This window comes from Lactuca virosa, chromosome 1 (genome assembly GCF_052849685.1).
Source record: "Lactuca virosa cultivar CGN04683 chromosome 1, Lactuca_virosa_CGN04683_v6, whole genome shotgun sequence".
NCBI classification, from domain to species: Eukaryota; Viridiplantae; Streptophyta; class Magnoliopsida; order Asterales; family Asteraceae; genus Lactuca; species Lactuca virosa.
Window position 1 is genome coordinate 33,223,444 of NC_136426.1, and position 72,089 is coordinate 33,295,532.

The 72,089-nt window shown below is 36.2% G+C and overlaps 5 protein-coding genes and 1 long non-coding RNA gene across 8 annotated transcripts in view; 2 read left to right on the plus strand and 4 right to left on the minus strand.

The window, feature by feature from the left end:
* The window catches only part of LOC145164835 (sugar transporter ERD6-like 6), a 4,334-nt gene extending 2,716 nt beyond the window's left edge, over nucleotides 1–1,618 (plus strand). For both annotated transcript variants that reach the window (XM_079083543.1, XM_079083515.1), the window contains 6 exons: nucleotides 1–16; nucleotides 247–306; nucleotides 443–508; nucleotides 621–680; nucleotides 886–1,000; nucleotides 1,295–1,618. The exon at nucleotides 1–16 is cut by the window's left edge and continues 47 nt beyond it. In XM_079083543.1, the coding sequence (XP_078939669.1) occupies nucleotides 1–16; nucleotides 247–306; nucleotides 443–508; nucleotides 621–680; nucleotides 886–1,000; nucleotides 1,295–1,407 (430 nt within the window). In that variant the 3' untranslated portion in view covers nucleotides 1,408–1,618. The remainder of the gene's footprint in view (nucleotides 17–246; nucleotides 307–442; nucleotides 509–620; nucleotides 681–885; nucleotides 1,001–1,294) is intronic.
* A 5,488-nt stretch (nucleotides 1,619–7,106) lies between these two features.
* Nucleotides 7,107–8,998, minus strand: KCS4 (3-ketoacyl-CoA synthase 4). Its single transcript, XM_079083596.1, has one exon. The coding sequence runs from the start codon at nucleotides 8,862–8,864 to the stop codon at nucleotides 7,272–7,274; it is 1,593 nt and encodes a 530-aa protein (XP_078939722.1). The 5' UTR covers nucleotides 8,865–8,998; the 3' UTR covers nucleotides 7,107–7,271.
* Nucleotides 8,999–22,737: 13,739 nt separating this feature from the next.
* On the plus strand, nucleotides 22,738–25,074 carry LOC145164989 (Maf-like protein). Of its 2 annotated transcripts, XM_079083640.1 has the most exons (10): nucleotides 22,738–22,874; nucleotides 23,133–23,204; nucleotides 23,298–23,372; nucleotides 23,470–23,553; nucleotides 23,759–23,833; nucleotides 24,108–24,177; nucleotides 24,261–24,352; nucleotides 24,459–24,500; nucleotides 24,598–24,678; nucleotides 24,783–25,074. In XM_079083640.1, the coding sequence occupies exons 1-10, from the start codon at nucleotides 22,848–22,850 to the stop codon at nucleotides 24,858–24,860; spliced, it is 696 nt and encodes a 231-aa protein (XP_078939766.1). In that variant the 5' UTR covers nucleotides 22,738–22,847; the 3' UTR covers nucleotides 24,861–25,074. The 2 variants fall into 2 exon arrangements, with proteins under 2 accessions (XP_078939766.1, XP_078939795.1); XM_079083669.1 differs by lacking the exon at nucleotides 23,759–23,833.
* A 1,594-nt stretch (nucleotides 25,075–26,668) lies between these two features.
* LOC145165069 (uncharacterized) lies at nucleotides 26,669–38,295 on the minus strand. The gene is made up of 15 exons (XM_079083718.1): nucleotides 37,654–38,295; nucleotides 36,695–37,003; nucleotides 36,541–36,618; nucleotides 34,362–34,582; nucleotides 33,001–33,093; nucleotides 29,008–29,091; nucleotides 28,588–28,704; nucleotides 28,251–28,356; nucleotides 28,039–28,152; nucleotides 27,904–27,961; nucleotides 27,749–27,825; nucleotides 27,606–27,676; nucleotides 27,398–27,518; nucleotides 27,255–27,317; nucleotides 26,669–27,021 (listed from the first exon to the last, which is right to left on the minus strand). The coding sequence occupies exons 2-15, from the start codon at nucleotides 36,974–36,976 to the stop codon at nucleotides 26,905–26,907; spliced, it is 1,602 nt and encodes a 533-aa protein (XP_078939844.1). The 5' UTR covers nucleotides 36,977–37,003; nucleotides 37,654–38,295; the 3' UTR covers nucleotides 26,669–26,904.
* Nucleotides 38,296–48,242: 9,947 nt separating this feature from the next.
* Nucleotides 48,243–49,848, minus strand: LOC145104320 (uncharacterized). Its single transcript, XR_013707063.1, has 4 exons — nucleotides 49,781–49,848; nucleotides 49,401–49,481; nucleotides 48,670–48,722; nucleotides 48,243–48,368 (listed from the first exon to the last, which is right to left on the minus strand). It is a non-coding gene; the product is annotated as an uncharacterized LOC145104320 (long non-coding RNA).
* Nucleotides 49,847–52,180, minus strand: LOC145112687 (raucaffricine-O-beta-D-glucosidase-like). Its single transcript, XM_079048825.1, has 9 exons — nucleotides 52,056–52,180; nucleotides 51,731–51,800; nucleotides 51,559–51,617; nucleotides 51,361–51,436; nucleotides 51,097–51,262; nucleotides 50,623–50,941; nucleotides 50,366–50,484; nucleotides 50,011–50,257; nucleotides 49,847–49,855 (listed from the first exon to the last, which is right to left on the minus strand). Exons 1-9 carry the CDS (start codon nucleotides 52,161–52,163, stop codon nucleotides 49,847–49,849), a joined length of 1,173 nt encoding a protein of 390 aa, XP_078904951.1. The 5' UTR covers nucleotides 52,164–52,180.
* Nucleotides 52,181–72,089: the final 19,909 nt, after the last annotated feature.

Here is a 72,089-nt window from a genome sequence, read left to right on the forward strand (position 1 = left end):
TAGGCTTCTGCTAATTGTAAGGGAACCAATGTTACTTGCTACATAGGATTCAATGCAAGAAATAGAAACCTACTTTCATTCATTTGTTTATTATAGCATCCTACTTTCATTTCTTTATAGGTAAAGATTGAAAATAGAATGTTGTAGTTGAAAGAAATGAAAATAGGATGCTACAATATTAAAAATAAATGGAAGTATGTTTTTATTTGTTACCTACGTAAAATGGGAAAATTTCTTTTTCAATAGGTTTCTTCTGCTGGAATGACTATCAGTCTCATAGTTGTTGCAGCATCCTTCTTCATTAAGGTAATTATATGTTCTTTTTTTTAACCTTACAATTTGGATAAAGCCACAATATATTTTTGAAAAAGATTTAAAGGTGTGAACTTTAAGTTCTTTTTTGAACCAATTTTATTGTGTAATATTATGGAAAACATTTTAGGATTATGTGGAAAACAGTTCGTCGGTGTACACTGCAATGGGTATCTTATCAGTGGTTGGAGTTGTGGTACGTGCTCTTTATCTTTATAACTAAATGTGAGAAATAGCAATTTACTTTCATTTATTTTTATTTAAGCATTGTACTTATGTTGTTTGACTTTGACCAATTTCTTGATTAGGGCATGGTAATTGCATTTTCTCTTGGAATGGGGCCCATCCCATGGATCATTATGTCTGAGGTAAAATTATATTTCAGTCAACCTCATAATATTAAAAAATTTGGTTAAAATTTTCATTATTTTCAGTTGCTAACATGAATAACATAATCTGCAACTTTTCCTACGACATACATTAAGAATAATTTTCATGACTTCAAAACTAAAGATTTTAAATCTTTTATTTATTTATTTCGATAAAACTCATTTCTTTTTCTTCATGTTCTAGATTCTTCCTGTGAATATAAAAGGACTTGCAGGGAGTGTAGCAACATTATCCAATTGGTTTATCGCGTGGGTGATCACACTTACCGCACCTTTGCTTTTAGCATGGAGTGGTGGAGGTCTCTTCTCTCTCTCTCTCTCTCTCACAGACTGACACTGACACTGACTGACAGACTGACACACTGGGACTGAGACCGATGTGAATCAGAAAAAAAAATGATTGTCCCATCCAAAAAGTGGAATAGGATCATGCTCTTGATCACTCGTCGGTGAAAAGACATGAATGCCCTCCTTAGCCCTAAAAAGTTTGTCCAGTCATGCAATAATGAAAATGACATGAATTTAGCAATAAATATAAAATATATGGTGGATTATAATTATATTTATAATTGTTTTTTTTTTTGGTTTGACAGGAACATTTACTCTGTACATGGTTATGTGTGCTGCAACGGTTGTGTTTTCGGCCCTTTTGGTACCAGAAACAAAGGGAAAAACATTGGAGGAGATACAGTTTTCCTTGAGATGATATGATGTTGCTCCATTCTTGATTTCATGTTGTTGATTAAATATTCTTTTTGTGTAATTCGAGGGCTTGTTGTAATTTATTTGGAATTTGTATGCAAATGCATGGTCTTTACGAATCCCATAAGAACATCATTACATTTGTTGCAATCATGTGTAATGTAATAAGAAAAGAGATAGAAGAGAAAGGGAATTGAGAATTTGTTTTTGAATAAGTGATAATATTGCATTTAAGTAGAGATTAATAAATGGAAACAGAGGTGAAGGTATTCATGAGAAGAGTGTTGAAAGTTTTATTACAAAAATTACTAGTGAGTTTTATTCTATGCAATAAGTTTGAGAGGCTGCTGAAGATCATATATCTTGTTTTGTTTTATGTTATATTTGCTCAATTTAAGTTAGATTTAGCTTTCCAGGTATTTGATTCCAATAATGTTATATGGGTATTGATATTTCCACTTTAACTTTTTATAATTCCACTGACATTTATATCTATTGACATTTATACCCTTGTATTACTTAGGGTTATAGGAGAGAAAAAGCTCCACTTTTTTTTGTTTAAAAACCTGCGTTACTCCCATAAAAACCTGCGTTCTTTCACACAGTCACACACATAGATCTCTACTCTATTATCATTCCAATCTCTATAAAAACATTCTTTTCCCACATACTCTTAATCGATAAAACAACAATAACAAGAAAAACTCTCAAATCGATCACCCCTCCCTTCACGATTTGAATATGACCTGGGTTTATTTTAATCCACGGAAAACCCAGATTAATTTTCTTCAAACTCCAAAGTAGAAGGCCAACTATGTTACAGGTCATCAATCCGTGTTAGCGAGTAGTATCTATATATGTTTCTTATTCCTTTGGTAAAAAAAACAAGGATATAGCATAAAACTTAAAATAGGGTATAAGGGTATAATTGTCAATAAATTTAAATATGTATAAAAAATCCCAGTGGAAAAATCAGCACCCATTTTATATGTAGCAACGTGATGAAGATCGAGGGATTTGGAAACCAAATTTAGAGATCGGTTAAATAGATAGGGTTGGGTTGACTTAAAATGTGAATAATTTTTCATTAAGTTTTTTAATTATATAAAAGGTTTAGGTCATTTTAGTCATTGAATCTTTTTTAGTGTTTAATTTTTGTTATTATATTTTTTTAAGCTGCTATTGGTCATTAAACTTGTTTATTTGTGTATATATTAATCACTCTAACATGCTAGTATAACAATTAGACATTGAACTTTTATGAGTGTTTTATTTTAATCATTATGCTTTGTTTAAACTACCATTGATTATTGAATTTTTTTTTTCATTTTAGTCACTCTGATTTTTTATTATCATTTATTAAAATAAAAAAAAACTTAATATTTTTGTATTTTCTCTACAACTAAACTTGTCACATCAATTGTTTTAGAGTAAATTATACAAATAATCTTTGTAATTTAGGGTAGCTTACATATTTAATCCTTAATTTTTTTAACTTGAACGGTCACAATGACTTTAAAAATACTATTTTGCCCTTATCCACCTCATCACTATTGTCATCAATAGTAACTCATACAATCCCAATGGCTTTAAAAAGACTATTACAAGTCTTCGTATTAAGAGGCCCAAATCGGACAATATCTTGGTAGGTGTGAATCAATTGAAAACACTAACAAGTCTACAACTTCTTCCAGCAGCTTGAGTCTGGGGACTCAATCCTCCTTCAACACACAAGGGCTATGTTTTCTATAAAGCAATTGCAAACACAAACATATTCGACCAAACAAAATGTGGGTAAAAGGTTTTATGGTTGTCTTAATTCTATGGAGGAGGCCAAAGTGAAACTAATTATCGACGGTGATTGGGTGCATTTCTTTTGGCGACAAAAGCAATGATATGGAAAAGGACAAAATAGTTTTTTAAAGTCTGGAGACTGTCCGGGTTAAAAAAGATTACGCTACCTTAAATTATAAGGATCATTCATATAGTTTACTCTAAAATAATTGATGTAACAAGTCTAATTGTTGTGGAAATGAAAAACAAAATAGTAGTTCTTTTTCATTTTTATTTTTAAAAATGATAATAACAAAGTAGATTGATTAAAATGAAATTTTAAACAAGTTCAATGACTAATGGTAGTTTAAACAAAAATATAATGACTAAAATAAAATATCTAGAAAAATTCGATGACTAATTATAACATCGATGAAGTTGTTCAATATTATAAACCAATTATCACGATCATAGTGACTAAAATGAAAAAAAAAATTCAGTAACCAATAGTAATTTAAAATGACTAAAATAAAACATTCACAAAAATCTAATGACTAAAAATGACTTAAACCATTATATAAATAATTAGTTACTAAATATGATGATAAGAATCATTATCAAATAATACTCTAACTTTTATTTATAATAAAGAAAAACTGAATATATGTTCGGTGCCTTTTTTGAGTTTATTTTATGTAATTTTTAGGTAAATATATATAGTGATTTAATGTTATTTTCAATAATGGTTAATTGATTTTAAACTATTTTATTTAATATTTTTTATTTAAAATATAATTTTTTGGATATTATCTAGTTTAATTAAGATGTAAGTTTTATATTTAAGATTATGTTTAAACATTTTTTAAACTTTTAAAATTATTTTTAGTTTAACATCATATTTAAATTTTCAAACTAAATACATTAATAATAAAAAATTCAATTTAATATAAATTAAAATGAGTATTCATTTTGAACAAAATTAAAATAATAAAGCTATAAATATTTTATATTTTATAATAAATATACAAAAGAAAATAACAAATACTTTCATCCAAAACATAAATGTACGAACGGATGAAGGAGTAGTGTTTTGAGATAAATATTTATAAATGGTAACCAAAGGCCAAAAGCCCAAAAGGATACAGAACATGTTTTACTCTTTCCACTCACATTTAATGGCTCATGTTTTGTATGGTGAAGATTTGATGTTAGGTGTATGAATCTTTTTGTTAAATCGCGACTTTTAGAACACAAATAGGGAGCTCCAACATGTGGGCCTCTTTATCATCCCTCGTTTTCAAATTTCACAATTAATATGTTTGATAATAAATCATGTTTATGCTACTATCAATTTCACCCGTATTAAATAATAACGAAAATTGCAGTTATTGTCACGTGCTTTGCTGAATTTTTATTTTCATTAAAAAAGAGAGATGCATTTTTTAGAGGCAACGAAAGATTAGATTAAAAAAAGCCGGTGGAAAGCTGGACCCGAAACATAATACAAAGTACAATGTACAATTACAGGGCAAGACAAGAGAAAAATACAACATAAAAATGAACACACAACAAGGAGAAAAATGCATTATGGTCATTTGATTTTTTAGGTACAGTTTTTAAAAGAGATAATATTATAAAAAACCTTAAGTTTGTCTTAAATTTATGGTTTTACCTTTTGATGGAATTTTGGTTCGTTTATGTTGCAAACTTATAATTTTTTTTTTTTCCAATTTTGCCTTTTTACAGGTTAAACCGGTCATCCTAAACCACATGTGCGTTGACCGGGCGTGATTAGCTGACATGGATGCCTACATCAGCATCCTCCTTCTCACTTAAGAAAATTGGAGGAAATAGGCAAGCCGTTCGAACCTGGAACCTCCGTCTTGTCAACCCAACATGTTTTCTATCTGATGAATTTGTTAATAACTCATTCAGTTTAATATATAATCTAATCGGACAACTTTTATATATATATATATATATATATATATATATATATATATATATATATATATATATATATATATATATATATATAAAAGTGTTTTATATTATTCATGTATTGAATATGTATTTTTTTTATTTTCAGTATAAATATTTTTTTTGTATTATCAGTATAAAAACTTTTTTTTTTGTATTTTCAATAAATACGAGTTTTTTCGTATTATTAATACAAATACATATTTTTAAAATAAAAGTACATTTGTAATGATATTTGTGTATTTAAAAGCATATTTGAACACTTAAAAAAAATTTACAACCGAAAACATATTTATATATTTTATTGTAAAAACACTTTAAGTGTATACACAAACAAAATACATTTTAAATATATAAATAGCTTTAATAATTCACATCAAATAGATATTTTTATGTTTTTGAAAATTTTTAAAGATATGTATCTATATCTTTTATACTTTCAAAATCATAAAAAATATAATTATGTATTTAAAATTATTTTTATGCTTATTAAATATAAATCAATGTATTTTTACTCTATAAATAAGATTTGCGTTGTAAAAATACATTTTGGCCTACATGTTTAATAAATGAATAATACAAAATAATATGTATTTGTAAAATATATATGAAATCTATGTGTTTATATCGAAAATATGAAAAAATGCATAGTTATATCGATATACGAAATATAGGTATTTATATTTAAAATACAAAATGTATGTATTTAAATATTTATACTGAAACTACAAAAAAAATACTTATATTGATAATACGAAAAAATATGCATTTATTGGAAATACGAAAAAAAAAATTATATTGATAATACAAAAATACCTATCTATATTGAAAATACCAATTAATAATAATAATAATAATAATAATAATAATAATAATAATAATCAAAATCCTTTTATTCATGGTCTTTAAGATCTCGGAATATGTTAAGATATTAATATTATAGAAGCATAAACATGATCCTGTTCGCACTAGGACAAATTCTGAAGCAAAATTTATATTTGATAATTTAGATCCCGACTATGATCTTAAGATATCGGATCTCATTTCATTAGTCTTTATTTTAAAGTCAAGTTTTATTTTTCTAAAATTTTGGAACTCGTCATTCTACTTAAAGTCTCATGCATTGCTTAAAAAATTATACATTTAACAAGAAGATGAGTCTAAAAATCCTTACATCCAACCCTAAATCGAGCATTGCATATTGCATATTACATGAAGCCTCATAGATAATTACAACTTCATCCATTCATTTTGAATTAAGGCAAAACATTGTTACAGTTTCATCTATAAGAATTATGATTACTGCTTAAGAAGTTAAAATTGATTTTACCGTCAATATTTTAATCAAGATCAAGTTATAATGGTTACTATACAATTCAAGATCTTCCAAAAACTTTATTTTTATAAGATCTTTTTGATTCCAATATGATTTTATAAAACGTAAAATAATAAGATGTAAGATTCGGATTTTGACAACCTCAATTTTGTTTATATGATTTGATAAGTTTTGAATTATCTCTTTTATACAAAAACATCTGGTCATAAGAATTTGAGTTGAACCCAACTTTCCCAAAAATGAATTTCAAATGTGCATTTATTCTCAAAACTGGAATAAACATCCAATTAAAATGCAGTTGTAAGTTCATAAATTGCCATGAAAAACATAAAGTTAAAAAGTACCCCTGTACCACTACCAACCACAAATGGTCCCCAAATATTAACATGAAAATAAATGCTCAAAACTAGTCACTATTCATAATATATTTCATCATTCTATTTTTAACGAGTATGCACTTATGTTTTTGCACTGGTACAAATTTCCAACATCTAACAAAATTAAAAACCAGAAAACATAAACAATCGAACAACCAAAGAGGCGTATGATGCTGCATTTCAATAGTATGATCACAAGGTATTTGATGAAATGCCCAAGAAAGAAAGGCCACAAGATAAACAGCATGAAAACATCATTTGAGTAAAATGAGCAACAATGTCATGATCAAGATCAATAACTTATCCAAAAGAAAATAAAACTGGAAATAAAAATTTAACTTAAATGATCAAAACCAATACAATTAACGAAGAACAAAAAAACACAGAAACCAATTTAACCAATTACGAAAGTAATTCAACCGGATACTTGTCAATACAATCATCCCATGGACCATTTTGCGACGGTTTCACATTTCGCAACGCTTTCCAAACCGCACTGTTGCATTTAAACCCACTCCCAAATGCAATCTGCCATACCCGTTGACCTCTTTTCATCCTCCCTTTAGCTTCGATATAAGCCAATTCATACCAAATTGAACTTGAAGAAGTGTTCCCAAATCTATGAAGTGTCATTCGCGACGCTTCAACATGTGTCGGGTATAGCTGCAGATTCTTCTCAAGCTCATCAATCACAGCCCGACCACCAGCGTGGATGCAGAAATGATCAAAAGCTAATTTGAAATCAGGAATGTAGGGTTTGATGTTGTTATTGAAGAATTTTTTTATTATTAAAGTGCAGAAGAAAAGGAGCTGTTCACTGATTGGAAGAACAAGTGGGCCCAGAGTTGTGATGTTGGTTTTCAGTGCGCCGCCGGCGATTGCCATGAGATCTTTTGATAAAGAGACACCAGTTTTTCCGGCGGCGTCTTGTTCTTGATATACGCACCGGAAAGCTTTCTCATCTGCACCACGGTGGGTTCTGACGACATGAACGAGTTTGTATTTTGCTCGTCTTTTATCGATTGATTTGTTGGAGAGTAAAACTGCAGAACCCCCGACTCGAAACAAACAATTGGGGATCAGCATGGACTTTTTGTTCCCGAAATACCAATTTTGGGTGATGTTTTCGGTGCTGACAACGACGGCGTACGTATTCCGGTGAACCTGTAACATATCCTTGGCAAGATCGATGGCAATCACACCGGCGCTGCATCCCATTCCGCCCAAATTGAAGCTCCGGATGTTACCTCTTAATTTGTATTTGTTAACGATCATGGAAGACAAAGAAGGAGTCGGATTGAACAAGCTACAGTTCACCACAAGGATGCCGATGTCTTTTGGTTTAACTCCGGTACTGGAAAACAGATTATCTAAAGCTCCGTACATAACCTGCTCCGCCTCCTCCCTGGCGGCGGCCATGGACGGACGTGGAGGTACAAAATGCATAGCTTCAGGTACATAAGTTTCTTCACCGAGTCCAGACCTTTCCAAGATCTTTCTTTGAAACTCAAGAGACGATTCATCAAAATCACCGGTTAACCTAGAATGCTTCATGAATCGTTCGTATGGAGCTTTCAGGTGATCCGGTGCACGATAGCAAGAGTAATCAACGAGGTATACGGGTTTAGGTCGGGTCATGATGTAGACAGTAGATCCGAATACCAAAACAGTAGAACATACAATCACACTAACGAGATTGTATTGTAGATGCACCCATAATTGACGAATGTCATTAGGGTTCATTTGAGATGCTTCGATTAAGATTATGATCATAACAGGGATCAAACACAAGGTCAATAAGTGAGAGATGAGATAGTGGTAACCTAATTTGACGTATTTGAGATTTACGCTTTGGAGGAAATCAGGAAGCCTGCGATGAGAGTGGCGTTGATTGATCTGAACACCGACGGCCGGTCCTCCATCGCCGCCGACGCCGCCAACACTAGCACGGTCAGTCTTGAGATTGGGGTCGCTGACTCCTCCTCCTCCGTCCATGGTGGTGGTGGTGGTGGTGGGTGGATTCAAAGATACCCAACAACAAGTCAAAGATTGGAAAAAATTTATATGGAAAGGGGTGAAATTTTGATGTTTTTGAGTGGGGGCGTAGCGTAGTAAAGTTGAATGATTCGAGAATAAATAGTATTAAGAAATGTGTGGGTGTGGAAGGAAAAGCATAATCTATTACCAAGTGAGGAATGCCCCACTTTTTTTAAATTTTCTATTTTTACAATCTTAGATTTATGAATTAAAAGTTTTTGTCATCCATAAAAAATAAAAAGGAATAAATGATAACGTAATAATGTCTTTTAGTCATCAAATATTTTGGTAAAGGTTAACACTAACACATCATGACAATATTTTTAAAAAGAACATGGTATGTCATATTCATATTTTAAGTAGCTATCTTTGAATATTACTTACGTTTAAACATGCAATTATGCTAAGACTTTTTTTAGTTCGTAATATATATTTTCTGAATAGAACTTCTAACGTATCTAACTGATCTAATTATTGATAGAGAAATCAAATATTTTTTTCCATTTATATTCCTATCAAAGGGATAATGACTTAAAAGGGTAATGTCTTTTTCGATTTGTATACATTTGGTCACTGAGTTTTTTTTTCGTCAACATTTATCCATTCAACTTGTTAAACTGTACACATTCAGTCCTTATGACCGACTACTTCAGGTTAACCGGTAAAAATGACTTAACGGGGTAATATATTTTTCATTTTGTACACATTTAGTCCTTAATATTTTTGTACACATTTAGTCCTTAATATTTTTTTTTTGTAAAATAAGTCATTTTTGTTTTTGTACTCATTCAATACTTGCGAATGATTTCTTTAGATTTTTTTCTCACGAAATATTACGTGGGACATTCATTAATGAGGTGTTTGGGCATTTTGATGCTTATGTCCATCGTGATCTCAACTACTTGATTGCTTAGGTCATGTGTGTGTTCTGAACGTCATAACTTCTTCATATGATCTCGAATTTTAACGATCTTTATATCCATGCGAACGATCTTTATGTCCATGCGTTCGTATTTTAGTCTACTACAACTTTCATTTTGATTACTCTCATTAAAAAATAATATATTTTTACTTACGTTTTTTATATCCATACATAGGGGCGGATTTAGTCTGGTCCCGGTGTTGCATCGACAACACCTATTTTTTCTGTCCGCAGTGGAAAAATTTTCAATTTTTTTCGTTTATACCTATTTTTCATGTATCAGCAACACCTATTTCATTTCGGCAACACCTAATATGTATTCCTGTGTCCGCTCCTGTCCATACGTTTTTTTATGAATACATGTATGAATGTTTATTTATTATTTTTTTTATAAAATCGTAAGTAAAAATATATTACATTTTAACGGGAGTAATCTTAATGAAAAAATGAACACGTGGATATAAAGATCGTTAAATTTGATATCGTATGAAGAAGTTACAACGTTCAGAATACAAGACCTAAACCAAACCACAAGACCTACGCAACCAAGCAGTCGAGATCGCGTTGAACATAAGCATCAACAACCCCAAACACTTCATCACTGATTGTCTCACGTAAGATGTCGTGAGAAAAATCTAAAGAAATCATTCATAAGTATTGAATGAATACAAAAAAAACTTATTTTGAAACAAAAAAAATGTTGAGGACTAAATATGTACAAAAATATTAAGGACTAAATGTGTACAGAATGAAAAAATATATTACCCTATTAAGTTATTTTTCCCGGCTAACCTGGAGTAACCGGTCATAAAGACTAAATGTGTACAGTTTAACAAGTTGAAGGGGTAAATGTGGACGAAAAAAAACTCAGTGACCAAATGTATACAAATCAAAAAATACATTACATCCCTCCTATCAAAGTAAAAAAGGTTTCCAATACCAAAATCACCCTTTCTTTAGGCGTCAACACAGTAAATAAACACATTTCCTTTGCACTTATTTGCCTCCCCGAATATCATATATTCTAACATTTAAGTATTGCTTCTAAAATCAACATAGAATAATATGGATACTCCTTATCAAAATATTAGTTCTTCATTGGATTAATAACCTCTATACTTTTAAATTAAAAACTTTATTATATTATGATATTCCAACTATTTATACAAATCATATTGTTTCTAACCGACAAACCAAGATAAGTGAGTCTTGTTTTGGATCGGTTTTATTTATTGGATACCAAATTTCTATCTAATGTAATTAAAAAAAAATTCTTTCGTGATAAATATATAAACTATTAATTTTAACAGTTTATAGTAATTGGAGTATTGGATGGCAACCGGATAATGATCACAGATATCATTAGATAAATTTAGTTGGATAATAATTAGATTTGATCGGTTCAGTTTTTATTGGATCTAGATGGTCGATCCAACTTAGATATTAAAATTTTGGAACCAATTCGATCCAATTGCAGTTGGATATCTGATATTCGTAAGTTAGGTTTAAGTAGATTTATCGGTTTAAATTGAAGCAGTTAATTTCTGATATTATGAAATATGTTGCTATGAACACAGTTATTATTTTCATCATTATAGATACACGTGATATTAAAACATGTAACTAATTTTATTTGAGAATAAATATTAAAACTGAACTATTTTATAATAGTAGTTTTCAAAGAATATGACTTACATATTTATGGGGACCGTTTAAAATAAAACACTACACTAAAATAAAACTATATTTTAATTCGATGAGTTCCATCAATCATTTTCCAGATGATAAAAAAATTAACTTTTTTCTTTCTAGGAAATCTAATATGAATTTCCATCTTTTTCTACACAAAATCTACAAGTTATTTATCTTGCCTCTTTGGTAATACCAAATTCTAGTTTGATTTTTTCTTTCTAGGAAATATAATATAATTTTGTGGCAAAAAGCCAAAAACCATTTCATTTAAGAAAAAAGCTATTAATTATCTTTTGTTGTTTAACTTTGACCAATTGAATGTATGAGATCAGAATATATCAAATAAACAAATAAATACAAAAATATAAAGTTTGTTCATTATAAAGAAATGAGATCGATGCGTGTGATCAACAAGGTGGCGACAATATGTGGTGGTGACTGCAAGCAGCGTAGTGGTAGTAACCCCACAAACACTTGTGTTTCCTCATTTCATTGTCTGCAGCCTAAATGCATTTGTAAACACATGTACAATGTTTCTATGTATTACGATAATTATTTATTTTAAATGTAAAAAATGTTCTCCTTTTAATTGAAGACAATACCCTATGCGTATAAATATCACCTCCAGTTAAACTTGATATTTTTCAAAATATAAGTAATTTGAGTGTGAATATGATAGATTTTTCTATCAATTTGTTAGAAAAAAAAGGCTGCATAGATTTGTCCAAAGAGGGAATATATGGTAATTAATAAAAATTCTTGACTCTCGAGAGGATATTCGACACTTTTTGTAGACAATGTTTTGAACCTTATTATTGAAATATATACCAATCTTATCTCAAATCTTAATTTTGTAATGGGTATAAATAATAAAAGAATGTAAATTGTTCTAATTGAGGTGTAGTGAACTTGTGATCGTGTTATAAATTTAAAATGAGCTAAACATGACTGGTGGACTTGGAAGCTGGAGTTAAAGATTTGGGTTGTATCGTCAGCGTAAAAAGTTACAAGGCTGAAACTGCAAGGACCAAGTTGAAAGCTGTTTGAAACATGAAGGGCTGAAACAAAAGTTCGGTATATACCGGTTAAGAAGACATCATTAAGTGAATCTTGAAAAAGAATTGAGTCTATATACTTTTGACCTGATATATATATATATATATATATATATATATATATATATATATATATATATATATATATATATATATATATATATATATTCGCTTATGAGTAAGTGTATCATTATGATGGATGTATTTAAATGCTATTTTGAACAATACGGTTATAAAGGGATACTATTTTGAAAAACATGTGTTGACTAGAGATGTAATATGAAACTTAATGATGAACATATGTAGTCAACACATGATTTGTTTGTTTATTTGTTTGGAGTGTTTTATCGGAACCCTTGATGAATTGAATAGTTTTGAGCACCATATGATATTGACACGATGGTCCATTGAAGTTGATGATTTTATTTGATGTATACATCTGCATATCAATAAACCTATATTGAACATATATGCAAATGACATTTGGGAATGTAATAACGTTTTATTAACAAAATTATAAAAATGGTCTTTGTGGTATGTCACAACTCGTAAGTTTGGTCCAAAAAGGTTTGAGCTCGCGCCAATAGTCCAAATGTTTGATTTTTTTGCGAGTTTGATCCAATTTTTTCAAAACTTTTTATAAAGACATAATTGCCTTTGGTAATTTCCCTATTACAATTTTTTTTAAACATAAATAAAAAAGAAAAAGTAAAAAGAAAATCTCTCTCTCTCTCTCTCTCTCTCTCTCTCTCTCTCTCTCTCTCTCTCTCTCTCTCTCTCCCGAACACACGACATCCACTATGAAGTACACAAACAAACAACCAATTTATTTTTTGGAACACATACTCGTAACACACAAAACTCATTTTGTTTATGAATTTGTTCTTTAGAAATAGATTTATGGGTTTCCGATTTCCAGGTTTTTTCTTTAAAATTTTTGGGTTTGTGTGTGTTCTTGTGTTCTAAAAAACGAAAAATGATATCATGTGTGTTCTTGGTCTCCAAGTAGATAAACATACACCTCCATCCAGTCATCATCTTCTTCACCCATCTCTGATCACTGCTAGTCTGCTACACCCTTCACCTCCGACCACTGCTACACCTCGTCTGTAACAATTGGTAAAAATTGGTCAGAGTTCGGCGGTCAAACGACCGCGAACTGTTAGGTATTAATGACCAACTCTGTGTAATTTTATATTTATAATGTATATTAAATATATTATATGTATAATTTCTTTTAGAACATCCTAAACTGCTTAAACCGTCTATCGTTGAAGACTGAATAAAAAATCAACAAAAATTAAATCTATTTGTGACGTTAAAAATAAAATTTTTCATTAAGTATATTTGAAAGTTATGAATAAGAAAAATGAATAGATTAGGTTCTCCTGATTTCATAGATATAAAGAACGCCCAAAACAGAGGTAGTATGAGAAAATTACGTTTCTTTCAAGTTACAAAAATAAGTATTTATCTGATTTTTCGGAAACAAACCGTGCATTGCTTCGTTTGGAATAGCTAGGAATCTCGTAAACTGCTTTTGAGCACATTTTTGAATTCAGACTACGGTCTATTATCTTATTATATTTTTTATAATATTTTTAACATCGACCAAAATCAGAATTCTTAAAATCTATCGAATCTGATCCTATTAATCGCGAAACTTTAAATGTAAATTCACGGAGTTTAGTATATCGGAATTTAATTACGTATGTATTTCTGGAATCACAACGACCGGGACATTGAGCAGGCACATTCGGAAAATTTTTAGAAAACTATACGATGGCACGCTTACCAAGAATCGAGAAAACAAGTGACAATTTAATTACTAAAACTTGAAAATACGCCCGAACATGTGCACCTTCTTAATAGTTTCCTATAACCTATAAAACTACTTAAAAACCTACTTTAAATATGGTGTTATGTACAATACTCATGAATGTACAAAATATTACTAACCCTCCAAATACATACATGTATATGTATATCTTACAAAGTAACCTATAATATACTTTTCAACAATATAGTTCGTAGAACCAAAATCTATGTTAAAATCTACTGAAATCTATGGAGATTAGATCATGTGCCATTCTAGATTGATGGTACACTTTTAAAGCTTTCCTGATACTCGTCATTCTCTATTTTCTTTATCCCCTCTTCTACATTTTTCTGCCAAGAAATCACCACTAGAAGTGGGCTTTTTCCGGTGAAAACAAAGAAGCTATAGCCTCTTCTTCCTCTTCTTGTTTCCCTATCAAAACCACACCAAAAACACCCCTCCACCTGCTGAATTATTATCGTCGATCAGTCCCCTATCCTTTGAGTTTAAATGATCGAACCAGAAAAGGAAACGAGGAGCACTGGAGCAGCCTTATTGCCACCACCATCTTCAGCCCGTCACCACCCTACCACCATTCCACCTCCCTCTCTGCCTTACAACAAAACACCATTGTTGTGGCTTTACTCTTTCCATCCCTCTTCACCCTTCTCCCCGTGAATCTCAACAGCAAAACACCAATTGGACTGTTTCTTATACCAACTTCTTTTCTCCCTAGTTTCCTGCCCAAAACGAAAAGAAGAAATAACAAGGAGGCTGCCAAAGCAGCCCCTGCTCATCCATTTCACTGCTACTACAATGGTTCAATTACAAAAAAAGTGAAAAAAATCGACTAGGAGGCTGCTAGAGCAGACCCCCATACGCTCACCTGTGATTATCGAACAAAACCCATCAGAGCCCCTGTCACCACCTTCGTCTCTCCCCTACTCCCTTCTTCGTGTCCCACTGCTGAAGACGAGAGATTAATCCAAAAGGAGCTCGTCGGAAATCGGATGCCCCTCTCCCCTCCTCATGATCCCACAACCACCAACGAGCCACCCACCGTCGACCACATATAACATCTATTTTCTGCATATATTTATGACGTTTTCTTATTATTTTATACTATGTTTTTATGTTATTCAAAACTAAAAGATACTTAATATGCTTTGAAATGTTCAATTACAGTTAAAATAGGAGCTGGAATGCAAAAGGAGGAGAAAGGAGCTAAAAAGACGCAAAAAGGATGTTGTTGGACAGCTTGACCCCTTATCAATGTTTTGACCATATCACATGACTCGTAACTCCGATTGACGAGATTCAAAATGATCTGAAAACTAGACAAAATTTTGGATGACTTTTGTGTTCTGAGTAAATGCTGATTCCCAATTACCACGACGTGGTAAATCGAAACTTTGCGATCGTTGAGACTGACTTGGAGAATACGAGATATACACGAGGACGACGACATGGTGATCTGATTTTCGGGAATCTATATATTTCAAGCATCTGGATGATTTTTAGGGGGGTTTACGAATTTTATTGATCCTTGGTCGACAAGAAACCTCAGAGAAGCTGTTTTGAGGGTCTAGAAGGCGGCCAAAAGGTCGTTAAGCTGACAGGAGCGAAGATCTAAAGAATTGGAGAGCGAATTCATGACGGAGATCATGTGGTTTGTTATCGTGACCATGTTTAGCATTCCTCTGTGATTCATTTATGTGTAAACTTTCTGATTTGGGTATTAAAACCTTTTACTTTGTGTTTATGATTGAATGAATCTTTGAATTTATGGTTTAACTGCTATTTGGATTGTTTATTCTTATTTAATTTATTTTGTCAAGTTTTATTGAAGATCCATATATGTTAAAGATTGTTACTTTGTTCCCTATTGATGAATCAATAGAGTTTAGATGACCATCTAACTGTGTTAATTTGAATCATAGTTATCCAGTGACCATTGTTGATTATGACTAGAGTTTTGACCAAAATCTATGGTTAGGAAATAAAGTAATGAACTTTAATGTGTGTGCATGAGTAGAATGACCATTCTCTGCATGATTTAACTCCTATGACCATTAGGGTTAAATAAGATCAAATCTTGCTTAATACGAACTAAATACTAATTTGCATGATTGTTTGTTCACTTGATCAATGAATTAATAGTTGTGTTGAAATCAAATGATTAGTAGTCGTGACCATGACACTAGTCATATTAGGAATCAGTGAACAATGAATAAATATCTATTGTATTAGTAGTTAGCCATTAATTTGAGATGTAATTTATCTAGACCAAAGTACCTAAAGAAATTTGTCTTCCAGACAGTTTATCGATATTTGATGTTAAGTGGTATTTAAAGTATTTAATAAAACTCTTCTTATTGCTTATGTGTTTTGTGTAACCTATAATCAAGCATTCTAAAATTAATTCACCACCATTCCCCATGTGTTCGATACCTGGTCTTACCACAACTATACTATTGCATGACTAGGTACACTACCTAGTGTGTTTATTAGTCCGGTTGAGATAAAATCAGTTTTATAAATGTAAAACTTGAATAATTAAAATATATATATAAAAACACACATCAACCACCTGCCTCCTTTCGTTCCATTCGTTCCTGATCAGACAAAATTAAGGATCGGAAATCCCGATCCCTTTCCCTACCTTCGACCTTTTCTACTTCCGTTCTCCCCCCTTCTTCAGACCGATCGAGTATTGGTGGTACCCTCCGTGGTATCGGCAACCGCTGCTGCTTCCGGTTGTACTTTTCTTTCCAGATTAGTTGGAGATTTAACCTACATGGGGGAGTCGGAGACTGACGCTTCCCCTTTCTCGCAACCTGCTTGAATTCGGTTGGGATTCCATTGATCACCCCCTTCGACTGATGCATTTGTTTTGCTCGACCTAATTAGAAGAGGACGAACTCCCCTTTCCTTTTGTTGGACCCATTTGCGTAGATCAGTCGAACGTATACGAGGCTTCAAACAGAAAATGGTTTTTGATTTTGACCTGGTTAAAGTCAAAAAAAAAAATCAAACTTGCATTTAAAATGAACAAAATACACCCTCACTTGAACCATTTATGCAAAATGAGTCCATTCCCCAAACTTTAGTGTATTTTATTCAAAACAAACCCCAATAGTTAAATTCATTACGAATCGGTCCCGAGAGTATTTCAAAGTTCAAGAATTGTGGATTTTCGATTTCACACGACAAGTTTCTCAAAAGAAATCAAATTCGAACAAATGGAACTCACGCTTCAAGGGTGAGTTTCTACGACCCCTCTTTTACTGTTTTAATATTTAGGGGAGAATACATGCGTGTCTATTAAAGTTTGATGATTTTCAAGTTTTATGTACAAAATAGCATCATACTTTATTATTGGTCAAATGTTTATGAAATAGCAATCTAAAAATGTGATAAATCTCCAGTAAATCTATTAAGTTAAAGTATATTGTTAAAAAACGATATGTTTATACCTTATGTGAAATATGAATATAATTATTAAGAAAAATCACAAGATTATAATTAGATTGCTATAATAATACAAGCTGAAATTATAATTCACAAAAATGACGATTTCATATGTATAAGTTAAAGTATCTCATGGAAGTATGAAAAGATATAAAAATGACCCAAAATATTATTCACATATAAAATGAAAGTACATTGTCATAAATTTTGGAAAGACTAAGTTTATTAAATTATGTAATTATTAGCTAAAATTATCAAATTTAACTTTTAATATATAAGGTTGTGTAACAATGAATGGAACATGTATTAATATATTTTTATATTAATTATAAAAATTTAACTCAATTTACTAAGTTATAGATTTTTATTGCAATAAATAACATGATCGACTTCACGACTTAAGAGTCGTTATTTGCGAAATATTGTATAATATTAATCATGTAAATTATAAATATTATGGGAATTGTTAGGTTCACATTGGTTGAAACCTGGAAAATATCATATGAGCAGCCGTTATGTTGCCAAAATTTCGTCATAACAGACAATAGAAAATTTGGAAATCCATTAAGTCTTATGAATCCCAAATACTAAAAGACTTCAATCAGATATTATTCCTAAACAATAAAACTATAACTAATCAACAGTATTATACCGGAGGGTTTATGATTAGGATGCCTAGACATATTGTTAGGACTAGGGGTGAACATTTGGACCGAACCGGACCGGACCGGACCGACGCTTGGACCAGACCGGTTATGGAGAATATTGTGGACCATGGACCGGACCGGATGAGTCGTGTCCGGGTCCGGGTCCAGGTCCGGGTTTTCCGGTTCTTGGACCCGTTTGGACCGGTACAACTTTAATTGCATAGAGTACAAGTCGTTAAAATAAGTTTTTAGGTTTGATACGATACAACTTGTAAAAATGATTATGTTTCCGTTTCATGCATAACTAATCTACCTTGATGTTATAATATTATAAGTTGCAAAATTAATTTTCCAAATAAAATCAACTAACATATAAATCAAGTTCACCAAGATCCCTTTCATATGATTTATCTATCAAAGATACATAAAATTCAGAATTATAGTATAAAATGATAGTTAAAAAGTTGAAATATTTCATCTTTGATAGCTCAACTTTGAAGGATTGTAACTCACTGAATATAATACCACAATCAACAAAATTATAGTCTAAATTTATCTACAAACTGTAAAATAAATGTTGGAAAAAACCACAGGTCAATCCGACTTAAAACGAATGAGTTATGGTTGTTTAAAAATTTTCACAGATTACAAAATTTTAAAAATGTTGCTGAAAAGCTGAAAATTTTCAGCTTTGATAGCTCAACTTTGAAAGTCTGTAACTCATTGAATACTATACCAAAATCAACAAAACTATAGTCTAAATTCATCTACAAACTGTAAGTTAAACGCTGGAAAAAACCGTGTGTCAATCCAATTTAAAACGAATGAGTTATGGTTGTTTAAAAATTTTCACAGATTACAATTTTTTTTTAAATCGGGTCCAACCGGTTCTAAACCCGGTAAAAACCGGACCGGGAAAAAAACCGGACCGGACCGGGATGGATTTCTAGAACCGAGAACCGGCCCGGGGGTCCAAAAAAACGGTCCGGTCCGGTTCACCGGTCCACCGGTCCGGTCCGGTCCGGTCCACCGGTCCGAATGCTCACCCCTAGTTAGGACCCATCATACCCACGGGACGTTCTATATGAGTTACGTTTGTTCTAAAAGCTTTATGAGTTAGGATCATTTCCTAAGCTACATGGGCTATGTTTTTTAATCACACTAAGACCGTACATCTTAGCAAAATTCCTCTGTATCATAACCGTTAATTCGTACGGAACGAGGAATATTGAGTATATGTTCTGGATCACATACTTATATGGGTTGACATCCCGCCATCGGTTGCCAGCTACAACCATCGGCTGACGAGTCGAGCTTGGATGTTAGCGTTTCCTTCACTAATTTTTTCATCACGTCATCAAATACGTGGTGTGGTCTTTCAACACAACCTTTCAGTGTTGGTGCAGAGGTGTTTGTCACAGTTCGGTTATGAGCTCATTATAGATCCCAAATTTGCCTTGTTACTGTATAAGATCGATATTGGGTTTATACGGGGTTTTTGTTCACTCATACTAGTTGGAAGAGATTGTATCTAGTGGGATAGTTTGTGATTCGAAACGATGAGTGTCAATACCATAAATTAAGTTATACGACACTTAATTAATATCACGACACGACTGATTAAGGTTTAGAGTTGAGAGAGGTAAGGTATGTATGAATAATAAGTGTGTAAACCTTTGCTCATTTTGGAGAATATTCAATCTTGTTCTGATGTTTGGACAAACAGAATTACGATTCCATCCTTGACCTGTTAGTTTCATAGTCACCATCCTTTGCATCACATATATACGGATGTACTCTAACATGCTGATAATAGGTTTCTTCCTAGCATCCAAAATCACACTATTAAAGCTCTCCGAAAATCCATTCTCCATAGTTTCACAAGATGAATTGTGAACTCTAAAAAAGGTTAGAGACCAAGTCTTTGGATCTCTATCCATAAGTTGCTTAACAACTTCAGGATTTAACTTTTCAATCTCTTTCATAACTATGTTAAAATGTGCTTCAGCTGTTGCCTTGCTTGCTCTCCAAAACAAATTTTCAAACTTGGCTCCACTAAACTTCTTTCTAAAATTGGCATATATATGCCTAGCACACTGCTTATGTTCTGCTGCTGGGAATACTTCTTTGACCGCCTCAACCAAACCCTGCATATGTACCAGGAATAGGTGAAGTTAGAAATGTAAATATTTATTATACTATGTTTAATATTTTACAAACATACCTTGTGTTGATCAGAAATTAAAACCAAACCACTTCCTTCATTCCAACACTGCAAATCTTCTGAAAGTTTTTTAATGAACCATTTCTAATTCTCCTTGTGTTCCACACATACAACTGCCCAAGCAATTGGGAATATTCCATTGTTAGCATCCCTACCAACAACACAAAGCAACTCACCTTGGCAAAAACTTTTCAGGAAACAACCATCCAAGTTAATGATCCTTCAGGAAACAACCATCCAATTTAATGATCCTTTTACATCAGGCATTGCATCCACATAAATTTTAACAGTGGATCCATGATTTGATCTTTTAATCTCCTCACCGTAAGACTATATTCTAGCATAATTTTCTACAACCGTGCCTTCAGCTAGACTCAATGCATACTTCTTGGCTCTCCTACACTGACTTATACTCACAACCGTGCCAAAAGTGGTTTTCACCTCCTCTCTAAGTAATCTCACACTCATCTTTTGATTGTTAAAAATTTGTTGGGTAAAGTGGGTACCTATCCATTTATACGTGACAATTGATCCGAATTTGAAATTCTTTGAACAATTATGGTCACTAATAAGAGACTTGATTTGGAAAGACTTATCATCACTCATCCATGAACCCCAAACCCTAAATGTACATTTTCCATCACAACATTTGGCTAGCAACCGTCTACTATCATTTTTCACAAAACATAAATGATAACCATTTACAACATCATAGTTACTGAGCATGTGTTTCAATTGTTTAGGACTCTCAAACCTCATACCTAACATAGGTTCCTGCTCCTTCCAATGCAACTTTTCATTGAAAATATTTGATAACTCAGGATAAACATCTTCATTGTCATCCATGGCTTCTTCCAACGGGTCAACCAAACCTGCATTCTCACCCATGTCGACATCAGGGCCATTATCCTTTTTGAAAAAATGAGGGCTGCTATGGTCATCCTCATCTTCATCAGCATCCATATCCTCAGCCCCATGGTCATCCTCATCCTCATCTTCATCTTCATGCTCATCCTCATCTAAATGGCCTGTCTCAATTTCCTTAATTAGTCCTGCACCATCAATCACTTCTTCCACTATGTTGTCAACAACCTCTTCTTTGTGTTCATCCAACCATTCCTACATGTTACTATTACCAAAATGGTCTACATACATAGGGAGTATAACACCACATTCATAAGCTATTGCTATAAAATCGGCGTAATCCATCTCATTGGAAATTAAGGTCAAACCTTTGGGAAAATCAATATATGGTTGGCAGTAATAGAGCTTCTCACACTTTTCTCCAGTGAACCTTTCGATAAACTCATATCACCTGTTCTTGTCCATGCTTGCGAAATCGATGTCCGACAACCTCTGAGTAATCCCCCCGGTGTAACGTATGAGGTATTTTGCGAAGATTCCTTGGAAATGCACATCGATTTGGATGAATACGGGATCCATGTTTGAGGTTTGAGGAGACGAAAGCAAGTAGGGGTTTATTGAAAGAGATGAAAGTGGTGAATAGTCGACGGAAAAAGATCTCGTTTAAGTAAAGCTATATAATGAACAGTGAGTGAACAAATTAATATTTAGCATTATTAAATGACATGCATACACAGTCAGCAAGCCAAGGGGTTTAAATAACACATATGACATAAATATGACCGGTTGACCCCTTCAAAAATGAAATAGTGACGTAATCAACCCGACAAAATAAAGTTTGTTTCCTCATAAAACCACTTAAAAAGTTAAGTGACTAAAAAAGTAAACCCTAAAAAGTTCATAGGTCGTATGTGCAATTTTCCCTAAGTTATAAGTCATTTCAAAAAGTCATAAATTCTTACTTCTTAAAAACTTATTTCCAAAGGATAGACAGAAAGTTGTTTTGAAAGTGTTATTGTTGCCTTTTTAAAAAGTTAATACATAATTTTTAGAATACCATTTTATTATTGATTTGAAATAGAAAAGTAACACCATTTTATTATTGAATTGAAATAGAAAAGGGCAAATTCTTTATTAGTTTTGACTAGCCCTAAAATACTTTGCAACTCGTTTCCGCCAACTCTCACTCTCCAAGTCTTGTACTCTTGTACTCGTGTACTATCCCTTTTGCTGCAATCACTCTAGACATGGAGCCAGCTGAGTCTCCGTTTAGGGTAATGTTCTTCTTTTCCCCTTCTCATTTTTATCAAGTAATTATTCAATTTGCTTAGGGTTTTTTTCGATAGAGTTTGCATTCCGATTCCTGTTACTTCCCCTAAGTTTACTCCAATCTTATGGATGTTCTAGAACTTGATTATAGCGTTTCGAAGCATCAATCTTTTTGGGGTAGTTGTTGAAGATGGCATGAATTTTGGAAAAGAGTAATAATCAGTACTGGCTTTGATAACATAAGTGATTCTGATGCTCTGCAGATAATCCTGGGATCGTCTTCCATTGCCCGTCGGAAAATATTAGCTGAAATGGGATACGAGTTCGCACTCATGGTATTGTTTGTTCATGTTACACACACGTATTACGTATATCTATATTTGTGTGCATATAGAAGGTCAATTGTTCAACTCTTTTCCACTATTTAGTCTGCAGATATAGATGAGAAAAGTATCAGAACTGAAAAGCCAGAGGAGTTGGTGATGGCTCTAGCAAAGGCAAAGGTAGGTTATTGTTTGAACACCATTACAATGACATATTGTTCTCATATGTATCTTCAAGTCCAGTCCTTTTATTATAAATTCTCATGTGATGTAACAGGCTGATGCCATTGTGTCCAAGCTTCAAACAAGTGATGATCAGAAGAAGGATGTGATACCAAGTATTCTAATAGCATCTGATACGGTATGTTTTTCTCTCAAACATAATCACCTGAAAGTATCAAAGTCCTCCATTCACCACTTGCCTTCTTTTTCTATGATAAACTGCATTTTCAAGTTTATAGAGCTATAGTTTTGTAATAAGTAATGTTGCTTATTTGTTGGGGATATTATGATTCTAAATTTCAGTTTATTGTTCTTCATTTGTGTTAATTAATAGTTGTTATTAGGCAGAAGGTAAACCAAAGCTCCATAGTGGTGAAGACAAGGATGCTGAGCCAACACTACTAATTACTTGTGACCAAGTATAAATCAATTCCCTATTTTCCTTAAGCTTCAAATGTTATTACATGTTCAAATGAAGCAATGTGAAGGGACATCCATTATCCATATCTAGCTACCTATTTATTGATTATTCTACAAACCCAATGAATTAACATATAAACTTTGAATCCCTCTATCCAAAAATGTTTGATTAATGCATAAACTATCAAGTATGCATTGCTATTAGCTGTTGATGCCTAGTAGATTTTTTTTTAAACTGAAAGAAAGTTTTGCTAAAATAATCATTATTTATAGGTGGTGGTCTATGATGGCACAATAAGGGAAAAACCCTCGAGTGAAGAAGAAGCACGCCAATTTATCAAAGGTTTTGATTTATTATTATTATTATTATTTGAATTGAATTGTATGCTTCTTGGTTTTTGTGGTTCTTATAAGCAGTGGTGACAGATTATTCTGGCAAGCATGCAGCCACTCTTAGCTCTGTTTTTGTTACAAATCTCAAGACTGGATTCACAAAAGTGGATTGTGACAAAGCAGAGGTACTATTTATTTTATAAACTAATGCATTTTTAAAATTTTTTTTTTGTAGTATCATAATTAGTCATAAAATCATTCCTTAATGTGGTCATTGTTTAATGGTTGCAGATTTATTTCCATGAAATACCGGATGATGTTGTTGAGAAGCTGGTACAAGAACATTACCATTGAAGTTTCTTGTTTTTAATTAATATTTGGAATTTTATAATTTATATAAATATGTTTGTGTTGATCCTATTTTAAACAGATTGAGGAGGGGCTTGTGCTCAGGGTTGCTGGGGCGTTGATTATTGAACATCCATTGGTTGCTCCATATGTTAAAAATCTGGTTTGTCTCACCTCAATTTGACCCAAAAAAAAAAAAGATAATGATTGTTATAAATAGTATTGTTTATGATATTGAGAATGGTGTGTGTGTGTGTGTGTCTGCAGATGGGGACAAGTGATAGTGTAATGGGACTTCCTAAAGCTCTCACTGAGAAGTTACTAAAGGAGGCTGTGAATTCATGAGGATGTTAGCAAAATTTTGACTTGATTGATTATATGCAACATTCCTCCACGGATGACCATATTATTCCAGACAAGAAATCAGGGCTGTATTGTAATGTTTCTATATATGATGTGGTGTACCTGTACTTAATGGTGATTGGTCAAAACTTTCTATTCAAACATTGTTGTTTGTTTGATGATGGCATATGCACATGGATCGAAAGATTTATCTCAAGGAAGTATGGTTTTTTTCTATACCAAATTTGATGAGATGAATGGTATAATACTAAATATGGGGTTATATACTGTTTATTAATACCAGATTTGTTGTTAAATATTCATGTATGTATTTGTGTTAAAATTTTTTAGTTGGAGTTGGGGGTTTATAATTTTTAGATTATTTTAATTGAGTTTTTGTATTTCGAGTTAATATAACTGTATACTTGTATTTTAAATGTAATAGAAAGGAAGGAGATCCCAATAAAAAAGTTTTGGGCCATTTATTAAAAGAGGTAATGGCCGTGGGAATAGTATACATGTTGAGGGAATAGTATACATGTTGAGATATCGATTGTTGGAAGTTTTGTGGGGGACATTGGAAAAGTCATTTGCACAACTTCTCTTTTATTGTCACAATGCGAATGAATGCACCATAACACACATCAAGATGGATGAGTTCTTCTTTTCTGTCATTGATTGTGTGTTAAGATTCAACTTCATTACAACATATAGCATCAAATGTTTCTTCATAATAGAATTTTTTTAACACATCTCATTGCAGCTTTAGATGTTTATTACAACTTTGTGCTGGTTAATCCTCATAGATGTTGCCCTCAAAGAGAAATACTTGGAAGTGGGAACCATGTTCATGTTCATTGCAGTAGTCATGGGTGGATAGAATGAAATCTTTCACCCTAGCCTATGTTGTTGGCAAGATAGAGAGTGGGGTTTTATCAAAGCTCCATTCAACAAAGATTTAGAAGACTTAGCAATCACATTAGATGAGATTCAATCCATTGAACAAGCAGTTGGCCTCACTTGGGCTGCTCGGGCATGTATTTATTCCCAAACTTCGTTGTTGGCATTTGCTAAGTATGATGCGAATTTGGAAATGTGGGATTACTATTCTTTTTAATAATTGTTGTAGAGCATATTTTGTGGGATTATTGAGATTGTCACAAAGATCTTCTCCCAAACAGTTACTTTTCTTCTTCTTATTTTTTTTTTATCTTTTTTATGTATGGACTAATATAACATTATGAAACCGTACATTAATGGTAAATAGAATATTGATTTTATTAATTTACGAGTTTAGAATCCAATGATCTAAAATCATTCTAACATTCTAATAATAACGAAAATTCTCATATGAACCTAACTCTATATATACCGAAATAATACATTAGAAGATCCTCAAAAGATGGTATTTTTCAAGATGAAATTCTATGAAATACCTACTTATAAAAGACAGATTATTTATGAATGACATTCCTATAATATATGTATGAATAGTGAAAATCTAAAATGTGAAAGATATGGAAATCTTATTTGATAAACATAAGGCAAAGTCTTTTTATTTATTTATTTATTTTTTTGAAAGAGGTGAAGTCATATGACAAAGAAGATGATAAACATGTATAAAATTTTTAAAGAAACAAACCCCATGCCAAAGGCATTCAAGTCAAAGGGAGCATATTCATGTGAGCAGGTCAAACAAAATATACAAGTACAAATTTTTAAGTTTCGTAAAAAAAAGATAGTCTTTTGTAGGCCTTAAACCAATTTTAAAACTTAGCAAGCCTAAAATGCAAGAATTGTATACCACGACAGATATTAAATTTGTAATCTCATTTCTAATGCAAGCAACCATGAGAAAGTCTGCGAGTATCATTATTTCACAACATAACATAAGAGTACGTAAAACCTCCAAAAAGACACAACACAACAACATATCATATCATCCATCGTCTCGGTTGCAACAACAACCATACTTACTTAACATCATAAACATAAACATCCCTACAAACAGACTTTACTTATTCATCAAACATGAAACTGAAAAGCATCAGAGAATGTCGGACTCATGAGGCATAAAGTCCTCACTAGGCCTATAGTATTTTGCAGGGGAGTACAGCCCCAGATTTCCCACCTGACTTGTGTACAGACATGCAAAACGCTCCACCTATCACAATTTACAACCAAAATAACCAACCAATCAATAAAACTAACTTTTTTTTTTTTTTTTTTTTTTTTAACACAACCAAATTATACAACCTAACCACACATGAGATGTTCATGTTTGTTCATAACTGAATGTTCATGTTCAGTTATGAAGGTGTGGTTAGGTTGTATGATTTGGTTTTGTGTTGAAACTGTAGGATTAAAAAGAAAAGGTGTGTTAAGTCAAGAAGTGACCTGGTGTGCAAAGCGGGAGTTTTGGTACCCTGTTTTCATCAGCTGGCCCCACACCGGATGAAACTATATTGAATGTATACACACATACATAAATATATAATATCTATAGATCTAATACAATTACTTGTTAATTTGTAGTTTACCTTCTGGTGGAAGATCCTTTGAGACTCTTGATGAGCTGCCCTGACACGTGCCCGCTGCCCCTCAAGCACCTCAAGCTTTGCACTGATCTTTTCCTTTTCACCAACATCCAGATTCTCATGCCTGAAACCAAACCAAAAATAATCACAAAAATTTCAAGAAAATAAAATAAAATAAAATAAAATAGTAGGTTAGGATACGTTAACGTACTCGAGGGACCACTTCAAATGATGAGTCTGATCTTCAATCTGATCTCTCTCACTCCTAAGCAGTTGCAGTTTCTGCACAAACACAGCATATATAAATAAATAAATATTTAATATCTCACAAAAAAAAGAAAAAAAAAAGCTTACCTTTCGAGTGTCACGTGAGGATGCCAGAACTTTAACCTCCTTTTCAAGTTCTGGAACAACAAGCATTGTCCTCCAGCCTATCCCCCCAATCAACCACATCACATGTTAATTAATAATTCTATAAATAAAAAACCAAACAAATCCATAGCTATTACCAAGAACTTTTTTGCTGCGTAAGATATCCCCATATATATGATCTCCAACATAAAGAACCTAACAAAATATCTTAATTGTAACAAACTAGAATGATCAAAAATTACATATGAAGAAAGAGAGGAAAATACAAACACCTGTGAGCTTGAGCCAACATTGAGTAGTTTATGGAGATGTCCCACATTGCCTCCCTGAAAAACCTTGCATTGCTTCGGGATGTGATCTGGCAGATCTAGATCAGGGCACCCCACCTACTCATACATAATTTAAAAAAAAAAAAAAAACATTTTACATATGAAGAAGAAACACAAGGAGTTTACCTGAACATGGGCATAAAACAATAACCAACCTGAGCAAGTGGAGTGCCATTATCAGTATTGATTAGCTTCCCTGACTCCGTCTCAACAGCGAAAAGATTAGCACGGTTTAAATCATGGAAAAACCCTGGTTTCGCACTGCATCAACCATGCAAAATATTTACAAATAAACCATGTATAGTGATTTTATTTTATTATTATTATTTTTTGAAATATATATATATATATATATATATATATATATATATATATATATATATATATATATATATATATATATATATATATATATAGTCAAGTTAAAAGCATGTTGCAGTACAGATTTTTATTTTTATTTAAAAAAAAGAAAGGAAAAAGAAAAACCAGAACCTGCCAGTGATGACAAAGTCAAAATGCTGGAGCCAATCAAGACTTGGAGAGGATTCACCGTTCTTCGTCTGAGTCCCACAAACAAAATTCATAACAACATTTGTGTAATCCCAGAGGCTGCATTACATGAATAAAGAAAGGTCAAATGGATATTATTATTATACTAGGTGAAGGTATTGAAACATTCAACTGTTTTTCACAAGTAACAAATAAAACTATTATGAATATAACATTGCATATAGATAATAACTGTTTGATTGTAAAATAGGAACTACTGATAATATTATTTTTATATATATATATATATATATATATATATATATATATATATATATATATATATTATGAAACATCTCGAGGTCATATATTTTAAAATAATATGCAAGTTGTAAGCATTTTGTGCATATAGTATAGATATACCTGTTTGTCACCAAGAATACAGCGCGACCAGAAGTTTTAAGCATTTTGAGCATTGGGACTATCGAGTTGTCCTCATTGATATACCTGATAATTGAAAAACATGTTTAAGGAGATTGACAAAGCCACTGAAATGCAAAAACATATTTAAGCATTTTGTATTCAATTTTAATCTTAGGGGTCTATTACGTAACCTAGCCTCGCTTATGTGTCTTAGCAAGATACCCCTGCAAGTTGAACAAGTGTAGTATCTATGCACCAACTCAAGGGGGCTGGCAGAGTAATTCACTAATCTTAGTTATTTAGCAGAGACTTGGGTTCCTAACTTGAAGAAATTTACTTCCTAATTTATGGAGATTTTATTCTATTATTATTATTATTACCTTTTTGGTATCTTTCTTAACACATGCATAAATAGCTCTATAAATTGACAAAGTTGTTCAATCTTTGGTAAGGGAAGAAAACTTAGTACTTAAAATACCTGCATTCAGTAAATGAGTTTGGATTCATGTTCTTTCACCATTAGTCTTTACTCATGGTTATACTTAATTCAATATTAGATTGGTTGATTTTTATGTTTTTTATATTATGTATACACACTAATCTAAGACTAGTGATCGAAAAAGTAAAAGTGACAACACCTAATATGTTCAAAATCAAATCTATTTTATTTAAGACGTTTCATCAGTTACAATTATACCTCACACTCACTTGGAAAGTTGTTCAGCCGTAGAGAAAGAGAATTACCAAACTTGGAAAATTTTCATTATTTATATTTTTGTTGTTTTCTTTAAGAGTCAAAATGATGAGTTAGTAGTGATCAGCTATGTGGTATCACGTGTCCTTCCGTGTTAAGTAGGAACTCAAACTGGTTTCCACGTATACACAATAAGCGGTCATTACAAACAGCTGGAGTGGACACCTCTTTTACAATTTATAAGCATCAAGTCACGTCACATGTCCTTCCGTGTTAAGTAGGAACTCAGACTCATTTCCACCTGTACACAATAAGCGGTCATTACTAGACACCTCTTTTACAATTTATAAGCATCATGCATCCTTCTGTGTTAAGCAGGCCTTCCATCCACCCCCAACTTTCATTTTCCTCCACCTCCGGTAACTAGTGTAAGTCCCTTCTTCAGACTCCTTTCATGTAGAGCACCTTTCACATATGTATTGTAGTAGTTTCTCCAATAAATATACACTATTCTACTCTGCCTTGTAGATCACCTTTTAGACTTCACCTCTTTTTCCCTGCTTGTTCTCTTACAGTTTCTTCATTTATTTAGTCTTGCCATTTTGGCCCATAAATCTGTATATTTGTTGTATAGATAGTCGGTTCCTAATATTAAGTTGTAGCTGTATCTAGATATATATTGCCATCTTTATTTATTTGATATCCTTTGTATTGTTAAAGATTTACAATATCTATTGAGCTATATAGATATTATTTGCATGTTAGTTACTTAGTTATTAGAGAGTGTAATTGGTTAAGTAGTGGTACTTGGGACTGAGAAGGCGAGGAATAGAGTAGGTGTTCTATTGTCTCCGAAGCTGAAAGAAGAATTCGTAATAGGATTATGGTCCTGAAGGTAGCATCCGAGGAGGTGCTGAACATTGTGAGCATGTGCAAAGATTGCAAGGCTTACGCATCACAACACACATGCTTGTCATGGATCTACTCATGCCAATGAGATCTGAAGCTACACCTAGGATTCTTTGGAATAACAGCAACCGAGGCTTTTGGGGATATGGTGCTCTTTAAAGCAGAAGTTGATGCAGATCATGCAACGAATGCATAGCTGGTATGGAATAGAGTGATCAGTTGCATCAAAGAGGTTGCCACAGACACACTTCATCTTCATGGAAGCCAAGGCAAGGTAGATAGAAAATGAGCAAAGGGGTTCCAAGCTAAGGTTAAGGTTAAACAAACTCGCTTTAAGAAGGAAGTCTTCTGAGTGTAGTAAGGGCAGGGATAGAGGCATAGCATAGGAAAGATATAAGGGAAGCCAAAGGAGAAGTGAAGAAAGCAGCGATCAAAGCCAAGGCCATGACATACAAGGAGATGTATGGGAGATTGGGCACAAAGGAATCTTCAAGCTAGCAAATCCAGATAGAGACAAAAAGACAGAAAATGTTAGGTATATTAAGGATGGCAATGGTTGAAAGATAGAGAATATTAGAGGATACTAAGGGGTAGCTATTTTCATTCCTTATTTAACAAGGCTACTTCGTTGATGATGGATATGAATGTGGAAAGCTTGGAAAGGAGTCAGCTTACTTGCAATAAAGGGTTCTGCTTAAAGATTAGTAGCTAGGAAGTAAAGAGGGCTTTAAGGAGGATGGGTAGGAAAAAGTCATAGTTTTTTATTAAATCCATATTAGTTGCCTTGGGGAGGAGAGACTTTAATGGTTGAAAATAACACTATCTTAGAGATGGCCAAGATGCTTGAAACGGAAAGATCTAGTCAGTCATAATATTATATAAGAACCAAGAAGATGCACAAAGCCACGGCAATTATAAAGATATTAAGATACTTAGTCATACAATAGAACTGGGGAGAAAGTGTTAGAGGTAATGAGTTCAGTGGGGAGTGTAATGAGGAGTAGAGACAACTATTAGGAAGGAAGTCCTACACTTAAAGGAGAGTTGCAAGTACTTGTGGTCTGTGATTTATAACAAAGAGGATGTTAAGCTAGATTGCATAAAGGTGAGTTGGCTAAAGTGAAGATGTTTTGTGCAACAAGAATAAAATTCTATAGGATGGCAGTTTTTGTGGAACTGGATCCGAATGGCAGTTAGGAGGTGAGATTGCATAAGTGAGGTCTTGGGCACCACTCCTAGCTTTGTGACATTGGGGTGGCGTACACCCTCTGTTAGTTTCATTATGGTTTCCTTATACCAAATAAAATATGTTTAGTTAGTGTTATCGGATTGAGATTGCTCCCTCTTTCCTCTTACTAATTTATAGTGTCATGGGTGCTTTAGTTTACTAATTTTCTTCAGATTCCGGTTGGACAATACTCAAAAGATTTTGCATTTATGTTTTTCCCCCCTCCCCACCAAATCAGATCCTGCCAGTTCATAATGGCTTAATCGCAAAATCAGAGCATTAATTAGAGAAAAGAAAATCCACCCTTCGTGTACACTTAACACTCCTAGCATTAAGGGCAGTTGGGTTCATACCATTTAATTACCTCTTATATACCATTCTCCATCCTAAACATATAATATTTCTGACTACGCATTACAACTTTTAATCTGACTACTCTGATAAAAGGAAAACTTATAAATACAGCTGAAAGGATTAAATCAGTAGGGGTGGAACAAGGATCTTTGTGGTGTTGTGTCACTACAGCAAAAAAAATATATATATTTAAAAAAAAGTAAATTAAAAAGTAAAATATGGTAAATAGTTATTGCAATAAAATTTCGTTGCAAACACTGGATGTACATGTTTTAAAGCATGTATTTTCATGTGTTGCAACTGTTATGTTGTATTGTGAATGTAAGAATTTATTTGACACGTTTTGTTCCATCTTATATTTAAATTTTAAGATCAATTACTTCAATTTCATCCTCAAATTTGGAAAAAAAAAATTCCTCTGTTAATAAAAAGGTCAAATGGATATCACTAGCTAGTTTGAGTTCTAAAAAATTATCATCAAAGAAAAGATATCAGGTCCATCATAATCTATTTATAAAATTCTCAACAAAACTTATAACGAAAATCAAAACAGCTATGAACTGACTTAAACTTCTGATTAATACTGAGCAAAATTTTCAACACTTAAAAGTTCAAAACATGTTATATTTATATATTATGATAATTAGAAAAATTCGCATGTAACGTGACACCATGGACATCACAGACTCGTAGTTCCACCCCTACTGAGAAGAAAACTGTAGTCTTGCAATGTTATAGTTACATAACATAAGCCAAAAGCTACTTTTTTAAACCAGAAAACATAAATTGACAAGTGAAAAACACATACTTTTTTATATCTTTTGCAACCAATGTCTTCAAAGTTCCATCACGATGGCACATATCAACAGCAGAACGGACATCGTTATACAGACGAGAGTAGCTGCAACAAATTATTTGAAATGTTAACATATATTGAGATACCATTCCAAAAAACAAACAAGTGTGCCCTTTTAGTTAGTTCCCTTTTCAACACAAAAATAATGATTTTCAGATTTATTACCATGAATAGCCACACACATTCCATACAGGCATGCATGAATATACTTTAAACACTTGTTTTCAGCTTTCAAATGATAAACTGAATCTTACCTGTATACTGTCATTTGTACATACTTTATTGTTGAATTTTACTTTTAACTCTTATTTTCTCAAAATTTTCTTTCGGACTTCTGTTTATTAACATAAGATATCTCAAAACTGAAAAGATTATTTCCCTTTAATGTGATTAAACAGAAACATTAACAAGTTGCGATTGAAGAACGGAAACCAAAAGAAGGAACACATTCACAGGCAGATAGCATGTGAAAATAAAAGAGATAAATGCAAGAAAAAACATCGTACTTTCATTTACTTGCATTATAACATCTTACTTCCATTTTTTTTTTCTGTTACAGCATTGTACTTTCAATTTTTTTTTCTTATTACTTACATTTTTTTTCTTACTAGGACATCATACTTCAAAACTATACCTAATTATAGCAGTGAAAATTTCTTTGTATTTGCATAATATTGCTATAATTGGGTAGAATTATCAATATACATATATGTAATGACAATAAATGAAAGTAGGATGCTATAATATAGAAACCAATGAAAGTACTTTGCTATATTTTGCAATTAAGCCGATATAGAAATGCACGTACAAATGTAAAAGATTTACAGTCTGATATAGAAATGCCAATACAAATGTACAAAATGCGTCTTTTTTAAAGGAGTATTTTCTTATCAAGGTCATCTAAGTTGAAATGATCATCACATTACAGAAGAGAACTTCAATCCACCTCAAAATTAGAAGTCCACTTCAAATTTGGAAAATCAGCCTAGTGTTTTTTTTTTTTTTCTCTGAATTCACATTTGTAGATATGCTGTTCCAAAAAGATTCTTTTGTAACACATTTTTTAAATTATAGGTGGTTATCAATTATATTAATTACAGCAAAATCATTCTTACAAGTTACCATACTTGAATTTGAAAAGCAAGAGTTAATACAAGAAAGTTAATAGCAATCAAGTGAATCCCACAACATATTGAATGAATGTTTTTAAGTCAATTACAACTACAGCATCAAGCGGATACTGGAAATATGTTTAGTTGGTTATATTTGCAATTAAGAAAATAAAAAAGTTTTAAGTTATCTACACCCCTTACTCTTTTTCTTCTGGTATTTTCCCTGGGTTATTATCCTTGAAGTCAACCAGCTGAGCAAATAAATAAGCTTCAGCTAGAGAGAACAGGGTATCAATATGTGCATAGTCAGGCCCATCAAATGCATCTCGGACAAAGCTATTCCCATATGTAGCAACCTTTTCATTCTTTGATATCAGCCTAAATCCATGATAGCCTACTTTCACATATTTGTGCCTGTCCATCTGAAACAGATAAGATAACAAAAGAATTAGAAATAGGGAAAAATCAACAATCTAAGGGCGTGTTTTGTTGTGAAATGTTTTCAATTTTCTAGAAAACGTTTTCAGCAAATGGAGTCGAGTTCTCATTTTCAGTTTTCAGTGAATTTTTTTTTTATTTTTTTAAAAAATAACACATTTTGTTAAAAGTGGTGGAGTTTTCATTTTCTATTTTAGAAAAATTAACAAACGCGTTTGGTTGTGTATTTTCTACCACTATTCATGTGTAATTCAACATGCCAACACCCACCCATCTCACCCCTCATCCCCATCCCACCTACACCCATACCCATACCCACACCCACCCCTACCCACATCCACACACCCACCCACATGCCTACATCCACCCACCCCTACACCATCCACCCATACCCACCACCCACCCCCACACCACTTAGAAGTGGGTAGGGTGGGTATGGGTGGATGGTGTAGGGGTGGGTGGATCTAGGCATGTGGGTGGGTGTGTGGATGTGGGTAGGGGTGGGATAAGAGTAGAGGTAGGGGTAGGTGTGTGGGAAAATATAGGTATAGGGGTAGGGGTGGGTGGATGTGGGGATTTTGAATAGGGTGGGTGGGGGTAGGGGTATGGGTGTGGGCAAATGAAGGTAGAGGGGTATGAGGTGGGAGTGGGGGTAGATGTGGAGATTTGGGATAGGGTGGTGGGGTTAGGTGGGTGTGAGGTAGGTGTGTGGGCAAATGAAGGTATAGGGGTGTGAGGTGGAGGTGGGGGTGGGTGGATGTGGGGATTTGGGATAGGGTGGGGTGGGGTGGGAGTGGGATGGGAGTGGGGGTAGGGGTAGGGGTAGGGGTGTGGACAAATGGAGATATAGGGATGTGAGGTGGATGTGGGGATTTGGGATAGGGTGGGGTGGGGTGGGGCGGGATGGGAGTGGGGGTAGGGGTAGGGGTGTGGACAAATGGAGGTATAGGGATGTAAGGTGGATGTGGGGATTTGGGATAGGGTGGGGTGGGGTGGGGTGGGATGGGAGTGGGGGTAGGGGTAGGGGTGTGGACAAATGGAGGTATAGGGATGTGAGGTGGATGTGGGGATTTAGGATAGGGTGGGGTTGGTTTAGGTGGGTGTAGGGTGGGATGAGAGTGGGGGTAGGGGTGTGGACAAATAGAGGTATAGGCGTATAAGGTGGGAATGGGGTGGGTGGATATAGGGATTTAGGATAGGGTGGGTGGGTTTAGGTGTGTGTGGGGTGGGATGGGAGTGGGGGAAGGGGTAAGGGTGTGGGAAAATAGGGGTATAAGGGGTGTGAGGTGGGGGTGGGGAATGGATGGAAGTGAGGATTTAGGATAGGGTGGGGGTGGGGTATGGTGTTGGTGTGTGGGGGGATGGGTTAGGTGGGTGTGGGGTGGGATGGGAGTGGGGGTGTATGGTAGGTGGATGTGGGGATTGGTGGGTGTGTATGTGTGTTTGTAGGTGGGGATGGGGGTTTGGGGTTGGAGGGTGAGGATTGGGTAGGGTGGGGGTTTGGGTTAGGTGGGTGTGGAGTGGGGTGGGGTATAGGTAGGGTGTCGGTGTGGGTGTGTGTTTGTAGGTGGGTGTAGGGGTTGGGTGGGTATGAGGGTGGGGGTTAGGTGGGTATGAGGGTGGGGTGTGTGTGGGGTGGGATGGGATGGATGTGAGTGTTGGTGTTTGTGTAGGAATTACATTTTAGAAAAAAATTAGAAACATAAAACTTTGGAAAACAATAAAAACCACTTTTTCTAATTTACATACAAGTTGAAAAGTGAAAAAAAAAATCTTAGAATTTTTTTTTTTGAAAACCGAATCAACCAAACACGTGTTCAAAATTTTCATTTTGCTTGGAAATTTTTTCTGAAAAACTAGAAACTTTTCTACAAGCAAACGCATCCCAAGGCAATTAGTTCAAAATATGCTATTCTCATAACGATGTAATTAGGAATAAAACCTTCAGTATATTTCCTCTCTTTTTATCAAGAACCAGTCCTCTGACCATGTATGTCCAATCAAAAGACCATTTCAGTAACTGCATCAAAAAAAAAGATTCATATTTGAGAACCAAAACCAAAATATTTGTATAAAGCAGGATGAAGATAACAAACCTCTGCAGGGTATCCCAAGTTGCTTACTAGCTTTTCAACTGTACCATCATATGCAAGGGACTCAAAAGTGTCAGCCTTGTACTGTGCCAAGGTATAGTCCATATCAAAGCCAACAGCAACTATATTTTTCATATTCACAGCACTGTTACAGAAAATCTGTTTGCCTATGTCAATGTTTTGCCTTCCTTCAGGCGATGACCATAAGCCTGGAAACTGAGCATCTCCACAGCCATTAGTTCCTTGTATCCCTGACATAACTCCATCTGCGCTATAGGCATCCATTTCACAACTTGCTCCTAGTTACAGATCCTGTTTAATAGAAGATTAGTGATTATCTTTCTGATGGTTGATGAAAGCAACTTCACTGAAGAGAATACCATTTGAAAGGATAAGTAAAAATGACACAAAATTCATCAAACCTGGATACAACCAAAAGAGAAAGAAAGAAGAAACATCAACATGCATTTGAAGCAAATTTCAACATTAGACACATGTTAGGCCTAAATTTGAACAAGCAAAGAGAGCATTTTAGTAAAATTGCAAAACAGGAGAACTGAAACCTGGTATCGATTAACTAGCAGGCCAAATTTTCATACTATCACCTAAAGAAATACGAAATACAAAAAGATAACATGCGCCTAAAGCAATTCAACAGTAACCGGGTAAAGTATAACAGATTTCAGACATTCAGTTCAGAAATCATAAAAAGTCCTTTCAGATCAAAGAAGAGGAGCACAAAACAGTAGAATTCGAGTAATGTCTATCGAACTAGCACAAAAACTCGAATTATTCAGCCGATCAACACAAAAAACCTTGCATGCAAAGTAAAATTCGCCACTGAACCGGTACAGAAAGAAGCGAATTCAAAAATTACTAGAAAAAACCACTTCAAAACAGATACAAAATCAGAGCATTTGAAGTAGATCAATAATAATAATAATTCGAACAAACGTTGAGACCTTTTGGCAGTGCAGAAGCTTTCCGAAGGAGAAAAACCTAAATCGGCAATCGAAGAACCAAATTGGGGAAAACTGGAATGCGAAGGGTAGAGAAGAAATAAGCAGATTAAAGAGGTGGGGGTTTTGGGTATACGCATCTTATCACTTGTCTAATAAAGGCATTCTGGGAAGGTGGATCAACGTGACAAGCGGAATCCGATATGAGAACACGCAGCATCGTCGTGTCAATTCGTGTTGACGTTCGATTGCAACCTGGCAGCGTTGTTAATGATGATGATGCAAGATACCGCTTCAACAAAATGCGCTTACGCACATCAGTTGGAATTTAGCGAGTAATAGCAGGATTCGTAATTGAAATTTGATGATAGTTCATTTCTGGACGGAACCGGATTCCCCTGAAAACACGCTTCGTTTTCAGGGGAATAGTATTTGAGAAGGGTTTGTGTGAAAATGGCGGGGTGGGACACGTGTATGGGCGGTTGTTCGGAGGACGTTACCACAGTGAGTGGCGGCAGTGGCGGATGATGGTGGTAAGCGGAGGGTGGAGGTGGTTTTATGCTTTTTGCGGGTGGTGGTTTGTTGATGAACTCACGGAGGAGGAGTGAAGCTGGGCGGGGGAAATTGGATTTTTGGATGATATAAAACATTAACCCCTTGTAGTTTTCTAGTGTTTCAGTATGGTCCCATGTGATTTGACATATTGACTTTTATGGCCCACGCTTTAAAGCATGTACATTTTTGTCTCACTAAAAGTGGGTACAAGACAATGAAGCACAAATAAGTGCATCCATTGATGCTTGTCCAAATGTAGATGGACTTTAAATGTCCACAACTTGAAAAATTAGAGTTGAAATGTAAACATAATTGTGGTTATATATAAGTACTAGCTAATCATTATAACAGTGATATTATGTCGTTTTATAGTCATGGTTTAAAAAAAAACATTAAATGATATTTGGCAAAAAAAAATTGTACATCTATAAATTAAGCAGATCTGGTTATTTGATCAATTTGTTAACCTATCTTAATCAAGCCCTTTCAATTCAAAAGAGTCCAAAAACGTTTAAATGTACTTTGTGCAGATAGTTTTTATCCAAGTCACGTTTCCAATACTTACACTAGCAATATTTATGTGATGAAAAGAGAAGATGGTAATATGTAGATTTTTTAGAAATTTAGAAATTGAAGGATGTTGCATGTGGATATTAAAGTTCAATTTAAATCGTTTGATAAAGCCTTTTTATATACACATTATGAGGGTAGTTCGTTGTCATCATGACCGGCCACCACAATCATGCACACCACCCTGTGTACATCGTGATGGTTGTGTGTGGTTGATTGTGGTCATGACAACGAAGGCTAACAACCAATCGTTTTTTTATGTGCTTTCCTCTTTTCTTCTCTATCTTCTTCACCATAGCAGTATAACCGGGACCACATGTAGTGGTGTTGCTTGTTAACCTGGAAGCTTTTTACGTGCCTTGGCGTGAAAAGTATACAAGATGGTCTAATAAATATAAATCTGATTAATTTCAACTTCATTTGGTGATATCTATCTAGACAAGAAAATGTCTTTGATTTTTCTTTAAAGAAAAAAAAATCATAACAAAAGGAAAATGAAGATACAATTGACACTATTTCAACAACTAAAAAACAAACGAAAACCAAACATAAAAATTTCAAACTAATTCAAAATTTCAAATATTAACTTTTTCTCTAGTAACTCAATATTGAATGTTATTTGAGATTTTAAGTGCTAAATTTCAATCTTTTTTTCAATATGAAGAATCGTCTCTTTATTTTTAACGAGTGCATTAATTCTTTATATTATATAACACTGATAGTTATTTATTTTTGTTATTTAAAGTTAATTTTACCTTTTGGGTTTATGTCTTTTATGAGGATGAGGATGAAAGAGTGAACTTTTTTCTTATTTGGATTTTATTTACGAAGGTGAGAATAGGGATGCACACGTTTTTTATCCTTAAATGGTGTTTTTGTCTTTTTATACATATTTAAGTTCTTTAAAAATCTTGATTTTGTAACAAAATTGGTTGGGTGTATAAAAGAATATATAAACATAAACTTACAAGGAACTTGGTTGCACATATCTAACTTTGGTGGAGCATCATAACTGCAAGTACTATATTTGCAATATTTTTATCATGAAGGACTTTAACTTATAATCTACTGAAAATAAGGGGGTGTCAAGAAATTATCTCGGAAGGTAGCAAGTTTGTTAACTAAAAACTGCCAGGCTGTCAGGGGCTCGAAGGCCTCTCATGAGAATATACTTGATCCCTTATGTAAATTTGATTATCTAGAGATATTGACAAATTTAAAACAATTATGAATTATATTTTGTCATAAAATATCCAAAACGTATTCATTTTTAAGTAGGTGGGCCAATTGCAAAATACAAAAGTCCAAAAAGATATCCCCATATTTAAACCAAAAATTCGATCATTTCACTCATTTTTCTTCTTTAATTTTACATTACATTTATAAACTCCTCCATCACGAAACCCCAACGATCTTGAAAACTATTTTCTTTTTTTGTTGATCATGCCAAACAAATAATATGTTAGAGAGATGATTTATAAGTTTGGAAAATTAGATAATCAAATTCAAAGGCAATGATTTTCTTAGGTGGCAAAAGAAGATGCATTTTCTTTTGAATACTACAAAAAGTTGTGTATGTTTTGAGCACCAAAATTCTAGAAGTTATGGATGATGAAAAGCTGGAATAAATCCACAAAAGGATCAAGTAGGAGAGTAAAACATACACACACACAAAATGTGAATGTAAAACAAACATAACGAACATTAAATGAAGTATATACCGGTTTTAATAACAAAATAATGTATTTGTATTTGGGTTGAGAGTGACACGTAGATGCTATCGTATGCAATTATGCTTAAATTTCAAAATAGGTGAATTACTTCATCTGGATGGACAGTGGCAGCCCTCGGGTGGTGCCGGCGGTGCGGTCGCACCGGGCCTCCGATCTTATGGGGACTCTGATTTTTGGGATAATTTATAGTTATAGTATTGGTATTTTTGTAAAATCTATTTTTATGTTTTATCAATAAATAAAATTAGCCCGGTAACATTTGGTTCCAATTTTAGATGCATTTTAATTATGAAAAAAAAATCAACAAAAATCAAAATCTAATCATAAATTTAAAATTTATCAACAATTTAAGGAAAATATCTATATCCAAAAAAATGCAAATCTCTTTTCTTTATAAATTTTAGACAACGTTTTTATATTTTACAAACTCACCAAAAAGTAAGAAAAAAATCAAACCCTACCAAACCTAGTAAATGTGTTGCTCGTCTCCCGTCTTTTGGCTTTTGCTGTTTTGAATATCTCATTGACTGCTTACTGCAAATTAAGGTTAGTATCTCATCTCTTTTAATTTTTCAACCACGTTTGTCGCTTGACTACAATGCTTTGCTTTCTGTCATCTCTCCATGTTTAATGCTCCATAAAGTTAATGAATAATGAAACTGTGGTTTATTTTTTTATGTATTGGCTTGATAGGTTTTTTCTGTGCCATCTATATGATCTATCTATATTTTATTGTATATTGTTTTAGGCTTTGCTTTTTAGCCTTTTCAATTCTTAGGGTAATAGTTCATAATGGTCAAAAGTAGGGCAATAGGGCATGTATGGATTTGGGGATGGGGTTGGGCATGACTTATAAATATATTGTCTTATAATAGATTGAAAACCAAAATTTTGAGTATTTTTAATTTGACAGTTATTTGTTTTTACTTTTAGCATATTTCATTTGAGCTTTACAGTTTTCGAATTTATATATTTGAATTGAATCATTTGAATATCATATTAGTGGTTTGAGTATTTAAATCATATTAGTGGATTGGTTTTAACACCGATGTTAAGTTAACTTGTTCAAATGTCCTAATTGTTTTAAACATTAAATTTTTAATAAATATTTACAAACATATATTGTAGAGTTATTAATATAGATTTTTTTTATTTAAGAAAAACATGGCTCCAACTAGAAAATTTGAATCGGGTTCTTTTAAACGTAAAAGAAAATAGAAAGAAGCACAATTTATTGATAGTCAAAGAGGATCTGTGGATTCATTTATTATCAAAAAAGTATCGGAATATCATCGCAATGAAGAATCGGTTGTTGAAGAACATAAAGAAAAAGAAGAAGCCGAATTGCATGTGCCAGAAAATATGGATGAGATTCATGAAACTGTAGAAGAACATAGAGAAGAACTTCACGATGTTATGGAAGAACCTAGAGAAGAAGACGTTGAACTACAAGTGCCAGAAAATATGTCTTGTGTAGATGAAGACATAGACAACTTGGTCGACAATGGTGATGCCAAAGAAGATATTCGAGTGAACATTTATGATCATAGAAAGTGGGACACCCTTGATACTAAATGGATATATTTACTAGTGAAAAATGGTCCTATAAGAGATATATTAACAGGCAAAGGTCGTAAAGATGGAAGAAACAGACGTTTTTGTGTGGATTTTTACAATAAGTACTTAACAAACGGGGAGAAGCATCATAGAGATTGACTTGTTTACTCTAAGGATTTTGATAAAGTATTTTGTTCCTCTTGTAAGTTGTTTAAGAAGAAACCACAAGCAAGTAATCTAGCACATGAGGGGATAAACGATTGGGGGCATCTTTCCCGTACTTTGAAGATGCATGAAAGTAGTGAAGAGCATATCCATTATATGTCTCTTTGGTTTGACTTACGTGCAAGGCTAGAAACTAACAAAGTTATTGATAAAAATTTTCAATACAAAATCAAGAAAGAGACCAAACACTGGAGGAAGGTATTAAGAAGGTTGATTGCATTAGTGAAATTTTTATCCAAACAAGGCTTGGCATTCCGTGGAAGTAATGAGAAGTTCTATGATGAAAATAATGGCAACTTTATGGCTTTAGTTGAAAGGATCGCAGAGTGGGATTCAATACTGGCTGAGCATATTCGAAGGATACAAAATAATGAGATTCATTATCATTATTTGAGTCACAAGATACAAAATGAGTTAATTTTTTTGCTCGCTTCTGAAATTAAAGATACAATTGTGAAAAGAGTTAAGGAAGCTAAGTACTATGCAGTAATATTGGATTGTTGTAACGCCCGTGTTTCTAGGCTAAGCATTAGTAGATGATGTAATAGTCTAGGTCAACCATTGTAACCCAATTTAAAATAAACCGGGCTCCGAGTCCACGCATCGAATCGTCGAGTCCCTCATTAATCCAGACAAGAATTCGCGATCCTACTCGGCGAGTCTGAGCGCCTACTCGCCGAGTCCCTCCCTAAAACTCAAGGTAAATACTTAAAATAAGATACCTGGGAATCCGGATGTTACAATTCTCCCCCACTAGAATCAGACTTCGCCCTCGAAGTCTTGCTCATCAAACAACTCTGGATGCTACTCCCGCATCTCCAACTCCGGCTCCCAAGTCAGCTCGGACCCTCTCCGATGTTGCCACTGGACCTGCACCAGGGGCACCTCCTTGTTCCTCAGAACCTTGATCTTCCGATTCCGGATCGCGATTGGCCTTTCAGCATAATTCAGGTTCGCATTCACTTGAATATCCTCCAGCGGCACCACCGCCGACTCGTCGGCTATACACTTCCTCAACTGAGACACGTGGAAGGTATCATGAATCTGGCTCAACTCCTCGGGTAGCTCTAGACGATATGCTACCTTTCCCACCCTCGCGGTCACCCTGAACGGGCCAATATACCGGGGCCCCAGCTTGCCCCTCTTCCTGAATCGAATCACTCCTTTCCAAGGGGACACTTTCAGGAGTACGAAGTCTCCCACCTGGAACTCAAGCTCGGATCGTCGCCTATCCGCATAACTCTTCTGGCGACTCAGAGCCGTCAACAACCTCTGTCTAACCTGCTGTATCTGCTCGGTCGTCTGAAGCACTATCTCAGTGCTGCCCATCACGCGCTGCCCTACCTCTCCCCAGCAAATGGGAGTCCGACATCTCCTCCCGTATAACAACTCGAAGGGAGGCATACCAATACTCGAATGGTGGCTGTTGTTATAAGAAAACTCATCCAACGGCAGATACGTGTCCCAACTTCCCCCGAAGTCCAACACACATGCTCGGAGCATGTCCTCGAGCGTCTGAATCGTTCGTTCACTCTGCCCGTCCGTCTGTGGGTGGTAAGCGGTACTGAAATGCAGCCTCGTACCCAACTCCTCATGGAACTTCTTCCAGAACCTGGAAGTGAAACGTACATCTCGGTCTGACACAATCGAGATCGGTACTCCATGCCGCGATACCACCTCCCTCACATACAACTCTGCCAATCTCTCTGCAGAAGAGCTCTCACTGATAGCAAGGAAGTGAGCGCTCTTCGTCAGCCGGTCGATAATCACCCAAATCGCATCGACACCCCTCGCGGTCCTTGGCAATTTGGTGATAAAATCCATGGAAATATGTTCCCACTTCCACTGGGGAACCTCAAGTGGCTGCAACCTGCCGTGCGGACGCTGGTGCTCAGCCTTAACCCTGCGACAGGTCAAGCACCTCTCAACAAACCATGCTACATCCCTCTTGATACAGGGCCACCCGTAATCTTTCTTAAGATCCAAATACATCTTAGTGGCCCCGGGATGGATCGAGAACCTCGATCGGTGCGCCTCCTCCATCAAAGTGGAGCGCGTCCCGCCTGCATACGGCACCCAAATCCGACCCTGAAAGGTCATAAGCCCACGGCTATCGGTAACGAACTCAGGTACCTGTCTAACACCAGAGTCATCACTGTCAATCTCAAACAAACATCTCGTATCGGGGCACTCTCCGCCCTGCGACTCAGGGCATCAGCTACAACATTAGCTTTGCCTGGGTGGTACAGGATCTCACAATCGTAATCCTTTACCACGTCCAACCATCTCCTCTGGCGCATATTCAGATTGGGCTGATCCATCAAATACTTCAAGCTCTTGTGGTCCGTGTATATGGTACACCGAAGCCCATATAAATAGTGACGCCAGATCTTGAGGGCGAACACCACTGCCCCCAACTCCAGATCGTGGGTGGGATACCTCGTCTCATGAGGCTTCAGTTGCCTCGATGCATACGCTATCACATGCCCCCTCTGCATAAGTACTGCACCCAACCCTGATATCGATGCGTCACAATACACCACAAAATCCTCCATCCCTTCCGGGAGGGCTAACACCGGGGCTTCGCATAACCTCTGGCGAAGTGTCTCAAACGAGGTCTGCTGCTCCGGACCCCACGAAAAAGCCACACCCTTCCGGGTCAACCTGGTGAGAGGCACGACGATCTTGGAGAAATCCGTGATAAATCTCCGATAGTAGCCAGCCAACCCTAGAAAACTCCTGATCTCGGTGGGGGATCTCGGCACCTCCCAACTCATCACCGCCTCAATCTTGGCCGGATCGACCAATATCCCATTCTGGTTGACGAGGTGCCCTAAGAACTGGACCTCTCGTAACCAGAAATCGCATTTGGAGAATTTGGCGTAAAGCCTCTCCGATCTCAGAACTCCGAGGATCTCCCTCAAATGCTCCTCATGCTGCTCTCTGGATCTCGAATACACCAGTATGTCGTCGATGAATACAATCACCGATCGATCCAACATCGGTCTGCACACCCTGTTCATGAGATCCATGAACGCTGCCGGTGCGTTGGTGAGCCCAAAAGGCATCACCACGAACTCGTAATGCCCATAACGAGTCCTGAACGCCGTCTTCTGGATATCCTCATCTCGCACCCTCATCTGGTGATATCCAGACCTCAAGTCTATCTTGGAGAACCAAGATGCTCCCTGCAACTGATCGAACAGATCATCAATCCTCGGCAGTGGGTAACGGTTCTTGACTGTTAACTTGTTCAACTCCCGGTAATCAATGCACATCCGGTGTGAACCATCCTTTTTCTTGACAAAAAGGATCGGCGCTCCCCACGGCGAGCTACTTGGTCGAATAAACCCCTTCCCCAGCAGCTCCTGCAGCTGTGAGGATAACTCCTGCATCTCTGGTGGCGCAAGGCGATAGGGCGCCTTGGCGATAGGCGCTGCCCCGGAACCAAATCGATACAGAACTCTACCTGCCTCTCGGGAGGCACACCCGACAACTCCTCGAGGAAAACATCCGGGAACTCACGCACTATCGGGACCTCATCGACTGACCTCGGTCTCTCTGCATCTACTCTCGCGTCCACCACATAAGCCACAAACCCACTACAGCTCTGTTGTAGGCTCTGTCTCGCTCTAGCGGCCGAACAAAATGCTGACCCAGAACGGGTACCCTCGCCATAAACCGTAAGAACTCCCCCACTAGGGTCTCGTATGGTCACCAACTATCGCTCGTAGTCGATAACCGCTCCAAACCTGCTCAACCAGTCCATGCCCACGATGACACAGACATCTCCCATCGCAATCGGGACCAAATCAATCGGAAACTCAACGCCGAAGATCTCGAGTACACATCCTCGAATCACATCAGTGGCATACACCGCTCTCTCGTCAGCTATGGAAACTCGCAAAGGTCGAGTCAACGCCTCCCAACCGATACTGATGTGCTGACTAAAGGCTAACGACACAAAAGACCGACTCGCACCGGAGTCAAATAACACCAAATCAGGTACATAATTCACAAGAAATGTACCTACGCATATCATAATATAAGCATAACACCACAAACTCAAAATTAATAGATGAAAGAATACATACCAGCCACAACATCTGGCGCTGCGCGGACCTCCTCCGATGTCAACTGGAAGGCTCTCCCTCGTGCCTTCGGTGCCTCGGCCTTCACCGGCCGACTCTCGGTAGCTCGAACAGCAGCAGGGGCAGATCCCTGCGATGCTCCCTGTGCTGATCCCCGCAGCTGCGGACACTCGGCCTTCCGGTGTCCGGTCTGGTTGCAGTGAAAACAGACTGCAAACCCCTTGGGGCAATCCTTGGCCATGTGCCCCTCCTTGCCACACTTGTAGCAAGACCCTGCTCTGCAAACCCCCTCATGACTCTTGCCGCACTTGCCACAAGTGCGGCTCTTCTGGTTCCCTAATCTCGAATCGGCGGGCTTGGCCCGCTTGGCTGTCGGCTGGGACTGTGCCGGTCGCCGATCCCTCCCTTGAGACTCCGCCTCCTCCCTGGCCTGAGTCTCGAGCTCAATCTCCCTCTTCCGGGCATTTTCCTGAAGCTCTGCAAATGTTCGGTACGACGAGTTCGCCACGAACTCGCGGATGCCTCTCCTCAAAATGCTCAAATACCGACTCATGCGTGCCTGCTCGGAAGACACGTGCTCAGGGCAGAACATCGCCCTCTCATGGAACATCCTGGTGATCACTGTAACAGACTCGGTACCCTGCTTGAGGGTCAAGAACTCCTGAGCCAAACGTTCCCTTTCCACAGGGGGAACGTACTCATCACGAAACATAGCGGTGAACCTCTCCCAGGTCACCGTGGCAAGCTCTGTAGAAGAGTAGTGCGCTGTCACAAACTTCCACAGTCCTTCGCTCCCAAGCTAAGCTGGTTCAGCGCGAACCGAACTCTCATCGCAGCGATCGGATCCATCTCATTGCGTATAGAAGCATCCCTCAATATCAGAAATCCATCTCATCGCAACGATCGGATCCTGCGTCCCATCAAACTCTGGTGGCTTCGTGTTGCTGAACTCTGGGTACAACAACGAGTCACCCCCCTGCGGTCTTGCAGCAGCGACGGCTGCGGTGGCTACAGCATCAGTAAGAGCAGCGTAACGCTCGTCAAAAGTCTCGATTAGGGTGGTCTTGATAGACCCAAACATCTCTGGTATCTCGGCTCGGATGGCAGCAGCCACCTCCTCATGAATCAACCTACGGATCTCCTCATCACTGGTACCACTGCCCCCTGGGTGGTGGCGCGTCCCAACCATGATGTCTCTGAAATACAAGACAAAAGAAATCAGAGACTCGCTCGAGTATGCTCACACTCGATACCCAACCCTACTTGCTCTTTAGTACCCTAAGGATTCTTACTTGGATTGCTCACCGATCCGGTGTTTCCAGTAGTACGGGCCCTTATACTACCTTCCACAGCGCATCGGTATTCACCCCAAGTCCTCCTCTTAGGATCTTAGATCACAAGTACTCTATATCTCACTAAACTCAGGCTACTCTCCGGTAGACCACTCATAAGCTCCTCGCTACTACCTACTTACTCTCGAAGTATCTCATAGCAGCAATAACTCCTAGGCTAAGGCATCACAAATCATGCCCACTCTAGTCCTAACCATGAATACCTAGCCTACTCTAGCATGCTTAACATACCACATAATATCTCATAACACATAATGGAAGGGTATTTTGGGAAATCACCGTACGGGCGCTGACTGATCGTACACACTGCTCTGCTCTGCTCTTTTCAAAATCCTTTTACTCTTTTAGAAAAATTTTGTTTTATTTCGAAAAATTCCTCAAATCCTCAGTTTGAGTTCAAATGCGCACGAAGGTGCATCCGAATCCCTCAAACCAAGGCTCTGATACCAACTTGTAACACCGTAATTTTTCAAACAATTTTTCACTTTCAAAAATATAATTTCATTCACAAATATTCTCAAATCTCAATGTATCACATCTCAAATCCATAAAAACACATCCCAAGATCAAAATGTATAAAACTCCAATAGTGTGTACTGATCATGCCGGCGCCTTCCCGCGATCCTCACTGGTACCTGTAACACATAACACAAAACACTGTAAGCATAAATGCTTAGTGAGTTCCCCAAAATACCACATATAACACATATTAGCCACTCGAGGCTATAACTCTATGGGCCCACTGGCCCTAACTCTGTGGACCCTCTGGTCCTAACTCTGTGGACCTTCCGGTCCTAACTCTGTAAGCTCTGGAATACACACAACATAAATCACATAGAAATAATGCAGTGCAACACATCACATGCATAGCATACAAGATTCTCTGTCACATAACTCTACTTAGCACTCAAGGTAAAGTATAGTGAGAAGACTCACCTCGGGTAACTCGGTAAATCTCGAACTCGGTAAAAATCTGGTCTAGCCCCCGCCTAATCACATGGAATAAGCACTCTAATCAATACAACCCTCAAGGCTAGACTAATCCCTCTCTTAGTACTCTCAGAAGGGTAAAAAGACCATTTTACCCCTCTCATGGCCCAAAGACCCTAACATTGACCAAACCCTAAAAGTCAACAAAAGTCAACGGTCAACTTTGACCAGACTCGCCGAGTGCACTCATGTGACTCGGCGAGTACATGCATGTCCTCTTCGCCTCTGGTCCTCACTCGACTCGCTGAGTCAACCCTACACTCAACGGGTTGTCACCGGTCGCGAGTCGCGGGGCAACCCGACTCGACTCGTCGAGTCCCTTATGGGCTCGGCGAGTTCCTCCCATGAAAACACTCAAAAGATCCTTTGAGGTCAGATCTGCTTCACCAACCAGTAGATCCAACCTTCTAACACTCGAAAGTCACGTAAAGGTTCAAACTTTACGTTCATGCAATGCTTATAAGGCCAAAAATGGAGAAAATGGGGTTTTACTCTCAAGGCTCACATGAAAGCTCATAAAGCTGGAAGCTTGGGACCTTTTGGACCTCTCAAGGTCCAGATCTATCATCTATACCCAAAGGGACCTCATATGCTTCACAATCTAACTCAAAATTGTGCAAAGGAAACCCTAGATTCAAGGAATCTATCAGATACACGAAATGGGAAGGAACTTGTACCTCAAAACGTGAATCTCAGTGTGAACAACACAGATCCAAGCTCCACAATCAGCCTAGCTTGTTCTACCTCCTTCCTTCTTGCTAAAACACACAAGAAATGGTGAGTTAGCCTTCCTCTTGCACCACAAACGATCTCTTTTCTCTCTAGGGTTTCTCAGGGGTGAAGTGGCCGCAAATGGAGGCCATAAAGGCCTTTAAATAGGGCTCAGGCCCTGAGATTTAGGGTTTCACTTTACAGCGCGGACTCGCCGAGTCCACGCATCGACTCGTCGAGTCCCTCATTAATCCAGACAAGAATTCGCGATCCTACTCGGCGAGTCTGAGCGCCTACTCGCCGAGTCCCTCCCTAAAACTCAAGGTAAATACTTAAAATAAGATACCTGGGAATCCGGATGTTACAATTCTCCCCCACTAGAATCAGACTTCGCCCTCGATAGGTACCCCATTCAGATCATCTGAAAATAAACAAAAGCATATCATGTTCAAGACTTATATAGCTTTCAAACGTTGAGTATTTCAGGAACCAATACCAACATATGTTCAATGTACAAGGTATATTGATTTCTTCTTATGAAGTCACATCATATAACTAGCTATATGACTTAATTACTAAACCCTTAATTAAGCAAATATATATACCTGGCTGTTGATGGACCTTGCTATCTGTCAAGTAGGAGACGACATCAGTTGGTGCTGCAGTGGTGGCGTATTGAGCAGTATAGTAGTTCAACCCAAGAAAATCGAAAGATCCAGTCAATAACTCGATTTGCTTTTCTGTGAATTCAGGCAAACGCCCATCTGTAACATTATCAATCATACTCTGGGGGTACTTGCCATTAAATATTGGCTGCATGAACCTGCAGCAAAAATTTGATCAATATATTATTAATATATATACACATTGATTCTCATGCATGAAGTTGATAAATATATTTATAGTACGTACGTACAGATGGAGTACTTACCATCCGAAAATAAAGTCTATGCCTCTGTTGGCTGCATCCTTGTCGTCCTGGCTGGTTGGATCAAGCGGCTCAAAAAACTCTGTGTTTAACGTAATTCCGATCACACCCCCTTGGCTTTCCTGAAGGTTGATCGAGTCCACTTAATTAGTTAATTAAACCTCGATCTCTATATATTAATTTGTGGGTGGTTGTGAATGTTAATTAATTCTTGCATCATTGGCATGCAAGCTGCATGTCAATCATGATTATGTACATACCTTGAATCTGTCTCTGTATAGTCTCACAGCATGAGCGTGAGAAAGGAGTAAGTTGTGTGCTACAGTATAGGGCTCAGTGGCAGGATTACCAACACCTTTATTGTCAAAAGTTCTTGCACGATTACGAGTTCCAAGGTTATTTCCAGATGCGAGTATGGCTTGCTGAGTTTCGGTATCTCCTCCTCCTCGCCCAGGTGCCATAGTCCCGTAAGCATAACCCATAGCAGCAAAGGTATAGGGTTCGTTCAATGTGATCCAATGCTTCACCCGATCACCAAATTCCCAGAAGCAAAATTCGGCATAATCCACAAAGTCAACTCTGATGATCAAAATATATATGCACACAACTATTAAGCTAGTCAATGTACAATATCTATCTATCTCTCTATCTATATATTAATTACTTAATTTGAGGTTAATTTGATGATCAAAATATACGCATTAATTGATCTCTAATTTTATACTAGTGCTTACACAACTAGTTCAGATAAAAATCCCATGTAGTCTTCTTCTAGGGCATTGGGAAGGTCCCAATGAAAGAGAGTGGCATATGGTGTAATTCCATTCCCTATCAGCTCATTGATTAGGTTATTGTAGTAGTCAACACCTTCCTGGTTGATGCCCATGCTAGCTTTTCCACCTAAGTAAGAACGCATACAACACCAACAAATTAAGTACAAATATTTTAAATAAAATGAATGTAATTTGTTTTTCTTCATGTTCTCGTGATTCACGTACCCGGCAATATTCTACTCCATGAAATTGAGAATCGGTAGGCTTTTAGACCCATTTTCTTCATCATTTGCACATCTTCCTGTGTACGTACGTACAATCATGAACCAAGTATAATTATAAGAAAAGATGTTAAGATTGATGGCTTAATTTGATTTTAGAGTAACATCACAAATTAAGGTTATAATTAATGAGGAGGAAGACCTTGGTTTTGTAATAAGCATTAATAGCCTTGTTTCCATTCTCACCATTGTCGATGGCACCTGCAATATATATAATATAAAACAATTTTTCATGACATTTATTGAAAGCTCCTGTGCATGATGAAAATCAGCATGGTCTTCAACTCTTCATATTGAAAAAGAAAAAAACAAACCAGGATTTTTGAGGCAGAAAGCATCCCAGATGCTTGGTTGTCTACCACCTTCAAATGCAGCGCCTTCGATCTATTAATATGTGAAAACAAGAATATGATACTCGAATGTTAGCTTATAATTTCACATTGCAATAAGTAAACCATTAACGATATAAAACACTATATATATGAAATCAAAATTGCATTCCATATATGCCTTGGTTTTAAACAGAATTTAGGTAATAAACTATAATGTGCTAGATTACATGAGTCATTTACAAAAGTCTATAGAACGTAATATATATTTTAAAAGTATGGATAATGATCGGTGTGATGATATATATACCTGATAAGCAGAAGTGGCAGAACCCCAAACGAAATCAGACTTGAAATCGCTACTACTTATGTCATCAGGGAAAATGTAAGTATTGTTTGCCTTCAGAGTTGCTGCCATTATATCTTTGGATCAGATTAATTTTCAGGCTGTGAAGAGGAATACTGGATTTGCCATCCTATTTATAGATAAAAGTAGTACTGCATCCTTCTCAAATTGCAATAATTTATTTTATAAAAATGTTTTAAATCATTATTAAAATATCAATACACGAAATTCAGTATTAACAATAATTAATTTCTTTTGAATTGTGTGTACTTGATTGAGATATCTTTTACAATTAAAGTTCCCAGAATTCATAGCTTTTATGGTTGAAACATGTGGCCTCATTTTTACATCCTTTTACATTGTTGCAGATTTTAATGAAAACTTTTCAGTCTTCATAAGATGTCTAACATAATTTAAATAAAAATACCATCCAGAAACACTGAATTTAGAGCCCTAAATGAGGGAATTAGGGATCTTTATAACTCCTTTTGTTCATGTGATGAAAGAAAGGTTTGGATGTAAAAAAGTATACCTCACCTGTGTGAGCAATCATTTCAGGCTTCCTTTGGGTTAAAGCTTCCATGCATCCTTTTGTTCTGAATAAAATATAAAAACTAATATATTAATTAATTATTATTCATAAACATCGACTTGGATGATATATTTATGTGATCCAACATATCAAGATTTAATACTTCTTGATATCTGAAAAAAATGAAAATGGTAGGAAGATCATATGGATAATATTTATAAAATCATTCATAGTAAGATTGTGTTAACTAGATTTTATTTAAACTCCTGTTAAGTTTTGTATAGACGTGGGTACCGGTGTTTGTGTAGAAATTATATTTTAGAAAAATTTAGGAGGCCTATGGTTGTGGAATATTTTCTAGTCTTCCATGAAAATTTTGAATATGCATTTAGTTGATCTAGTTTTCAAAAAAAAAAAAAAATCTAAGAAAATGAAAATTTTATCTTTTTCAAATTCTATTTAAATTAGAAAAGTGATTTTTGTAGTTTTCTAAATTTCTAAATGGAAAACGAAAACTCCTCTGGTGTCAACCAAATACATTTTCTAAAATTTAATTGAAAACTAAAAATGAAAACCCAACTCTATTTGCTGATAACGTTTTCTAGAAAAATAATAATAATATCCACAACCAAACACAGCCTTCTGTACAGAAAACTTTGGAAAACAATAAAAACCACTTTTCTAATTATATACAATTTGGAAAACCAAAAATTTTCATTTTCGCACATTTTTTTTGAAAATTAAATCAACCAAACATGTTTTCAAAATTTTTATTTTTCTTGGAATTTTCATTTGAAAAACTAGAAAATTTCTACAGACAAAGTTAATTACTTCAGATGGTGCTATTCTCATAGCGATGTAAATAAGCAAATACCTTTAATATATTTCCTCTCTTTTTATCAAGAACCAGCTCTCTGACCATTTATGCCCGATTAAAAGACCATTTGCATCAAAAAAGAAGAAAAATAAAGATTCATATTTAAGAATCAATATCAAAATATTTCTATAAAGGAGCATGAAGATAAACAAACCTCTTCAAGGTTTCCCAAGTTGCTTACTAGCTTTTCACACTACAGGAATATCTATCTTTAGGGGCGACGGACGTCGCCGCTAAAGGTGCAAAATGTCGCCGCTAATACTTTTAGAGGCGACACGTCGCCGTTGGTTTTTTATCGCTTATGCTCCAATGGTCGCCGATAATGCATGTCGTCGCCACTAATTCCATTTATTGCCACTAATGCACCGTCGTCACTAATGTCATCCGTCGCCACTAAAGCTGTCGCCACTAACTGTAGTTTTTCTTTTTTTAGTTTTTTTGAAACTGTTCTTTCCAAATGAAAAAAAAACATTATATGATATACAATATAGAAACACAATATGAATAAAAGTTAAAATTTGAATTAGGAATCCAAATAAAGTTTCTATTACAAATAACTATATACATATAAAGTTTTTCATTACATATAAATTGTTTTAATCAGACTCTCCTTCATATAATTCAATGTATTCTTTAGTATCGTAATCAAAATCGTTCTCATCATAACCAGTCTTCCCCTTAGAAACATTATGGTCTCTACCTGTTGGTAGAGGTACTTCAGTGTGGTCCGTATCATCTACATCAACATTGTTTTGAAAGTACTGTGTGATGTCGACAACAAGTGTAGCACTGGATGAAGAGTTGTTTTGAACTACGTCCACATTGTTAACATTTTTGGCTAAGCCATTGTCAACATTTTGGACAGTCATTGTAAACATTTTGAACACGAGCATCGTTCGATGGTGGATCCCAAATACTTCGATGACGAACAAGCTCGATGACACACCGATGGTTATTGTTTTGGTTTCTTTGAAAAGGCTCTCAGATGTAGAACACTTGTTTGGCTTACAAAGGATATACAAGTTGATCATCTTGGTACTCTTCGTGTTATGTGTTGATACGGGTGAAATTATCATTGGGAATAACTCTCGTAATAAACCACTTGTACCGAAATAATACAGTCGAATAATCATGTGGATATTGCAACTCTATAATCTCTTTTAACTGGCCATAATATTTCTCTCCTTTCTCACTCACTGCTAGAACCCCTAGAGTTTTGCTTGTGTATTGTACGACTAAGTACCGTAAACCTAACACCGTTGACTATGCACACAATATAAGTATAAACATTCATTTGTGAACCCATTGAAACAACTAAAAACTCTTTGTGGAATTCTGAAGAGTTTTCTTTTTACATCTAAAAAACCTATTTAATATAAATTAATGTGTTATGTATTCTTGATTTGTTATATTGATCAAACATATTTGTATGTTAATTAGTATTATCTTTTAAAGAAAACAATTAAGAAATTCGGTCTTTTCATCACTTTTGGTATGCTCAGATTTGAATTTTCTATATTGATGACAAAAATATATAGAATTAGTGAATGGAAGAAAGTAACATTATATCACGAAAGATAAAGAGAAGAACACTTAGTTGATATATTGTCTGACTGATAAGAACACTTCAGTATAAATCATTCTATATTTTGTTTTTCTCTAAGATTAAGATATTTGATTTGCGTTGCACTGGCCGGTCGACACTTAGACTCAAATATCCAAAACTTTGTTTTTTCAACGACAACATCCTTGTTTCTTTCATGTCGATTGATTTGAGTCCGCACATCTCGAAGGTACATCGAACAAAATAATAAAGCTTCTTCAACAACATAGCCTTCAACGATACGACCTTCCGACCTCGCCTTATTTCTGACATAGTTTTTCATATACCTTTCAAGTGGATACATTCATCTCCTACATACCGGGCCTTCAACAATCTCTTCATCAGGTAAATGCAAAACTAAATGAACCATAATGTCAAAAAACATTGGAGGATAAATATGTTGGATTAGATGTCTAAGCCCATAACTATATTTGGTATGTACTTGACCCGATAGTAGCATGGTCCTTTTGGGTTGCCTTCACCATAGCAACTTGACTGGATGAATAATGGAGAAAGAGGTTAATTATGATTTATTAATATATTATAGGAATAATATATTAAAAAATAAATCATATTATTTAATTAATATTGGTCAAAAATTAATTTAAAATTAATTTTTGTGGTCAAAAGAGATTAATTAAATTAAGGGGACTGATACTGTAATTATAAGATAGTTACAAAGTTGGGTTTAGGATCCCTAAATAAGGGATGAACGAATTCTATGGGGAAGCCCACATAGAAATCGTCCATAGGGGCCTTCTGGAAGGATCATGTGGACTGCTTAAGGCCCAAGCAATCAGATTAGGGTTTTGACTGAAACCCTAGCAGCTCAGCTATATAAGGAACCCTTGGGACTCCTCAAATCGACACTTGAACCCTAAGAAGCGTACCAGCCGAAATTGTGATCCCTTCCTTCTCTCTCATATTCTTCCAACTTGCTTTTGGTGTTTGTGATCTATTAGAGGCATCGCATTTGAGGTGCTAAGTTCTCAAAGATTGAAGATCAAGCTAGCTACAATTGAAAGGTAATCATCTAACTTTGTATTAGGTATTAATTTCGAAAATAGCATGGTAAATTAGGGTTGTCGCTTTGGATGATTATTGCATGTAGAATTAGATAAAACCTAGATCCAAAGCTTTAGGGTTGCATGTGCACCATAGGAATGTTGTAATGCTCAAAACCCAACAGTGGTATCAGAGACTAGGTCGTTTTTCTATTGTATTTGATGCATAGCTTAATTGTTCTTAGCTGAAAAAGTCAAAAATTCTGCATATGACCGATGAAATCGTCGAGTCCTCTGATGAACTCGACTAGTCAGGGCTACTCGACGAGTCCAATGTTTGACTCGACGAGTCGACTCATTAGTTGGCAGATTTTTCGGGATTTTGACCAGAATTGGATTGGGATAATTACCAAAAACATTTGTTGACTGATAAAACTCGATTTTTATTATATGGTAATGATTATCCTCATCCAATTAGAAGATAATTGTCAAACCATAAGATAATTATTAGTTTATATGATAAAAATAGTTATTTGTATTATTTAATGTGAATTATCTTGCCATAAATTGAATTAGGTCAAATCTAGATAATGACAAAATTATTGATTAATTAAATTATTTTAATTTGATCTAGAAGGTTTTGAAAGTTTCAAAACTTGCCCTCAAGTTTTGGAATTTAAATTTTGATAAAAAAAAGTTTTAATATTTAAATTCTAAACCCTAGAGTTTTAAAAGTTTAAAATTCAACCCTTATACTATTATAATATTAAAAGATTAATAATTATATATATATATATATATATATATATATATATATAAGATAAGTCAGTCTTACCGTTAGTAGGCCTCATTCACGAACCTGGTCTATAAGGGGTGTTTAAGGAAGCGGCCTGTAAAATGACCGTCATTGGGTATCCACTCTTACCCACCGCACTCTTGACTAGTGGAGGGTCGTTAGCCGAACGGGTAGGATAGGACAAACTAATTCCTCATTAATAAGTATAATGATTTTATTAAGTAACTAAATGTTTTCATAAATTCCCAATCTTAGTTACTTTAGAAAAAATGTGAAAATGATGCTATTCCATGAAATTGCACTTTGCACCTTGCCAAGTCGTTAGTGGAGCGTGTATGGCTAACCGACACACTAATTTGGGAGTAGCAAGAGTGGCAAAGGGTAGCTCGATGTTTATCATAGATTAATGGAGCGTGTGTGGTTAACCGGCACATTGATTAGGTGATAAATGACATCGAGAGTACCAAACACATTTTCATGGTTATTCACACATTGTTTGTGATCCTTGGTATCTCAGTCACAAAATTGAAGGGCATAATCGAGATTTAAACATTCCATTGAAAAGTTCAATGAATCTCAAAAGAATCTAGGAATTTCAATTCATTTAAAACTTAATATTCTTTTTCGTTTTTCATGGTGGAAATTGGTAAATCGTCATTTACCTACCTTCAAATTATTTACAATTAGATTACGACATCCCTTTTATGAATTGTAAATAATTGTGTTGGGTCCTAGCCCTAATTTTTCATTTGGGTGTTAAATTGGGGATTCTTATCTTATCTAAACTTTGTCTCTTTTCTTTTAAAGATGTCTACTTCAAACAACAACGCTTCTGGCTCCAACCCTTCTGCTTCTCCCTTATGAACTTGTGTAGGAGGGTGATCTTTGATGGAACCAATTTTAATGATTGGATTCGCAACATTCGCATGGTCACCCGCTACGAGGACAACGAGTATGTTCTCGACAAGGAGCTGAAGGAGATTGACCACAACACTGCTGTCACACCCCCAGCCGTCGGCGGAAACACTGGGTGGTGTAACGTCATTCTTCGTATCACAGTTATATAACATACACTGAACAGTACTAAAGAAAATACATACCTTTATTGATGATTGAAAGTTACATTATTGTTTTCTTAGTACTTATTACATAATATCCGACTATGACATACTTTTTAATGAACATAAAGGTAATAGTAAAACTTCTCCTGTTCGAATACATACCAGCTTTTCAAGTTCCTGAAAACACATGCATTTTAAAATACGTCAACATAAAGTTGGTGAGTTCACAGGTTGTGACTCCATATGAAAATAATACTTTTCCTAAGTTCAAAAGTTTAGTTTTTGAAAGTATCATTTTGACGCTCCAACATTTAGTATATATATTAGGTATAATAGTTTACTTATCAAATAAGTGTTATACCTAAACGTTCCTTGAACCTAGGGTATAAGTAGGGGGAAACTGATACTTAACATTAATACTTGTATACGACAAAGTATAATGTTTCTAACAATTTGCTACCAAGAGCCTGTATCCGCTGCTATGACATAATACCTCTGATAAAACACACTCATGATTTACCATGAGAAACAACACACTCATGATTTACCATGAGAAACAATACCGCACGCTTCATTGACGCCGGAACAATAACAAGTAAAAGGATAGTTCGTCACTCGCTTATGGTTGACTGTAGCTAACAATCACTAGTGGGGTGGTCAACCCGTATACTAATTATACACGACTTCCTCGCTCACACGGGATTAACGGTTACAGTTCAGAGGATTTCCGCTAAGATCCCCAATCTTAGTTGATGAATACAATTACTCATGTAGACTTCGATGGCTTCCTATAGTTCTAACAACAAAAGCATTTTCATGTCTAAAACCCTAAGTTACTAGACTATGCTTTTAAACATTACTCCTAACTTCATAACATTTAGGTAGTATAACAGCTATAACTTGAAGTAAAACCAGGTTTTATCTTGACATAAAACCAGTAACAACAACAACATATAACATACCAAGTTTTATCTTGTCATAAAACTAACAATAACAACATATAGCATACCAAGTTTTATCTTGACATAAAACCAATAATAACAACATACTTTTTAACATATAGAACTTCCGAATATAACTTCAGAACTATATCGCACACAACATATATATAGAATCCTAAAGAGCGTTGAGAATAGAAGTTGTCTCGACAATTGTGGAAAGTATCAAGAAAGCTCAAGAAGAAGCTTCAGAGAAGAATGACCGAAAGGAAGAACGTTTGGGCAAAACGTTGGAGTTCGGTACAAACAGTCAAGGGCTGAAGGTATTCCAAGATAGGATTTGGGTACCTAAGACGGGAGGAATAAGAGATCTTCTGATGGAAGAAGCTCACAAGACCATGTACTCGATTCATCCCGGCAGCACAAAAATGTATAGGGATCTGAAACCCTACTACTGGTGGCCGACAATGAAGCTTGATGTTGCAAAGAATGTGGCCGAGTGTGTGACATGTGCGAGAACCTTTACCTGTACCCATGGGTAAATGGGAAGACATTACCATGGATTTTGTCACCAAAGTGCCCAGAACGAAGGACGGTCACAACATGATTTGGGTAGTTGTTGATTGGTTCACTAAGAGTGCACACTTCATAGCAGCCAATGAAAGTTGTCTATGGATAAGCTCGCCAATGCTTACGTGAAGGAGGTGGTAAGACTTCACGGTGTTCCTTTAATGATTGTATCAGATCGTGATAGTCGTTTCATGTCAAGGTTTTGGAGGAGTCTACAAGAGGAATTGGGTACGAAATTGTGTTTAAGTACGGCTTACCATCCGCAGACTGATGGTCAGAGCGAAAGAACGATCCAAACGTTGGAGGATATGTTAAGAGCATGTACCCTAGAGTTCCAAGGTAATTGGGATGAACATTTACCTCTGGTAGAATTTTCCTACAACAATAGTTACCATTCGAGCATTAAGATGGCACCTTATCAAGCCTTGTACGGACAGAAGTGTCGTACACCGTCATGTTGGCTTGAAGCCGGAGAAAAGCAGTTTATGGGCCCCGAGATGGTCCATCAGACTGCTGAGAAGTTAAAGGTGATCAGGGAAAGGATGTTAGCAGCTCAGGATCGTCAGAAGAGCTATGCTGAAAATTCCTTAACCCTAGGTTCAAATAAAGCCAAATACCACAATGTCTTAACCATTAAGCCCTTAATGTGAAAATTCCTTAACCCAACCACTCTAGACAGGATTTCTAATACCATATCTATGCTAAAGATGAAAGTTATATACAAATGCATGTCCAATACATGTCTAGAATCCATTTTAGGTTAAAATGAGCTAAAATGACCAATACTCATGCAAATGAAAAAACCTCCAACCAAAGTCTAGATCTACAACATATGTTGCTCATAGGACTTACGAGAGTTATAAAGTTGCCAACTTTATGTGTTCCTTCCTTTCAAACTTGCTTAAACATGAAGAACATGGGAGAATATCCTAGATCTAACCACTTCAAGCCATAAAGTTTGAGACTTTGACACTTACAAATGTCCAGAAGCAATGTGAGATGTTGATGGTGTTGTTTCCTTGCAAGATCCAACAATAGAGAGCATTCTTCTCTTTCTTCTCTTCTTCTCCAATCTGTCAATGCTCCAAAAAGCCACAAATCACCAAGGGAATGAGGCCTAGGATTTCTCTGAGGTATAAGGGCGTTGTAGGCTTTTAATGAACCCTAGAAATGTCTTAGAGGGGTTTAAATATGAAGGGAACCATAAACGAATCATGGGATTGGGCCAGAGCAGGTGTCATGTCGTGGCAATCCCTGGCCATGCCGTGGCGGCTCAATAAAATGTGCATGCCTTTAATTCAATGTCATGTCGTAGGCATCCTTGCCCCATGCCGTGACACAACGTTTTTCCTAAAAACTTATTCTTTAGACCTTGAGAAAATAAAGCTAACGTCGTCTGGAACACAGGTGTTACTAATCTTCCCCACTTAAATTAGATTTCGTCCTCGAAATCATTCCTTACGACCCACTCTGCCACACACGACAACCCTGCCAGAACTTCTTGGATACCCATTTGGACTGAGATGTCCTCTTGTACGGATGACCGCCTTCTAATTCTTCTATCAAAGCCCCAATCTTAGAAGAGATCACACATCCCGATGGAAAATCAAAATTCAATCATCTGCCCAAAACCACTAAGCAAGATTCCAACTGTCCTACCTGGAAACTGAAAACCCTAAATAGTGTCTGACTTACTAGTAGACATAACCATCTCACCCTATATCCATAAAGACTCTAATTCACAACTCGAACCAAACGAAACCCTTCCATTCCTGAATTATCTTGTTGACAATTGGAAAAACAGAATCCCTTCCCTTTCATCGTGGCTGAAACATTTCATTTGAAAACAAGGCAACTTCCAACGTGTGTCTCGCCTATTGGTGCAAAACCCAAACAACAATCACATCCTGATAATCAAGGTCTGCATATCTGATCCATCCGAAATCTCTTGCATCCATGTTGAGCTTCCACTAGACTGGGATGTAGAATCCCTAACCGACCCCTAAGACCGACAATCTCATGTATAGTCGCATAACGAGACTCCGCCTAAGAGTCTAACTAATAAAGGCTACCCAAGCCTAATTACCACACATATTCAATCCGTTGGTCACATAGTCTCCCTAATCTAAATGCGATCTAACACCTTAACTAAGCCAACTACTACTGGGTTCCACCCTCAGGAGTCACACACCTACTGCTTCACGATCAAACTTGATACCATCTAATCTGCTAGGATGCTCAAGTTTGCAGATCACCCTGATCTTGCCATCATTCCAACACTGGTCTGGAGCCTTACGACCATCACTTACTCCCCTATGCACATCCATGAACATCTGGATGGTCTGCTTACCCAAGATAACCTAACCAACCTGGATCTGCCTACGAGTCTCACCCAAACTATCGTAACCAACCGAGCCTCACCCATAGATTTCACTTAATCTATCATAACTAAACGGGCCTCGCCCATGGGTCTCACCCAATCTGTCACACCCCCGAACCAGACGGCGGAAACATCCGGGGGCGGGTGACTTCATCTTGTAATATCATCACAGTGTATATAAATGAATAAAAGACAACATCATCACCATACATAAAACATATCAACCATCATAGTTTTAAATCATTGTATTTGTTTACAACAATACATCCAAAACATCAAGTATGGTGAAAAAAAATACAGCAAAAGTCTTCATTCCTTATCGGCCAACCTGTTTTAATGAGTTCCTGAGAATACAAGTTATTTTGAAAAAATGTCAACATATAAAATGTTGGTGAGTTCATAAGCAAGTTTGTATGAACAGCCTTTTAGTAGTTTGTAAACACCAGAAAATCCGATATTTTCTGTAAAAATAGTTTGTGAGTTTTGTTTCAATCTTGTATTAAAGCATGTGTGTTCTTGTTTAATAATGTATAACGAGAGTTTCCCAGAAAATCCTATATTTTCTGTTTGTAAAAGTGATGTGGTCTTAAAACTCTAAGACCCGAGTAATGTAGTAAATGTATAGTTCTTACAATGTATCAAGAGTATAGTATATGTATTTCGTAAATTTATTGTGTTTGTTATTCTCTATGTGAGTCGCTATAACCATACTTGATATGACTGATATGCCTGTCGTGACGTTCTTCGGGCGTCGGTTACGGTAAGATATTTGTCACCCTAGACTGGCCTATCTAGCTGTAGCGAGCAACTCAGGTGTGGGGTGTCAACCCCGTATAGATCTATACACAAATTCTCGCTCTCCCTCCAGGAGACTCTGGTTATAACTACAGGGCTTCCGGTGTATGCTGGTAGGTACGAATGAAGGAGTGTCTCACAAGAGCCTTAATTAAATCTACGCGAATAGTGTGTCTCATTGTTTAACACTTTAAATAATGTTTCAAGTATGTATTTTGATTACAAATGATCGGTGATAAAAATATATTTGTTAATATCAAAATGTCAACTATTTATTGTTATCGACCTGATTAACATAATATGTGTTGTAAAGACCCAATGAGGAAGTAAATGGGCATACAAGGCCCAATTAGGAATAAATTTCCAAACATGGCCCAATAAGCATGTAAATGGATTTATATGACCCAATTAGAGTAAAAATGTTGTAAATAGTCCGTTAGTTATCAAAATGACCGTTTTAGCTCAAATAGTACCAAAATGACATAAAAGGCCAACTTTTATTAAAAATGACCATTTTGGCCCAACAAAACCGAAATTGGCAATAAAGGCCCACTTTTTGTCAAAATTTATATTTCTGGCCCACTAAAGCCGAAAATTTACAACAGTGGCCCAATTTCATTAAAATGACATTTTTGGCCCATTAAAGCCGAAAATTATAACAATGGTCCATTTTCGTTAAAATGACATTTTTGGCCCCATAAAATCGTGATTTATCAAATAAAGACCCATTTTATAAAAAATGACATTTTTAGCCCATGAAACCATGAATTTCCAAATAAAGCCTATTTTTAAGAAAATTGGTACTGATGCAGATGGGGCATGTGATAGCTTATGCGTCGAGGCAGTTGAAGCCTCATGAGGCGAAGTACCCCACTCACGACCTGGAATTGGGGGCAGTGGTGTTTGCCCTCAAGATTTGGAGACACTATCTGTATGGGGTACGGTGTACCATTTATACTGATCACAAGAGTTTGAAGTATTTGATGGATTAGCAGAACCTCAACATGCGGCAGAGGAAGTGGTTGGATGTGCTGAAAGATTATGACTGTGAGATCTTGTACCATCCAGGGAAGGCCAACGTGGTGGCCGATGCTTTGAGCCGCAAGGCGGAAGTTTCCCTGATTGGGAACGTTTGTTTGAGGATGACGGTGATCTCTCCATTGTTGGATATGATCAAGGAGGCTCAGGTCGAGGGGGTGAAGAATGAGAATTGGAAGATAGAGCGGATTCAGGGATAATATCCATTGTTTGTTAAGGATAGTCGAGATCTTCTGACACAGTGTGGTCGAGTGTGGGTACCGGTGACTGGAGGAGTGAGACATAAGATATTGAAGGAGGCACACAAGTCCAAGCTCTCTATACATCCAGGGGTTACAAAAATTATAGAGATTTGAGACTGAGTTACTGGTGGCCCTGCATGAAGCGGGAGATCGCTTGGTTTGTGGAGCGGTGCTTGACCTGCAGGATGGTCAAGGCCGAGCATCAGCGGCCTCATGGCAAGGTTCAGCCGCTACCCATTCTCATGTGGAAGTGGGAAGAGATCACTATGGACTTCATCACAAAGTTACCGAGGACGACGAGGGGTGTGGACTCCATATGGGTTATAGTAGACCGTTTGACAAAGAATGCCCACTTTATTTCGATTTCTGAGAGTATATCCGCTGAGAAGTTGGCGAATATTTATGTGCGAGAGGTGGTGGCAAGACACGGGGTGCCGGTGTCGGTAATCTCTGACAGGGATGTTCGGTTTACATCTAGGTTCTGGAAGAAGTTCCATGAGGAACTGGGCACTCAGTTGCATTTTAGCACGACGTACCACCCCCAGACGGATGGTCAGAGTGAGAGGACGATCCAGACACTTGAGGATATGCTGCGGGCATGTGTGTTGGATTTTGGAGGGAGTTGGGATACGTACCTTCCATTGGCAGAGTTTTCATACAACAACAGTTACCATGCTAGCATCGACCGACCTCCATTTGAGATTTTGTATGGTAGGAGATGGAGGACCCCGGTTTGTTGGGGCGAAGTTGGACACCGGGTTATAGGGAGCACTGAGGTAGTACTCAAGACTACCGGGCAGATTCAGCAAGTGCGCGACCGGCTGCGAGTCGCGCAGAGCCGTTAGAAAAGTTATGCTGACCGGTAGCGATCAGATCTTGAGTTCCAAGTGGGGGACTTTGTGTTACTAAAGGTGTCCCCATGGAAGGGAATCATCAGGTTTCGAAAGAGGGGCAAGCTAGGGACCCGATATATAGGACCGTTCAGGATTACGGCCTGGGTGGGCAAGGTGGCCTATCGCTTGGATCTGCCGGATGAGCTTAGCCAGATTCACAACACCTTCCATGTGTCCTAGCTTTGGAAGTGTGTCACCGACGAGGCCGCAGTCGTTTCTCTGGACGACATTCAGGTGGATGAGAGCATGAACTACATTGAGAGGCCTGTTGCGATCTTAGATAGGAAGACCAAGGTTCTTCGGAACAAGGAAGTGAAGTTGGTAAAGGTGCAATGGCAGAACCGCAGGGGCTCCGAGTGGACTTAGGAGCCGGAGAACGAGATGCGAGACCACTACTCGGATTTGTTTGGACCAGCAGACTTCGAGGACGAAATCTATGTCAAGTGGGGGAGACTTGTAACACCTGTTCCAGGAATTATTTAATTTATTTGATTTTTAGGGTTTTGTGCATGGACTCGGTGAGTTGGGGTGCTCCAACTCGTCGACTAGAGACTATTATGAGGACGCGGGATTTTTTGTACTCGACGAGTCGGAAGGCCGCGACTCGAGGAGTAGGACCTGTAAAGAGAAACCCTAATTTTTAGGGTTTGCACCCTATTTAAAGAACATAATCCGCCTCTTGTGGCCTCCCTTATCACCCTATTAGCCAGAGAAAACCCTAGTTCGACCTTACACCTTCTTGAGTGAGAGAAAGAGCTTTTGTGAGCAATTTTGGGGGATTTGTGAAGGATTTTAGAGCTTGAAGAAGAAGGAGCAAGGAGGGAAAAAGTAGATCCGACATCTACTCTGTATTGGCCATCATCTTGAGGTATAAAGTCGTTACCTTGATCCCTTGTTGCTTAGATCCCTTTTCGTGAAAGTAAATGGCCATTTTTGGTGCAATGGAGTCAAACTCAGATTTGGACTTATCACAAGGATATGGTTCCAGATCTGGACCTCTCTAGGTCCCCAATGACATAAAGTTGCTCACTTTATATAGATTAGCCTCTTTCCATGCACTAAAACCTTGTAGGAAGCCTAGTATTGTGTTATAACGTTGGAGGGCCTTGCATGCATGTAAAGTTTGCAACTTTACGTGGTATCTGCACTAGGGGAGGTTGGATCTGAAGTTTGGGACCATAGATCTCACTAAAAAGGGCTTAACATGAAAAGGGACTGAAGGAACTCGTCGAGTTCCTTAGGTGACTCGACGAGTCGGGTAGGGTTTACCCGTTTTCGAGATTCAGAATGAGTACAGTGGAGGAGTAGGGTTTTGGGACAACATGGACTTTAGTTTTCTGGACATTTGATGAACTCGACGAGTCACTAGGGTGACTCGGTGAGTTGGTGCGAGATTTAGAGGAATGGACTCGGGAGGAACTCGACGAGTTGCTGGATGCACTCGACGAATTGAGGTCAACATGGACTGTTGACCAAGGTTGACCAGGGCTTACTTTGAGTTGGAGCATCAGGTGGGATAAATCTGATCTTAGTTTGTCAGTTCAACATTTGAGAGGTGAGTCTTCTCACCATACCAATGGGTCTAAGGTACCAAGGCCGGCCCATTTTACGATATGTTGTACACTAACTGTAGTAGAGATATGTGGTGTGATAGTTAACTATATGCTAAGTGGTATGCTAGTGATTATATGATATTTGCATGTAAGACTCCGGGGGGAGCCCGTGGCAGTTAAATATAAGACCATGTGGGGGAGCTCGTGGCATTCCTAGGTAAAGACCATGGGGGAGCCCATGACATGATGGTATAAGACCCTGGGAGGAGCCCAACAGCCTCCTTATATGTTTATGTATGTGTTATGTAGTAGGATAGATACTTCTGTGATATATGATATGCTAGTTGATTATGTATGTTATTGCATGGAAGACCCCGGGGGGAGCCCGTGGCATTTCTAGGTAAAGACCATGGGGGGAGCCCATGGCATGAAGGTATAAGACCCTGGGGGGAGCCCACGACATCCTTATATGTTAGTATGCATGGCTTATGTGATATATGTAGCTTTTATAGCTAATTCGATATGTGATATGTGGATTGTGTGTGGGGTATGCTCTGGGGGACTCACTAAGCATTAGCTTACAGTTTGTGGATTTGTTTCAGGTACATCAGAGCCCAAGGGCAAGGGCAAGACTTGATGACGCGGCGTGCACTCTCTTTTAGGTGTTTTATGGGACACTCTGATGTTTTGAAATAAAATTGTAGTTGATATGAATTTTGAAAACAATTGTATTTGTATTTAATGGTCTATGGAAAAGCGTTTTGGCTAATCAAAAATGACAAATTTCTTTTGAAAAATTAGGTCGTTACAATATGGTTAATTATGACTGGTTTTTACTTGGTGAACTTTTTTTTTCTTGTAATCAAAGTTTGATTTGGATCAGATTTACCAGGATGTACAAGCTAATATGTTGACAGAGAATTTTAAAGCAACTTTGTTAAAAGGTTATCGAGACCGTAAAGCTGACGTAAAAAAATATTTTTTGGCAGTCGGAGGGTATGATGATATCCCGAGAGCATTAGCCAACCTTCCAGAGGGTATGGATGATGATAACTGGAAGAAAGCAGTTGAGTATTTCCAAACGGACGAACACAGATTTGCTTCAGACAGGAACAAAAAATCCGTCAAATGCAAACGAACGTGAATTGTGGGGGTCGAGCTCGTATAGTAGTACTTTCTATAAGAAGGTAACATACGATACATGTAATTATTTATTTAAAATATAATCTAATTTTTAATGTTAAGCAGAACTTTAAGAGAGTGGAAACGTTTTACAAGGCTCATACCGATATTGATGGTGTATTTGTTACTACCGAGGCGAAACAACAATATGTAAGTATTTAATTATAATTTTATCATATAATTAAGTGTTTATTTATACTTAATTTTTACTTACTTTTGGGAATTACATAATCGGTTAGTCGTAGAGCTCTTAGAACAAACTCAAGGTGAAAGTGAGTTAACACCCGCTCAAGAAAGAGCTGCTTTTGAGAAAGTATTAGGAGAGCGACGTGGCCATATCAGAGGCATCAGCCGTAAACCTTTTGCTCTCCCGCCGATTTCATAGCCATCGCAACCATCACCACAACCATCACAACCATCACAACCATCACAGGTAAAACAATCTACTTTGGTTTTTTTGTGGTGATTATTTGCTAAAAGCATTGGTAATTGGGTTTTTGTCCCAAGTGCAAGAAATAACAATGTACTTTGGTTTTTTGTCTTAGTTTAAAAATAGCAATCTACATTGGCATCATAAAATGCATATTGATTTGGTAATTTTGGTTATGTGGTGATTATTTGCTAAAAGCATTGGTAATTGGGTTTTTGTCCCAAGTGCAAGAAATAACAATGTACTTTGGTTTTTTGTCTTAGTTTAAAAATAACAATCTACTTTGGCATCATAAAATGCATGTTGATTTGGTAATTTTGGTTTTGTGGTGATTATTTGCTAAAAGCATTGGTAATTGGGTTTTTATCCCAAGTGCAAGAAATAGCAATGTACTTTGGTTTTTTGTCTTAGTTTAAAAATAGCAATCTACTTTGGCATCATAAAATGCATGTTGATTTGGTAATTTTGTTTTTGTGGTGATTATTTGCTAAAAGCATTGGTAATTGGGTTTTTGTCCCAAGTGCAACAAATAGCAATGTGCTTTGGCTTTTTGTCTTAATTTAAAAATAGCAATGTACTTTGATAGTTTTTGTTTATGTTTGATAATTTAACTTATAAGTTTATATATGTTGTTATTTATTTTGTAGTTGGAAAATCTTCAGGCAATACCCAACGACCCGGCATGTAGGGATGAGCTTTATTCGTTTTTTCAATCACAGAATAATCGAGGAAACGATGGGAACGAAGATGATGGTTTGTAGGGAGGAGCTTTATTTGTATATTACACTTGTTGTCACGCTTTGCTACTTGTTAGAATTGTAAAACTTTTGGTTGTTTTATGTAACTACCGGCGACACTATTACTTTTGATATTTAATCGGATGTCGTTATGTAATTACCGACGACACTATTACAGACAACCAAAATCGTTGATTAAAAAAAAATAAAAAATGAAAATTGTTATTACCGGCGACGCTATTATCGGCGACTTATCATTACCGACGACTTCATCATTAGCGACAACTATACTCTTTAGCGGCGACACAGTCATTAGCGGTGACTATTCTCTTTAGCGGCGACAAATTAATCAATAGCGACGGAGGAGTGGCGGCGACTTATTACCGGCGACGTGTCGTCGCTATTACCATTACCGACGACAATAAGACCCTTTAGCGGCGACTTTTGGCGCCGCTAATTGCATTTTTCCTTGTAGTGAGGTAAAACAAATAGAATGAATATTAAACAAAGTATATATCGGTTTTAATAAAAAAATCATGTAAAGAAGAAGAAAACATGGAGATGGTGTTATAAGTTTCATATTTATTTAAGAAAAAACATCATAAATGGTCCCTGTGGTTTTCCAAAATCTGAAGTTTAGTCCCTGTGGTTTAAAAACATCATAGATGGTCCATGTGCTTTCAAAACTTTTGACGATTGGTCCTTATTGGTAACTCCGTTAAGTTTTGTCCGTTAACCGAAATGCATTTTTGTCATTTCACTACCACAGGGACCATTTATGATGTTTTCTCGTATTTTTTTTAAAAATAAAAAATTAAATATAATTAAATATATAAAAGGTCCCACCTCTCTCTCTTTCTATCTCTCTCTCTAGACACATACATGTACACAAAGAAACTTACATACTCTGTTCATCGTCTTCACATCCTCGCCAATCAGTCCAACACTATCATCGATTTGCTTTGTTCACAACATTGTCTGGAAGTTCGAACCGGATTACAAAACACCAACAGATCATACACAAACCCAGATACACATTGACCTAGGGATTTCAAAGGTTTAGAATGGAACCCATGTGAAAAATTGTATTTACAACACCCAAACAGATCATACACAAACCCAGGTTTAGCACCTCTATTTCCGCTCTCCTCTATTCCTTGTCTGTACCCGATTTCAGTTTCAACAATAATCACCATTAATCTAATCAAAAACTCAAAAAAACAAAAACCACAAAACCAGAAGAAAAAGAATCAGGTTCTCATATGTGTTCAAAAGATCAATCAGAAGAGCAATAATAAAATATTCAGAATTAGTATCAGTGTACTTGATCCCAATTTTCAGATCGATCCCTTCCGATATTAACTAAATCTTTTCAATAGATTTAAAGTAGTATCAAATCGATTCAGATTGATCCCAACTTTTAGATCGATCCCTTCCTCCTCAACCTCCTGATTCTCTTCTTCTTCAACCTCCTGATTCTCTTCTTCTTCCATTGCAAAATACAAACGCATAATAAATGAATATCAGATCATAATTACCAAAATCTGTTGACAATTGTGAATCTTGAAAGAGATTATTGATACATGATGTGGAATTGGTCGATCACGTTAGCTCTAATTTTGACACATGCTGGATTTCAGAGATCTAAAGACAACAAGTAAAGTAATGGGGTGGTGTTGGGAGCGTCTTATGGTAAGGTAGTGAATTGAGGTTTATAGTGAAACCCCTTTCGTCTTCTTTAACTGGGTTTACAAATACAGATCTTGAAACCCCTTGAACCCAAGAACGAAACCCCTTGAAACACCCTTTCGTCTAAAGATAACGTTGATGTCAAAAGGTCACCGACGATCTTTCCTTCAAGCTGAGAGAGAAAGATTTTTAAGGAGAGGGAGAAGACTGGGATAAGGTTGTGCGTTTTTTATTTTCAGGAAGTGTATGTGTGTGTGTTTTTGAGAGAGAGAGAGAGAGAGAGAGAGAGAGAGAGAGAGAAAGGGAGGGAGAGAGAGAGAGGTGAGACCTTTTATTTATTTAATTATATTTAATTTTTTCTTTTATTAAAAAATACGAAAAACATCATAAATGGTCCCTGTGGTAGTGAAATGACGAAAATACCCTTCAGTTAACGGACAAAACTTAACGGAGTTAGCAATAAGGACCAATCGTCAAAAGTTTTGAAAGCACAGGGACCATCTATGATGTTTTTAAACCACGGGGACTAAACTTCAGATTTGAGGAAACCACAGGGACCATTTATGATGTTTTTTCTTTATTTAAACATAGTGTTGGTTTCTTGAATTTTTTTTTTTTGAATATGAAGTCATTAAGTGATTTCTTTTTTGAAACTGAAATATTTGTGATAGAAATTAAGAAGATAGTAGGGGAGCAACGGTGGCTGAAGTGATAAATAAAATCATCAGAAAATAAATGAAGCTTACCCATTGAAACAAAGAGGGAAGGGTAGAAGTCTATAAAAAGGGAAGGAGAGCAAGAACATACCAAGTTTAATTTTTTGGGCTAAATTATTTTTGGCTATGTTTAGTGAAAATTTTGCGTCTTTTTGTTTGAGTTAAAGTTTCTTTTATCGGTCTAGCCTCAAAAACAGTAATTGGAGACATGTTCAAGGTTGGGACTGGTGTAACATACACGCTCAGTTATTGTGTTTTGTAGTTTAAAAATAAATAATATTATGAAATATTATATGATATTGAGCATTGAGTTCTAACAGATAGTTTTTACTAGAAATGAAGTAAAACTATGTTCAGAATCACTCGGAAAATATTGGAAGTCTTATGAGATTCCAATCAAATGTCAAATATAGATATTTAACGAAAATATAAAATTTGAAATAAGTAAAATTTTATTATTGAAAGTTGTAGATAAGTTCGTTATTTAGGCAAAAACCTCATCGAAATCCGAGTTATAACGAAGAAGTTATGACCAATCGAAGATCCGCGACAAAACCGACAAACACTATTTAGCGTAAAAAGTGAGTTTTCGATAAACTACTTTTAGCTTTAGTGATCTAAACGAAATTCGTAGTATTCGTTAAACCGAGAATTTTCATAAAAAAACGTCCAAATCTGACTTCGTATGAAGAAGTTATGATTTTTCTAAGTTTCGGAATAGCAGTAGACAATTAAAAACTCGAAATAAAGATCGAGTGATTTTTAGCCGACTCAACCTAAACGAGAATCGAAGGTCTCGTCAATAGTAGTACAACGGTAAAAAGACAGACGGAAACGAATATCGGATGAAGAAGTTATGAATTTTTAACGGACTTTTCCTGTCCCGGCCTGTTAAAAATATAATAATAAAAATAAAGTCAAAATTAGCCGACGGAGTCTAAACGAAAGTTGTAGATTATAAT

Bases quoted from the DNA above. Each gene is read 5' to 3' on its own strand.
- KCS4 (XM_079083596.1), bottom strand. From the start codon at position 8,864: ATGGACGGAGGAGGAGGAGTCAGCGACCCCAATCTCAAGACTGACCGT.
- LOC145164989 (XM_079083640.1), top strand. From the start codon at position 22,848: ATGGAGCCAGCTGAGTCTCCGTTTAGG. The intron at 23,373-23,469 runs GTAGGTTATTGT...GTGATGTAACAG, and splicing joins TGGCTCTAGCAAAGGCAAAG to GCTGATGCCATTGTGTCCAA. The intron at 23,554-23,758 runs GTATGTTTTTCT...AGTTGTTATTAG, and splicing joins TTCTAATAGCATCTGATACG to GCAGAAGGTAAACCAAAGCT.
- LOC145165069 (XM_079083718.1), bottom strand. From the start codon at position 36,976: ATGGATGCCTATAGCGCAGATGGAGTTATGTCAGGGATACAAGGAACT. The intron at 27,677-27,748 runs GTAAGCTTTTTT...GTGTTTGTGCAG, and splicing joins CCTCACGTGACACTCGAAAG to AAACTGCAACTGCTTAGGAG. The intron at 27,022-27,254 runs GTCACTTCTTGA...AAATTGTGATAG, and splicing joins ACTCCCGCTTTGCACACCAG to GTGGAGCGTTTTGCATGTCT.
- LOC145112687 (XM_079048825.1), bottom strand. From the start codon at position 52,163: ATGGCAGCAACTCTGAAGGCAAACAATACTTACATTTTCCCTGATGAC. The intron at 51,437-51,558 runs GTCTTCCTCCTC...GTACGTACACAG, and splicing joins ATGCTTATTACAAAACCAAG to GAAGATGTGCAAATGATGAA. The intron at 50,942-51,096 runs GTAAGCACTAGT...TTTGATCATCAG, and splicing joins TTTTTATCTGAACTAGTTGT to AGTTGACTTTGTGGATTATG.